This window comes from Rhinatrema bivittatum, chromosome 1 (genome assembly GCF_901001135.1).
Source record: "Rhinatrema bivittatum chromosome 1, aRhiBiv1.1, whole genome shotgun sequence".
NCBI classification, from domain to species: domain Eukaryota; kingdom Metazoa; phylum Chordata; class Amphibia; order Gymnophiona; family Rhinatrematidae; genus Rhinatrema; species Rhinatrema bivittatum.
This window is the reverse complement of record NC_042615.1, coordinates 139,857,156-139,929,244: the sequence shown is the minus strand read 5'-3', so window position 1 is coordinate 139,929,244 and position 72,089 is coordinate 139,857,156. Positions and strand designations below refer to the sequence as shown.

At 44.8% G+C, this 72,089-nt stretch overlaps 1 long non-coding RNA gene across 1 annotated transcript; it reads left to right on the top strand.

Annotated features, from left to right (window-relative positions):
• Window positions 1–29,471: 29,471 nt before the first annotated feature.
• LOC115080114 lies at window positions 29,472–66,761 on the top strand. The gene is made up of 5 exons (XR_003853520.1): window positions 29,472–29,576; window positions 34,000–34,100; window positions 65,063–65,152; window positions 66,021–66,072; window positions 66,203–66,761. It is a non-coding gene; the product is annotated as an uncharacterized LOC115080114 (long non-coding RNA).
• Window positions 66,762–72,089: the final 5,328 nt, after the last annotated feature.

Below are 72,089 nucleotides of genomic sequence, written 5' to 3'. Positions count from 1 at the left end.
TACTCATGAAAGGGAAGTTTCCTATCATTATATGATAGGAAATCCTGTTTATTATTTAATGCAACCTTTCCCATGTTATCTCACACCCTCTTTTAATCCCATGTTAACATGTTTTATTTGTTCAATGTAAAGCGCCATGCCTGGCGTCTGTTTGCATTACACTGTGAACCGATGTGATATCCTGGATGAATGTCGGTATATAAAAATTTTAAATAATAATAATAATAATAATATGAACCCCCCCGTCTCCCTTCCAAGCCCTGCTGAGCACAGACCCATTCGTTGCAGAGTTGAGGGCATGGATTCTGTGATGGAGACTGGCTTAATCTGGAAGAGCGTAAAGACTGAGAATCATTTTCCAAAATAAATAATCCTTACACCAAAAGTGTGATCCAAACAAAAGACATTTTACTAATCAAAAACAGATGCAATGAAAACATAAGAACATAAGCTTTGCCATATTGGGTCAGACCAAAGGTCCATCAAGCCCAATATGCTGTTTTCAACAGTGACCAATCCAGTTAACAAGTACCTGGCAACAGGGCCAGTGCAAGGGTATATTGGGCGCCCTAGCCAACCCTTGCGCTGCCCCCCCCCCCCCCCCTGTTTCGGCGCCGACTGTGTGCTTCTCAGGGTAGCTCGCGGCCCTGAGAAGCACACAGTCTCTATTTCTCTTTGCCGCGAGTGGGACAGGCCCCATTTGTAGCACCACATGGCTGCTCTTCGGCGCCCTCTAGGGCTCGGCGCCATAGGCGACCGCCGAAGTTCGCCTAGCGCCGGCCCTGCCTGACAAGATCCCAAGGGGTAGATAGATTCCAAGCTGTTTAGCCCAAGAATAAGCAGTCGATTTCTGCAAATCTACTTTAATAATGGTTAATGCACTTTTCATCTAGGAACTTGTCCAAACCTTTTTTAAATGTAGCTACACTAATAGCTTTCACCACATTCTCTGGCAATGAATATTTTCTCTTGTTAGTTTTAAATGTATTACCAAGTAAATTCATTGTGGGGCGGATTTTAAAAGGAGCGCGAATAGCCTACTTTTGTTTGCGCTCCAGGCGCAAACAAAAGTACGCTGGATTTTAGTAGATATGCGCGGAGCCGCGCGTATCCACTAAAATCCTGGATCGGCGTGCGCAAGGCTATCGATTTTTTATAACCGGCGCGCGCCGAGCCGCGCTGCCTACCCCCGTTCCCTCCAAGGCCGCTCCGAAATCGGAGCGGCCTCGGAGGGAACTTTCTTTTGCCCTCCCCTCACCTTCCCCTCCCTTCCCCTACCTAACCCACCCGCCCGGCCCTGACTAAACCCCCCCTTACCTTTGTTGGGGGATTTACGCCTCCCGGAGGGAGACGTAAATCCCCGCGCGCCAGCGGGCCGCTAGCGCGCCGGGACGCGATCTGGGGGTGGGTCCGGAGGGCACGGCCACGCCCCCGGGCCACCCCGGGCCATAGCCACGCCCCCGGGCCCGCCCCCGGAACGCTCCCGACACGCCCCGAAAACGCTGCGCGGTTCGGACACGCCCCCCGACACGCCCCCTCCGAAAACCCCGGGACTTACGCGAGTCCCGGGGCTCTGCGCGCGCCGGTAGGCCTATGTAAAATAGGCTTACCAGCGCGCAGGGCCCTGCTCGCGTAAATCCGCCCGGTTTTGGGCGGATTTACGCGAGCAGGGCTCTGAAAATCCGCCCCTGTGTGTTCCCTGATATTTGTACTTTTAGAAAGATTAAATAACTGTTTAATGTTTACTTGTTCCATTCCACTCATTATTTTATATACCTCTATCATATTTTCCCTCAGCTGTCTCTTCTCCAAGCTGGAGTCCTGACCTCTTTAGCCTTTCTTCATAGGGGAATTGGGGACCTAATAGGGGACCTTTATCATTTTGGTCGCCCTTCTCTGTACCTTTTCTAATTCTGCTATATCATTTTTGAAATGTGGTGACCAGAACTGCACACAATACTCAAGAGAGAGGCAGTTCTGTTTGCTTTCTTGGCTGCTGCAGCATACTGAGTAGAAGATTTCAATGTATGTTCAACGATGACACCTAGATCCTTTTCCTGAATGGTGACTCCTAATGTGGAACCTTGCATTGTGTAGCTATAATTTGGGTTACTCTTCCCTAAATGCATCATTTTGCACTTGTCCACATTAAGTTTCATTTGCCATTTAGATGCCCAGTCTCCCAGTTTTGCAATGTCCTCTTGCAATTTCTCACAATCCTCTTGTGATTTAACATCTTTGAACAATTTTATGTCCTTGGCAATTTTGATCACCTCACTTGTTGTTCCCATTTCCAAGTTGTTTATAAATATATTAAAAAACAGTGGTCCCAGAACAGATCCCTGGGGCACTCCACCATTCACCTTTCTCCACTGGGAAAATTAACCATTTAGCCCTACTCTGTTTTCTATCTTTTAACCAGCTGGCAATCCAGACTTTTTAATTTTCTAAAATGTCTCTCATATGTCAAATGTGTTCTGGAAATCCAGAATCACTATAACAACTGCCTCACCTTTATATTTATGCCCTCAAAAAATGTAGCAAATTTGTGAGACAAGACTTCTCTTGGCTAAATCCATGTTAGTTTTGTCCCATTAAACTATGCTTGTCTATATATGTTTAACAATTTTGTTCTTTGTTATAGTTTCTATCATTTTGTCTGACACAGATGCCAGCCTCACTGGTCTGCAGTTTCCTGTATCACCTCTTTATCCCTTTTTTAAATTGGTGTTACATTGGCAATCCTCCAGTCTTCAGGTATCTTAGATGATTTTTCTGATAGTTTACAAATTTCCAATAGCAAGTCCACAATTTCATTTTTCAATTTTTTAAGCACTCTGGGATATATATACGATCTGACCCAGATAATTTCCTACCCTTTAGTTTATCAATTTGCCCTGGTACATCTTTCAGGTTCACTGAAATTCATTTCAGTTCCTCTGAATCATCACTTTTGAATATAATTTCTAGCATGGCTATATCTCTTAAATCTTCCTCATAGAATACTGAATCAAATAATTCATATAGTCTGTCTGCTATGGCTTTGTCATCCCTAAGTTCCTCTTTTACCCCTTGATCATCTAATGGTCCAACCTACTCCTTCACAGGCTTTTTACCTCTAATGTAGCTGAAAAAGTTTTTATTATGAGTTTTTAGGGATGTGAATTGTTTTTCTGATGATTGAAAATATCGTACGATATTTTCAAACTCATCAGAAATCGGGGGCTCCCCGAAACCAATAGGAAAACCCCATGGAATTGTTCGTGGGGTTCTCTTATCATTTTGGGGGAGGGTGGGAAAAATGACATACAAAAACAACCCCTAAACCCACCCTGACCCTTTAAAACACATCCTTTAGCTTCCCCCCCCCGACCCCCCCCCCCTCCAAAACTTTTAAAAATGGTGCGGGCCATCCATTGTTCCTACCATGTGACAGGGGCCGGCCAATGGCACCGATAGCCCCTGTCATATGGTAAGGGCAAAGGGCCATCAGCACCATTTTGATTAGTGGCAGCCGACGGCCCGAGAGATGGAGATCGCTCCAGGGACCCCCACTGGACCACCAGGTACTTTTAAAAAGTTTTTGGGGGGTCAGGAGGGTGGGGGAAGCTAAAGGATGTGTTTTAAAGGGTCGGGTGGGTTTTTTGTTTATCGGCTCGGGTGCAGCCGATAAAAAAAAACCAAAAACGATCGGATTGCACGCAAAAAATTTCCTGATAGTCCCCGAACCCGGAATCGGAACCGATTCTGGTTCCGATTCACATCTCTATGAGTTTTTGCTTCCTTGGCAAGCTTCTTTTCAAATTCTCTCTGTCTTCCTTATCAATGCTTTGTATCTGACTTGCCAGTGCTTATGCTGTTGCCTGTTTTCTTCATTCGGATCCCTTTTCCATTTCTTGAAAGATGTTGTTTTAGATATTATAGCATTTCTCATCTCACCTTTTAACCATGCTAGTAGTCATTTAGTCTTCCTTAATGCATGGAATACATCTGTTCTGGGCTTACAAGATGATATTGTTAAACAACGTCCATGCCTGAGCTAAACTCTTAACCTTTAACATTTTCTTCTTTCAGTTTTTTCCTAACCATTTTCCTTATTTTATCATAGTCACCTTTGTGAAAGTTAAATGATGTCACAGTAGATTTCTTTCTTTCTTTCTTTCTTTCTTTCTTTCTTTCTTTCTTTATTTAGAGTTTTTCTATACCGGCATTCGTGATTAAAAATCACATCATGCTGGTTTACATATAACAAGGGGTTGTGAACGCAGAAACGAAACATTAACAAGTGCAAAGAGGTCATAAAGTTACATTACAACAAGGTTTATATAACTGGGGAGAGAATTAGAGCAAGATAACCGAGCAGTTAGGATTAACTGTTGTGGTCTGTGCCGCTTCCCCTCTTTTTCCGGTGAATAGCGCCTACCTTCAGCTCAACAAGCACCGTGGGTTCCACCTTCCAGCCTCCGGGGCCGCGCATAGGCCCATGTGGCCTCCGCCATTTCCACGCTCTGATTCCTGCGGCCTCGCACGCCCGCGAGTGCAGACGTCTTGTGCGCCCAGGCCCCGGAAGTCCAGCTCCGCCCGCACTGATGACGTCACCCGCCATCCCAATATAACCGGCGCTCAGAGTGTTCCTCTTCGCCTTGCAACGAGGTTCACTACAGGCTTGTAGCTCTGAGTTGCGTTCCTTGCTTGCCTGCTTCCTGCCTGACTCCGGTTTGCCTGACTACGCCTTGCCTGATTCCTGCCTTGACCTCGGATTGCCAGACCACGCTTTGCCTGCCTCCTGCCTTGACCTCGGATTGCCTGACCACGCTTTGCCTGCCGCCTGCCTTGACCTCGGACTGCCAGACCACGCTTGCCTGCCGCCTGCCTTGACCTCGGACTACCTGACCCCGCTTCCTTGGCTACCTGCCTTGACTCTGATCCTCCGGAGCGTGCCCAGCCAGCTTCTGGTCCTGCGTCCAGGTTGGCCTACCCGAGTGCCTGCTTCACCTTGCCTTGCCATTACTCCGGACCCTACGCCAGGTATCCCGTACCCCTTCTGAGAGATAGAGTGTTCGCTGTTCTCCTAAGTCCCAAGGCGTCGGAACCCTACGGGCTCCTCCTGGGGGGTTCCAGGCGCCCGGGTGAAGCTCTTGGTTTAAACTCTAGTCCCCTGAACTATCTAGTCTCGGACTGCTGGCTTTCCTCTCTAGCACCCAAGTCCCAAGGCACCAGAACCCTACGGGCTCCTCCTGGGGGGTTGCTAGGTGTCCGGGTGAAGAGCTTGTGCTAGTACTCCCAGGGGTACCTGCCTCATTGTTACTGGACTCTCGCTTCTCTGGGGCCCAAGTCCCAAGGTACCAGAACCCTACGGGCTCCTCCTGGGGGTTCTCGGGTGCCCGGGTGAAGAGCTTGTGCCTGTCCCTGTCGTCTGTGGATTATCTAGTTCTCTGTTGCTGGACTCTCTCACTGGGGCCCAAGTCCCAAGGTGCCAGAACCCTACGGGCTCCACCTGGGGGGTTCTGTGTACCCGGGTGAAGACCTTATTCAGACTCCTGCCGCTACGCCTCGCCCTCTGAGTCTTGGCTCCGCCTCCCAACCTGCTCCGCCCCTCAGGGTGGGTTGGCCCAAGGGTCCACTATTCAGCCGCAGAACCCGGCCACAACATTAACTATTTACATTATATTGTGAAGTCTCTTATAAGATATTGCTTTAGTGTGCTCCCTCCAGTTATTAAGTCAAATTTGATAATAATGTGATCACTATTGCCAAGTGGCTCCAACATTGTTACCTCTTGCACCAAATTTTGTATTTCTCTAAGGATTAGGCCTATAATTGTTTCCCCTCTTGTTGGTTCTTGTACCAGCTGCTCCATGAAGCAGTCATTTATTTCATCTGGGAACTTTACTTCTCTAGAATGTCCTGATCTAACATTCACCCAATCAATAGTGGGGTAATTGAAATCTCCCATTATTACTGTGCTGCTGATTTTTAGTCCCTAATTTCTTTTAGCATTTCATTGTCTGTTAATTCATTCTGGTCAATTAATGTTGCATCCGTCACTGCTCGACGCCCTCACTCTGCCCTCTTTACCTCTGTGGCGACTCCCTCCAGGTCTGATGGACAGCTAACTGCCGAGGCGTCTTCTTGCCGTCTCCCTCCGTCGTCCCCGGATCAGCTCGACGCTGCAGATCTGCCATGTTGCCTGATGAAGGGCACGCACGCACACTCCGATTGATGTACCAGCAAGGGCACAAACCTCGGGGGCGTCCCCCTGAGACGACTTCATCCACTTCCAATATAAAAGGTCTCAGTATTCGCTAACAAATCGAGTTAGCAGGGGGATTGCTTCGGCTTTACTCCCAAGCTACTCTGCCTCCTCAGACTTACCAGGGGTACCCGCTCCTCGGGGGCCTCACTCTCTTTTCTTTATTTCAGATTGCAGCTAGGAACCGGTACTCGCTCCTCGAGGGCCCATGTTCCTGAACACTCTGAAGATTCTCTACTGCCTGGAAGCTTTTGCAGATACAGACATTTGTGAGTTACCATCGCTCTCTCAGAGCTTTCCCTGGAACCAAGTACTCGCTCCTCGAGGGCCTAATGCTTTCCAGCTACTGAGCTTCCTTATGTGAGTTTTGCCATCTAGTTCTGGCTATGAACACAGCATATCCTGTCTACTCACTATTTATAATTTCTCTACAGCTCAGCAACCCTGGGATCACTGTTCCAGTACCTGAGGGACTTCAGCCCTGCCGGGCATATCAGCTCACTCCTGCCACCTCTGGTGGTTCTACTAACCTGTCTAATAAAAGAATTATCTGTGTCTGTCTCCGTACTCAAGCCTAGCCGGGGATCCCTCTCAGGATATCCTCCTGGGGGCTCAGTCATCTGCCATCGGCTCAAGGATCCACCTATCTACATTCCTCTACAGCTGAGTGCCCTCTGCAAGCACTCCACTGGTAACAGATTGCTACCCCTTCTCCATCAGGAGTCTTCAGCAACAGATTCATAACAGATTGCTACTCCACAGTCTAAACCCTAACAGATTGTTTACTACTCCCCTTACAGGAGCAGAGTGTAACAGGTTGCTAACTCCTCCTTCCACAGGAGCAGATTCATTACAGATTGCTAACTCCTCCCTTCTTGAGGAGTAGATCATAACAGTTTGCTAACTCCTCCTTCCGCAGGAGTAAAACCTAACAGATTGCTAACTCCAGTGGATCCGGCTTTAAATTGGAGAAGCAGTACTCCTGGGAATCTAGCTTAGGTATGAGATGTCTGTAACCCCATGGACCCGGCACACCTCTCCGCCTTGCAGGCTATACCGGGCCTGGCTCAACTCATCTCAGAACAGCAAGAAACCTTGGTGAAACTTACTGCAGCATTCCATCTGCACTGCTTTACTCACAGAAGATACAAGGCACAGCTTCTACCCAAGAAGGTCAGTTACAGGAGGTAACTTTAAAGACTGCTTTTCTATTGGCTTCACCTTTTCGCTTCTCCGAAGAACTCCAGAAGACTCGGGGCTTTCTGAACCAGTGCAGCATGCATTTCACCTTACAGCCTTCATTGTTTCCCACGGGCCTCTCTAAGACCACCTACATCCTGTCATACTTGGATGGGAGAGCCTTGTTGTGGGCATCTACCTTGTGGGAACACAAAGACCCTATTTTGCAGGACATAGAAGGATTTTTGGACTTGTTTAAATCCATTTTTTATGACCCCACTCATATGTCTGTTGCCGGGTTTGCTTTAGTGGACTTGAAGCAAGGCAACAGATCATTGGCTGAATTTGCCAGAGAATTCAAGAATCTTGCAGCAGAACTTCGCTGGGACCCCAGATGTCTCAAGACTCTCTTCTGCAGAGGCCTGGATACCCACTTGAAAGACAAGCTGGCGGCTCACCAGACACCTGACTCACTGGAAGAATTGATAGCCTTAGCTACTCGGATTGATTGTCAGCTCCGAGACAAGGTGAAGGAATTCCGGCCTAAGGTGTTAACTGGGTTGAAACAGGCCAGTACCCCTGCACCTCAGATGGGTCCAGCAATTCCTGCTGTTGATAAAGATGAACGATGCAACTTGGTCATGGTCACTTGACCTCAAAGGAGAGAAGATTTCAGAAGAAACGCGGCCTGTGCATGTACTGTGGTCAGCCCGACCATGATGTCTCTGCATGCCCCATTTTGTCCAGGAAACGGATGAACTCAAGCCCGGAGGGAAGACTGTTCTTGGGCCTTACCGCATTCTCTCCTCCGCTCTCTATCCCAGTCTCCCTGACCTATGGACCAGTCACGGTTCAGACTCCTGCCCTGGTGGACTCAGGGGCAGGATGCAACTTTATTACTAGACATTTAGTGGAATACTTGAGGATCCCTCTTATCAAATTAAAAGATCCACTACTATTGTCTTCTATTAATGGGGAGCCCCTGCCGGGCAACGTGACTTGTGAGACCGTATCAGTGACGCTTCGCACCGGAGCACTCCATACGGAAATAATCTACTTCTTTTTACTAGAAAAGGCCAGACACCCTATTATCCTGGGGTTACCCTGGCTGCAAGTGCACCAACCCCAATTTGACTGGGCATCCCTGGATCTCTCACGATGAGGCCCAGAATATCATGGGAAATGCCTCAAGGAGGTCTCGTCTATCATTTGCATGCCTACGACTCCAGCGATGCCAGGATTGCCGCCTGCATACGCATCCTTTGGGGATGTATTCTCCAAAGAAGCGGCTGATATTCTTCCTCCACATAGGTCTTATGACTGTGCCATAAGACTGAAGCCCAATTCGGAGCCACCAAAAGGACGAGTGTACCCTCTCTCAGCTCTGGAGAGTCAAGCAATGTCTGAATACATTGAAGAAAATCTCCAGAAAGGTTCTTCGACCATCAAAGTCACCAGCTGGCCAAGGCTTTTTCTTTGTAGGGAAGAAGAATGGTACCCTACATCCGTGTATCGACTATCGAGGTCTAAATGAAATCACGATCAAAGATCGTTACCCCTTGCCGTTAATCTTGGAGCTGTTTGATAGGCTGCAAGGGGGCCAAGATATTTTCAAAGCTTGACCTGAAGGGGGCCTACAACCTCATCCACATTCGAAGTGGCAATGAATGGAAAACGGCCTTCAATACGCAAGATGGTCATTTTGAGTATCTTGTAATGCCGTTCGGGTTGTGCAATGCACCCTCTACATTCCAAAATATGATGAATGACATCTTGCGGGACCTGCTATACAAGAACGTGGTGGTCTACCTGGATGACATACTAATCTTCTCCCAGGATGTGGAGACCCACATTGCAGATGTCAAGCAAGTACTCCACCGTCTCCACGAACATCGGCTGTACGCCAAACTCTTGAAGTGTGAATTTCACAAAGACTCAGTGCCTTTTCTAGACTACATCATGTCTAAGGAGGGTTTTCAAATGGACCCTCACAAACTTGAAAGTATCCAGAATTGGTCTCAACCGACCAACCTGAAGGCCTTGAGGAGATTCCTGGGATTCACCAATTATTATCGCAGTTTTATTAACTATTCTTCTTTGACTGTACCCTTGACTGCGATGACCCGTAAGGGTGCCAACGCTTCAAAATGGTCAACGGAGGCCATTTCCGCGTTCGAGAAATTGAAAACTGCCTTCTCCACTGAACCGTGCTTGCGGCATCCGGACCCAAACAGACCCTTTATTGTCGAAGTTGATGCTTCAGATGTGGGGGTAGGGGCTGTGTTGAGCCAAACGGGAGACTCAAAGACCTTACGACCCTGTTCATTCTTCTCACGAAGATTTTCTCCAGCTGAGAAGAACTACGGAATCAGTGACAAGGAGCTCCTAGCTATAAAGCTTGCATTTGAGGAGTGGCGGCCATGGCTTGAAGGTGCTCAACATCAAATAACCGTCTTCTCGGATCACAAAAACCTTGAGTATCTCTGCCATGCACGTTTGAATTACAGACAGGCCAGATGGTCTTTATTCTTCAACCGTTTTGATTTTGAACTTAAGTACCGACCAGGAGATCGAAACACCAGAGCGGATGCGCTGTCACGCTCATTTCATTCAGAAGATGTGCCTGATGAAGCTCAGCACATAATAGATCCAAAGAAGATATCCTTAGCAACCAGCCAGTCCATTTCTGTTGGTGATGCTACCATCTCTCATCCAGCACCATCTACTGGAGAGTTATCTTTAGAAGTGGATTTTGGACATTTTTCAACATCACCACTTCCACTGAATTCCTCAGTGACGTCCACAGCATCTCTTCCCATTGCTGCTGATATCAATAACACTCTGAAAGAATCTTCCAAATCTCATGATCTAACTGTCCCCTTTGCAGAAGATGAATTAGAAATCAAGATCAAAGAGATTCTGGATGTTCGTAACAGAGGCAAGATGTTTGAATACCTTCTGATTTGGGAAGGCTTTGGCCTCGATTTGATCACTTGGGAGCCTCAGACCAATATCTTGGATGAAGAGATGCTTCATCAGTTTCACCTCGTGCATCCTTTGAAACCTAAGCCTGGTACCCGAAGAGGAGATCGCCCTTTGAAGGGGGGTACTGTTGCGTCCATCGCTGCTCGATGCCCTCACTCCGCCCTCTTTGCCTCTGTGGCGACTCCCTCTGGGTCAATGGTTAGCTGCCGCGGTGTCTTCTTGCCGTCTCCCTCCGGCGTCCCCGGACCAGCTCAATGCTGCAGATACGCCATGTTGCCTAATGACCTAGGGCGCGTACGTGCGCTCCGATTGATGTACCAGCAAGGGCGCAAACCTCGGGGGCGTCCTCCTGAGATGACGTCATCCACTTCCAATATAAAAGGTCTCAGTATTCGCTAATGAATCGAGTTAGCAGGGCGATTGCTTCAGCTTTACTCCCAAGCTACTTTGCCTCCTCGGACTTACCAGGGGTACCCACTCCTCGGGGGCCTTGCTCTCTTTTCTTTATTTCAGATTGCAGCTAGGAACCGGTACTCGCTCCTCGAGGGCCCATGTTCCTGAATACTCTGAAGATTCTCTACTGCCTGGAAGCTATCGCAGATACAGACATTTGTGAGTTGCCATCGCTCTCTCAGAGCTTTCCCTGGAACCAGGTACTCGCTCCTCGAGGGCCTAACCCTTTCCAGCTACTGAGCTTCCTTAAGACCTTATGTGAGTTTTGTCATCTAGTTCTGGCTATGAACACAGCATACCCTGTCTACTAGAGATGTGAATCGTGTGATCGATCATCTTAACGATCGATTTCGGCTGGGGGGGGGAGGGAATCGGATCGTCGCGGTTTTGTTTTTTTAAATATCGTGTAAATCGGGGGAGGGCGGGAAAACCGGCACACTAAAACATCCCTAAAACCCACCCCGACCCTTTAAAATAAATCCCCCACCCTCCCGAACCCCCCCAAAATGTCTTAAATTACCTGGGGTCCAGTGGGGGGGTCCCGTTGTGATCTTCCACTCTCGGGCCATGGGTGCGTTGATAGAAATGGCGCCGGCGCTACCTTTGCCCTGTCATATGACAGGGCAAAGGTAGCGCCGGCGCCATTTTGCTTCCTGTCCCCCGACGTCACGAGCGTAGGAGATCGCTCCCGGACCCCCGCTGGACAGTCGGCTTTCCTTCATTATCTAGTTTAAAAGCTGCACTATCTCCTTTTTAAAGGTTAGTGCCAGCAGCCTGGTTCCACTCTGGTTAAGGTATAGTCCACCTATTCAGAAAAGTCCCCTCTTTCCCAAAATGAAGCCCAGTTCATAATAAACCTAAAACCCTCTTCCCTGCACCATCATCATATCCACGCATTGAGACTTTGGAGCTCTGCTTGCCTGCAAATAAAAAGGGGAACATTTCTGAGAATGCTACCCTGGAGGATCTGGAGTTCAGCTCTTCTACCTAGAACCCTAATTTTGGCTTCCATAGCCTACCTCCTGCACTTTCCTATGTCATTGGTACCCAATGTACCAAGGCAGCAGGCTCCTCAGCACTATCTAAAATCTTATCTATGTGATGCGTGGGGTCTGCCATCTTTGTACCAGCAGGCAAGTTACCGAGTGATACTCATGTCCAGTAGCCACCCAGCTATCAATTTTCCTAATAATCGAATTGCCAGCTATAACGGCTGTTCTAACCCTTCCCTCCTGGGCAAGTGCCCCTGGAAACCTATCTTCGGTGTGAGAGGATGCTACATCACTTTGAGGGCAGGTCTTAGCTACAGGATTGCCTCATCAAGGGGATGATCTCTTTCCTGGTGATCTCTCTCTTCCAAAGCAGCACAAGGACTCTCAGATTGGAGGTGGAACTTCTCTACTATGTCCCTGAAGGTCTCCTCTATATATATATATATCTGTCTTCTTTAGTTCCTCCAGTTCCTTATGCTGCTTAAGTGAAGTTCAAAAACACATAGGATTCCCTTGATATTCCCAGCAAGAATTCTAGTTCATCAAATCCCACTGAAATGCTAGTACCTCCTCTTTTTCTTCCCAAGGGTACTCACAGATAGCAGGGCTTGATCAAAACAATCCTTTCCTTGATGTGTAAGGCTTGGAGCTTTCTAGATAAACCCATCAGATGCAGGAAAGGACACATTTACCTGTGAATCCAATGAAGCCCCAAAGCAGAGCTCAGCCCTTCAGTTGCCTCTTCTCAGGCTCCATATAAGATATCTCTCAAAGAACTTCATTTCCTTTCCTGATATGCAAGTCAGCCAAAAAAAACCCAAAAAACCCAAAACAGCAGAAATTCAATGGAGCTGGAAGTATCTTCCTCTGGAACTGAATTATTATGGTAAGGGTGCCATAAACAAACTGAAATAATAATAATATAATAACATAGTAACATACTAAATGATGACAGCCCAGCGGTCCATTCAGTCTCCCCAGCAAGCTTTTTTTTTTTAGGATAGTGACTGCCACATCATGCAGGTTATCCTCTGAGCTTTCTGTTAAGGGTAATAACTGCCACTCCATGCAAGTCACTCCCCGGGCCTTCTGGAATCGTAGCTGAAATACCCGGTGAATGCCTATTCTCAGTCAAACTCTAAGCTTAACATGTCCTGTGACCTTATTCTGGATTTTCAAAACAAACCATCCATGTGTTTCTCTTGAGTTCTTAATAGCTACATTTTGAGTAATTACCATCAGTTTTGAGCATCCCGTTTATACTATGAGCTTTCTTGACAGGCAAACCAGATGGGGAAAATGTTTTTCTTTAAAGGAGATGTCACCCCGTCAAGCATCCTGAAAATTGTTTATTCATTTAAAAATTTGATCTACTGCTCTTCCTTTAACATGTCAGAGCAGTGTATATTTCAACTAATAAAAACTCCCACCCTATCTTCCCCAATCTCTCCCAACTCCTACACAAGTTCCCCAGTAAAAAAGAAAAAGATAAAAATCTATCCACGACGTAGCCCAATGTCGTAAGACGTTAATATCCTGATGCAATGGATGGAGTAACTGATATATCAATAAAGCAAAAAAAGCAAAAAAATTACACTTCTGAGGAATTACATGTCTGGAAAAAACTGGCTAACCAGCCAGATGTTAACGTTCTTCCTAAAAGTCAAATAGCTTGCTGGCTGAGGCTGCTTAGCACTGGGATCCTACAAAATTGAAATCACGATGTATGTGACTCATATTCATCACACTGTGCTGAAGAGCATCAAATTTTACATCTTGCTTTCAGGTCTTCAAATGCCCCTTCCTTGTACGCATAGGGGCAGGTTCCTGGTAATGATTTCTTAGAGTCTGACAGTTAACCTCAAAGAGAAACCACAAAAAGGAGAGTAGCTGTGAGAACATGCAGCTGGAATTTTTCTAATATTTAAGGCGTGCTCAGAGAGTTAAGTCTGAAGAAAAAGAAAACAGTGTTTTTTTTTCCAAAGTAAAAAAACAGAGGATATTTATGATTTCATATGTTCTATTCCACTGTAGAAAGATTTAAAATCTTTCATGGGCAAATAGAAGAATTCTGTGTCTGCATACACTGACACATACATAGGGAGGGTATAAAATTTCCTGCATTGCTGCTCTGAAAACGTGTATATGTTTCAGTACACTGACAAAAGCGAACTTAGAGAGGGAAATAGTATCTCAACTATTGCCACAAATGATGCTAACAGACTAGAGACAATATCATCAGCATCTGCTCAAAAATGATTTAATCTGCTGTCTCTCGCCTGCAATGGGCCGCAGGCAGTTTTCAGCCTTCTGAGCAAGGTTTATTTAATCATTTATTTTCTCATGTCTCATCATATACCCATACGGGTATATGATACCTGTATGGGTATATGATGAGTATTTCATATACCCATATGGGTATATGATGAGACATGAGAAAATAAATGATTAAATAAACCTTGCTCAGAAGGCTGAAAATTGCCTGCGGCCCATTGCAGGCGAGAGACAGCAGATTAAATCATTTTTGAGCAGATGCTGATGATATTGTCTCTAGTCTGTTAGCATCATTTGTGGCAATAGTTGAGATACTATTTCCCTCTCTAAGTTCGCTTTTGTCAGAGTGGTTATTTGAGAGGTGGTTGCTTCTGTATTAGTGATTATCTATGTTTCAGTACATGCATTTTTTTAATGAAGAGATCTACATAGTTTAAACACTTTTATTTTATTTTTATTTTATAAAAGTATGTGCATATATTTTACATGTTAAATAACTGTGCTGTGTTTGCATAATAACCCTTGATTTATGTGCAGAGGCAGGAATTTTATAAAAATAGTCGATGTAGGCATGCATCTTGCTTATAAAATTACTTACTTACATAAGAACATAAGATATGCCATTCTGGGTCATACCAAGGGTCCAACAAGCCTAGTATCCTGTCTCCAACAGTGGCCAATCCAAGTCACAAGTACCTAGCAAGTACCCAAATATTCAATAAATCTCAAGCTTCTATTGCTTATTAATTAATAGCAGTTTATGGATTTTTCCTCTAGGAACTTATCCAAACCTTTTAAACACAGTTACACTAACTGTTGTAACCACATCCTCTGGCAATGAATTCCAGAGCTTAACTATGCGCTGAGTGAAAAATAATTTTCTTTGATTTGTTTTAAATACTAAATTAATTGTGTGCCCCCTAGTCCTTCTATTATTTGAAAGAATAAATAACTGATTTACATTAACTTGTTCAAATCCTTTCAAGATTTTGTAGACTTCTATTATGACCCCCCTCAGTCATCTTTTTTCCAAATTGAACAGGCCTAACTTCCTTAGCTTTTCCTCATAGGGCAGCCGTTGCATGTCCTTTATATGTCCGCTATCTCTAGCCTTTCCTTCCTTCCAGCAGTCTATGCCTCCAAGTTTAATTTCCCTGTTAAATGTAACTTTGCTTTTTCTTGTTCAACCTTTTGTTTTTGGTTACTGTTCTTGGTTCAGTTCCCCTATTCAATGTGAACCGACCTGATATGGTCTCAACCATGAAGGTCGGTATAGAAAAGTGTTAAATAAAAATAAATAAATCATTTTGGTCACCCTTCTCTGCATTTTCTCCAGTGCAGCTATATCCTTTTTGAGATGTGGTAATCAGAACTGCACACAGTATTCAAGATGCAGTCTCACCATGGAGCGATAAGAGGAATTATGACATCCATTGTTTTATTTGCCATTCCCTTCCTAATAATTCCTAACATTCTGTTTGCTTTTTTGATCACCACAGCACACTGAGCTGACGATTTCAATGAATGTACTCCCAAGCACCAGTTCACCAAGAATTTCACCATTCCGCCGGCACCCTACACAAGTTTGCCCATCACATACTTCAGATCCTCCATTCCTAAACTTCAGACAAAAGGGAAGTCAGATTTAATATCTGCAACTTGATTAGCAGATGTGAAACTGTGTGCATGTTTGTTAGAGTACGCGTGTATTCCAATTATAAAATGTAGTAGATGTGGACAAACTTGAAACCCTACCCCAAAATGCCCTTGAAAAGCCATCTTTGAATGTGCATTCTTTACGCATGGCAGCAACAGTACGCATATACTCTTGCCTTTCTGAAAAATTGCTTGCTCTGCAAGAGAGCTACGTATTCAAGTATATGCCGGTTTTACATATACAGCCCCCATGTAAGCCTTTGAAAATGTAGCCCTTTAAGCTTATGGATGTATAAACACCTGTAATTTTAGTCACAGTAAAATAAAATGCATAATCATAAAAATATGAAATGTTGCATTAATACAGTGCCAAAAAGGTACAGAAATCATAGCAACACATTCAAAACATAACCCAAAAAAAGGGGTGTGTAGCCAAATACTCAAGAACTGTCCTTAAGAATTTGAAGTTCCAGATGATGTTCTTTATTACATGGTGGCAAAACAATCTGCATGTTTAAAAACTAGAAATTTTGAACATTGTTCCTGTATACGTCTAATTGAAGAGTGAAGTTCCACATTTCTAGGAAGTGAGAAATTATGTTTCAGACCTCAGATTCTTTGAGACTGAGGTTGTGAGTTGTCAAAGTCAGAGTTGCATCTTTTCAGAGTTTTTGATACAATGGGAACAACGTTAGATTTATGAGTTGCAGTCTTTGTCTCCAGAGGTGGGGTGGGGGGTGTTTCTAAATCAGGATATAGAATGGACTTTATTTTTTTTATCTGTTTGTTTTTTTTTAACTTTTTGATTGCTTGATACTATGTATATAATAGGGGGGGGGGATTTTGTTTTGGTTTTCATTTGTTTTTTCCCCCACAAATTTCATTTCATGTAATGTTTATTTTGTTTCACCCAAAATAAACATTAAAACCCTCCAATAACTGAAAAAAAAAGAAAGAAATGGGGCCTCCCAGGCTTCCCGTGCCCCCATCCATCCCTCCCACACGGAAAAATGCCAGGGCCAGGCTTGGCCCTCACTTATCTAGTCTGAGAGGAATCCGCAGATGAGGCCTAAGCCAGGATCTTGTGTGTGGCTTAGGTCAAGGTCACAGCGACCTACTGTGGCCTTGGCCTTACGTAGGCCTAGGGTGGAATAATTCACCATGCTTGGCCTAGTTCCTATGCAAGACCCAGGCTTCAAGGTCTAGACCCGATACTTGGGAATGGGCTTGACTGCCTAGCCCGGAGGTTGGGTTGCAATGCCTGGGCCTCGAACCAGGCCTGAAGCCCTGGCCTCAGAGCTCCTCTTTGAGGTCTTCTTTCTTTGACTCTTCTTCAACAACTGATGTCATCCGCTGGGGTCATCATGCCAGAGTTAATGAACTCCCACACATCCTCCCCAGTGGCAACTTTTTTTTTTATATATAGGTTTTCAAAACAAAACAAGATTCTAATGAAATTTCATTGGACTTTAACTTGTTCCATTTTGAAAACGATCCAAAATTAAATAGAAAATTTTGCCTCATTTTCTATTTCGTTTCTCCAAAATGCCCATCCCTAGTATATAATGTTTTTGATCTTACTGTTTTATTGTTTGAATTTTTTGGTTATTATACGATTTATTTCTTTATCCAATTTTAATCTTCTGGTAATATTTTTTGATTGGATAGTTTGACTCATGTGACTTCATTCATAAAGATTATGTTTGTTCTCTCTTCAAATTAAATCCCTTAGCAACACTTTTTTTTGGCTGATTCTGGCTATTTGAACTAATTCATAGACATTCTTCTTTTTGTTGATTGGCCATTTTTTCATTTGATTCTTTTGGTATGATTTTTGAGATTTCATTAAAAAGCTGCTGCAGTTTGGCGTCTTCATCTTGATAGCTGACATTTTTGCTGTACAAAAGATTTTAAACTATGGAACTATGTCACTGATGGAATATTTTTATATGGAATTTTGTGTTATCTGTTGGTATTGTCATTTGTTGTTTATGAACTTTATGAGATAGATTTTCAAACATACACGCGGGAGTACATGTGAGTGCGCTACCCGGCGCGTGCACATGTACTCCTGATTTTATAACATGCACGCGCAAGCGTGTGCATGTTATAAAATCAGGGGTCGGCATGCGCAAGGGGGTACACACTAGCGCATCTTGCGCACGCCAATGCATGTGGCCTTCCCCGTTCCCTCCCCCTATTCTATCCTTCCCACCCCTTCCCCTAAACTTTCCACCCCTAACCCTACTCTAACTCCCCCAACCTCTGTGTTATCTTTTGCGCACGTCGGCAGCCTGCCGGCACGCGATCCCCTGGCACAGCAGCAAATGGTCGCTGTGCCAGAGCCTCTTTCTCCACCCCCGCCCCGCCCCTGGACCACCCCTTTTGTAAAGCCCCGGGGCTTAGACGTGTCCCAGGACTTTACGCGCATCACCGGGCCTTTATCAAATAGGCCCAGCGAGCGTAACCCCCCCTATGCGTGTAAATCCATTAAAGTGCTGCTGAGTAAGTTATTGTCTGGAACTTCAAATTCTTAAGGACAGTTCTAAAGTATTTAACTAAAAGCCCCTTTTTGGATTAATACAGTGCCTCCATGTACCAAGGAAATTAGTGTTACTTCATGCATTGCTTTATACCCACAATTTTCAACATGTTTTAGGAATTTTCTGTCTGTGCTATACAAATCTGGCACTCCAGTATCAGGTGTTTGCTATTACTATAATAGCATTGTAAGTAATAGGATACTGCTGGTTGCTATAAAGTGAAGGAATCCACAGGTGCACCTGTGGAAGTACAGCAGGTGATCTCTTTGAAGTTGTGTCTTTGCCATTTTTTTTAGTGACCTGTAAACCTTTCCACCTTCAAAACATTCCAATCTTTTCAATGACCTTTTAACCAAGAAGGCACAAATCAAGCAGGTACTAATGTGAACTGAAATTTAAAAATGAAACTGTAGTGGCAGAAGAAATATGGCCTGGATATCCCATTGTCAATATTCTGTTTCAGAAAAGAATGCTGATCATTGTGCTCTTCATGGCCTTTAATCCTGGTATGGCCCCAGATGTTATTGCCTATGTTGACCACAGTTTCACAGCTAATCATTTATCTGAGGTCATTTAAGGTGGAAGAAAAAATGTTTAATGTTCAGAAGCATGAAAATGCTGCATTTTCTTGAGATAAACAAGTAGTTAATAGTAACATTGCCAGTAGAAGTCAACTATGTTTCAGTATCTTCATTGAAAAACAGTTTACATGCTTTACTAGTGTAACCCACACTAGAGTGGACTTGCTTGGGCGTCCTCTTTGGAAGGGATCAGAGATCCAAGCTCTAGCGAACTCTGCTAACTGTAGCTGCCTTTATTGAGGTTGGCTCGGTAATAGTGACTTAGGAAGTTATATTACAATTTCCAAGTTACTGCACAGTGGTGAAATAATCTAATGGAGTGGAAAATTGTTGCTTTGCATTTGTATTCCTGAAGTTGAGTGATAAGGACTGATTACAGGATTATTCACAGTTGTGAATTCTGTTCCATGCAAAGCCATGATTGTGTTCACTTGAGAAATGATGTCCTTCTTGCTTCTCTCAAAATTATTTTCACTGTCCCTTTGAAGGGAACATAACTCTCACAATTAGGTACAAATAAATCAAGATAGTCCAATGTAAAGATATCACCTACAAGTTGTCAGTTTTTATTCTTTTATATATCTAGATGAATGACCATGGTAACTGCACGATCCCTCAAAATCAATGATTTCAGCATCTGTCAACTTCTGATTTGCGGTGTCAGGCCAGGATTCTGTAAAAATAAAATGAAAAAATCAAACAAAACAAAAAAGAGCAAAATGAAGAGTAAACAAATAAAATGAAAATGTTCTGGCTGCAGAGCCCTAGCTTTCTAAGGAATGCAGTTATCTGAACTGTTGACTTGTTCAAATAGTTTGTTCATATTAAAGTGAGAGACAGGTCAATTGGATATTTTTTTTTTATCAGCAGCAGCCTATGAGTCTTGAAATTTAAGCCTAGTGATTGATGGTTCATTTAATGTTTTCAACGAAATTGACCATAGTGATCATGATTTAAAGTGTTTTTCCTGGAATAAACATGTTTTCACCATAGCTTTAGGCTTATTGCTATTTGTACAATGGGTAAAGACAGGAAAAAATAAATCAGGTCATAGAAATTAATAACCATGGGGTAGACATTGAAAAGTAAGATGGATATCTAAGGCCTAGAATGATCATTTTGCTAAAAATATAGCAGAAATAGCACCCGCAATAAAAAAAAAAAAATGGGCGTGGTTAGGGGAAGAGCCTTCCTTCCGCATTGCGTAGGCAATTTCCACAAAGTGCGATGCTGTACCACAAAGGGCGATACTGTATCACGAAATGCCATGCTTCAGCGCATTGTGCATCAACCGCATCTCACGTTATTTTATGTGTTGCACACTATTTTTTTGTTTGTTTATCTATCCCAGCTTCCTGCAGCTGCATCTTTGAGGGTGTGTCAGGAGTTTGGAGAGAGCAGGTAGGTGGGTACTGTTGGTGGCTAGTAGGAGGTTTTTTATAGTGATTACTGACGGGCCGATACAGTAAAAACGCGGGAGCGTGGGCGAATGCCCGCTCTCCCGGCGCACGCACAGGCCACTCTCCTGTGCACGCGATACAGTATCTTAATTTATTTAAATTAGGCCCAGCGGTAAAAAGAGGCGCTAGGGACACTAGCGCGTCCCTAGTGCCTCTTTTTTTATGGAAGCGGTGGCTGTCAGCGGGTTTGACAGCCGATGCTCAATTTTGCCGGAGTCGGTTCTCGAGCCCGCTGACAGCCATGGGCTCGGAAACCAGACGCCGGCAAAATTGAGCATGCGGTTTTTGACCAGACAGCCGCGGGCCCATTTTAAATTTTTTTTTTTTTTTTTTTTTTACTTTTTTAAACTTTCGGGATCTCTGACTTAATATCGCCATGATATTAAGTCGGAGGGTGCACAGAAAAGTAGTTTTTACTGCTTTTCTGTGCACTTTCCTGGTGCCCGGAGAAATTAGCGCCTACCTTTGGGTAGGCGCTAATTTCTGAAAGCAAAATGTGTGGCTTGGCTGCACATTTTGCTTTCTGAATCGTGCAGGAATACCTAATAGGGCCATCAACATGCATTTGCATGTTGCGGGCGCTATTAGGTTCAGGGGGGTTGGACGCGCGTTTTGGACACACTATTACCCCTTACTGAATAAGGGGTAAAGCTAGCGTGTCCAAAACGCGCATCCAAATTCCGGCTAACAGTGCATTACACTGCATTACATAAAGCACCACACCGCACCGCCTCCCCGCAGGTAGGTTTCACTTGCAGCCCGCCAAGTCTCTACTCCTCTTGGCCATGAGTGGGATGGGCTCTGCTCGTGGCCCCATATGGCTGCACTTTGCCTCTTTCTAATAGCTGGTCCCCTAGACAACTACCTAGTTTGCCTATTGGGATGCACCAGTCCTACTCTTTTGTATGTCAGTACGGTGGCATGAATCAGGAAAGACCATATGATCCAGGCTTATACACAAGAAGAGTTTTCTGACTGTAATAGTTCATGAACCCCTGCAAGATCCTGCAAAGCCCTTTAACTTCAGACCTTGTTTTATCAGTCAATGTGCTTAACATAAACAACATCAGAAGTGGCTTCTCTTCTCAGCTCCTGCTATATCAATTCAATGTGTATGAAAACAAATACTGGGAAAGTGCTGCTGCTGTTCAAACACTGATTTGGTTGTAGTAGAACAGACCACTTAAACCAATCCAAAAACAAACACACAAGAGGTATCTTTCTGATAATTCAGTGACTTTTCCCCAACTGCTTCCACCTCTTCCCCCCTCCAAGGCAACACACCTGAACCTTTGTGGTGATGTGATGTCAGTCTCCACTCACCCAGCAGTTTAGAGACCCACCCTTAGAGCCCCTTGATTTCCTCGACATCTTAACAAAGACTCCTGGGAGACATAGGCCTTGGTAACCCCTCTCCTAGCACCTTGTCCTCTCTGGTCTGGCATGGTACATCACATTCGCAAAGTGGGTCTTACAGTTACACTGAAAGAAATGCATTTCCTTATGTAAGAAATTCAAAGTTGTTAAATTATGTATGGATTATGATAAATTGCAGGAGGACCTTGCAAGACTAGAAGATTGGGAATCCAAATGACAGATGAAATTTAATGTGGACAAGTGCAAAGTGATCATATAGGGAAAAATGACTCACGCTTTAGTTACATGATGTTAGGTTCCATATTAGGAGTTGCCACCCAGGAATAAGATCTAGGTATCAAAGTAGACAATACATTGAAATTGTCTGCTCAGTTTTCTGCAGCAGTCAAAAAAGCAAACAGAATGTTGGGAATTATTAGGAAAGGAATGGGGAATAAAATGGAAAATGTAATAATGCCTCTGTGTCATTCCATGGTGAGAGAGACCACACCTTGAGTACTGTGTGGAGTTCTGGTCACCCCATCTCAAAAATGATTGCACTGGAAAAGGTACAGAGAAGGGTGACCTAAATGGTAATGGAACAGCTCCCCTATGAAGAGGTTAGGGCTGAGGGGGGCATATAATAGACATCTATAAAATCATGAGAGAACTAGTACGGGTAAATGTGAATTGATTATTTACTCTTTCAGATAATACAAGGACTAGGGAGCATTCAATGAAGTTAGCAAGTACCATATTTAAAACAAATCAGAGGAAATTCTGTTTCATTTAATGCACAATTAAGCTCTGGAATTCACTGCCAAAGGATTTGGTAAAGGCAGTTAGCATAGCTGGATTTAAAAATGGTTTGGACAAGTTCCTGGAGGAGAAGTCCATAAACCACTATTAATCAATTTGAGTTGGGTAAAAGCCACTTCTTATAGCTGGCATTAGTAGCATGGAATTTATTTAATGTTTGGGTACTTGCCAGGTACTTGTATCCTGGATTGGCCACTGTTGGAAACAGGATGTTGGGCTTGATAGACCCTCGATCTGACCCAATATGACAACTTCTTATTGTTCACATGTTCCAGCTGATATAGGGAAGAATTAAATACATGAGCAATAATGTAGACAGCAGGAGAGGAAGTGGAGGAATTCCCTCAATATTGCAAATAGGTTTGCTTGTAAATCACAGGCACATAAATACATGTAGCCCCCTACTTTGGTGTTTAGGGCTGAATTGGTGCAGGGGGGCATACATGCATTCTCAGTCCTGCTCTTCTATGGGAGTGCCCATCAAGAAGGCAATACACTAGGATTAGGGATATGCATTCATTTAAAACAAACCTGCAAAACACGATGAATAAGTCTAATTTGTTTCATTCAGGGGTGGAGGTCCTGAACTGAATCAGAGCCCCCCAAAAGGAAACAAACATTATTCGTTCATTTTGTTTTAAACTAATGCTTTGGGCCTAGACTTAGGCCCAAAGCTGGGGCCTCACCTAGGGCATAGGACAAGGTCCAAAGCAGGAGCTGTGGCCTAGGCCTGATTTTGGCATCGGGGTCTTGTTGGATGCAAGGACCGATGCCAGGGCCTCTGCCAAGACCCCTGAAAGTTAAAAGAAAAACAAAAAAAAACCCCTTACCTGATTCTTCAAGTATCCGACAAAGGCTGGATCCTGATGCCGGACCTTCGTCTGGACCCTTGCCTGACATCGCCAAAGGGTGGGTCCCGACAACTGAGCCTTGGCCTAGGCTGGAGCCCAAGCCCTGGCCCGATGCAGTGACCCAACCAGGAGTCTGGGTCCTGGTGCCGGGGTCTTGGTCAGGACCCAGGCCTGATGCCATGACCCAACCCAGAGGCCAGTTCCCAATGCCTGGGCCTCAGCCTAGGGGTCTGAGCCCAAAGTCGATGCCATGACCTAACCAGGAGGCCTGGTGCCGGCATAGGAGTCTCGTCTCAGACCCAGGCCTAATGCCATGACCTGACCTGGAGGTCGGGTCCTGAAACTGAGGCCTAGGCACGGACTCAGGCCTGACGTTGGGGCCTCGACCAGGAGGCCGGATCCTGTTGCCTGGGCCTCAGCCTAGGGCAGAGCCTGAGCCCAGGCCCAGTGCCATGATCCAACCCTGAGGCCTGTCCCGGTACTGGGGCCTTAGCCCGGACCCAGGCCATACATCAAAATGGCACCATCCATCTTTCGCTCAGAGGTATGTACAAATCAACAAACCAAGGCAGTACAGGCCCGATGCTGTGACTTAACCTGGAGACCAGGTCCTGAATTCAGGGCCTAGGCCCAGACCCAGGCCCGATGCCGGGACCTTGGTAGCAAAATTTAGAGAAGGCTGCAGAAGTCTAAGTAAAAAATAAAATATATAGCCGATATACTTAAAGTAGACATGACTTATCACAACCACTAAGTAATATTTAATATGAAACTATGTTACAGTATTTGAATGCACCTGTTTAGTTAATATAATTCAACACATTTAAGTTAGAAATTATGTGCCTTATTGTGAACCGTTGTGACGGCAACTAGCTTAACGACAGTATAGAAAAGATTTTAAATAAATAAATAAATATGTTGAAAGAGTGCAATCAATGGAGACAGCTTAAGGGCCACAACAGCAAAGTTCAAGCAGCAAGCATCAAGACCAGGACTGGAGAGTGCAGCATGGAGGCAGGAGCCCCAGGAGACAAGACACCAGCATGGAGGTACCAGCAGGTTGAAATGCGAAGAGACACCAGCATGGAGCCAGCAGCAGGATGAGATTGGACACTAGCAGGACCCTGACTGGAGACCGCATCAAGGAGGCAGGACTATGGGCAGAGCATAAAGGAGAGCATAACAAGTAACACGCATCATACGGAAGTATTGGCAGTCCCTCCCTGCTGCTTCAGGATATGTTTCAAGGTCCTTTGCGTTTTACATATCGGAGAGGTATGAACTTGAGAGACCTGCTGACACATTCTGACCTGCTTGCAGAGCGACCATCTATTCAGGAGACAGGTATACACAAAGCATGTGGACAGAGTTCTGTATGCCCACACACTAGCCCCGTATCGGTCTTTGAACATCCAGTTACTGGAAAGAAATATGCTGACCTATATTTTTTCATGTTAGAAATCCCTGTCTGTTCAAATCTCGGTGGAAATTTTTCAGATTTTTTAACTCGTAGAGAACAGAAGTGGATCTATACACTTGATACTGTCACACCGCACGGACTCAATAAGGAACTGGAATGGGTCCATTTTACTTAATCATGATTGGTCTGTTACTGTTTGCAATTTGATTGGTTGTTCCCCCGTATGCTGATTGGTCCGTTATGTTTAGCGCCTTTTCTGTGATTTTTAAAAAAAACCCTTGTAGTACTGATGTACGTGCTCCCTGAAAACTGTTCATGAATTGATTCGGGTATGTAACAATTTCTTTTTGTAGCTTTGAAGTATAATGATGTTGTATAGCCTGCTTACCATAGTCCGTTTGAATGCTTTGTGTTTAGATTTCTGTATGATATGTCCCTCCCGACGCAGCCTCGGCGAAACACGGGTCCGTGTCGGGGGACCCTTTGAAGTATTTTTATGATAACAGTGGAGTTGCCGAAAATAAAAAATAAAAAATCTGTTTGAACATTGAAAATTTGGACTATGTGACTTACTTCTGCACTCGTGGTGGAACTGTCAATATTGAGTGCAGCTTCTGTTCTGTTTGTGATCTGGACGATACTGAGCCATATCTGGCCCTTGGCTGCCCTGGATGTTTTCGCTGCACAATTTTCAAACAATATGTTGTAATTCTTGTGGACCCCTGTGATCAGCATCTCGTACTCGATGCTGAACTTGTAAGTGCGAAGACGAGTCCGACCTACTGCCTAGCTGCTGTATAATCCAGGATGCCACTTCCATGTCTGAAGTGTCATTTTCCTCACTCTCATTCCCACTCCCCGCTACCCTCCCTTCCTTCCCCATCCTGCAACTGCCTTGCCAACTCTCCACATCTTTTGCATGTTAGACCTCATTTATCATGCCATAAGGCCCTAATGCAGCTTGATGAATGGCTCTATTAGATTGTGAGCCCTCTGGGGATAGGGATATACATACAGTACCTGAATGTATTCCACTTTGAAGTGCCAAAAAACACAATATAAATCAAATAAATAAACATTAAGCTTGTTTACTGTCTCCCTCTCATTATAGGGAGTAGGCTCATTGAGAGACAGATGTTGGGGACAGGGTTTGAGATTTGAGTAAGACAATTTTGTTCATGAAACTTGATTGGCATGATAATTTTTTGTATGTGTTACCAAAGTATTTAAACTAAAAGGAATATTTGTGAAAAAATTACATAAAACAGTGAAAAAAGTATAATGAAATTACAGGATAAAGAAAGGACAATAACAAGAACAATTCCCAGATTCTGGTGTTGGTCCATATTGCGCCTAATCAGATCACGTTTACAGCCTAGTGGCAGGATAAGGCATACTGTTGCTATAACTTCAGTTTCTCCTATTTCTTTTTTTAAGTACAGGATGGATGCACGTTTGGAATAAAGATGGTATTTTGTTATTTTTTCAATATTTTTTTTTCAATATTTTATGATTACTGTACTTGTTTTCTTCTTGTAAACTACTGTGGGGTTCCTTCAGATGAGGAAGGCAGTATATAAAAATGAATGTTATATTTTCCCAGGAGATTTTCCTGCTCAGTCTTTCATGTGAAGTGTTTCATTTTCTCTGTCAATTTTGAGAAGTTTACATGTATAACTTCTTTGTATTTTTCTTTTTCTCCAGTGTTGCATTGCAAACAGATTCTGGCTTTTTGACGTTTCTGGTTCAGCTTTGGTCTGCATGTTTCTGTTTCTAATCTTTGGTCACTTATTCTGCTCTTGGTAAGTTATATATGTGGTATGCATGTGCATCAAGATTAGGTAATGTGCTATCCTGTTGTTTCTGTCCAGTCTGTTCCTTTTTACTATCTGCACTTCCCCATAGTTGGATGTACTGTGTTCTAGGTCAGTGGTTCTCAAACTGACCCCTTTCAAGAGTTTGAGATGCCTTGTGTATCCCTAGGGTCACAAAAATTTAAAAATCACAACAAATACTACAGCCCTTATTCAAAAAGCTATGTTAAGTGCAGGCCCCATTATTTTCAGTGGGGCTTATTCACTAATAAAGTGTGTTTGGGTGTGTTCATACAATGTACCCTTTTTGAAGACAGGCCGATATTTTCACTACAGTATGATATTTGGGCATGCTTTTCAAATGACATTTTAACTGCCAAATAGTGTAGTGCCCCCTCCCCCCCCCCAAATGCTGATGCTGCTGATCCAAGCCTAGCAGGAAATGACATCAGTGCCATGTAGCCTGTGGTGCTGAGTTAGCTAGAGGGCACACTTCTATTATCTCTTCCTGATAAAATGGCATTAGTTTGAAATCCAAGAAGGACCAAAAGGGGTTCATTTCTGTCCCTTTCTTCTCCAGATAACTGCCTTCATTCCAATGCTTTAACTTTTTTTTCTCTCCCATCTCTCGCCCTTCATTTCTCTACTTTCCACCCTTTCACTTCCTTAATACTTGTCCCATTCATCTCTTTGAGCCCTCCATCCCACCAATTGTGCATTCTCTCCCAAGGCAACTGAGGAGCAACAGCAAAACAACCACCACATACATGTAGGAGGAGAGTAACTTCCATGGTTTGAGACCTGAATGCCTAGTACCCAACCGTGTTATCCTTGGACCCAGTCAAAAAAATCAGTTCTGGCTATGCCAGAGCAATAGGGAAAAGGGGGAGGACTGAAGTTGGGGTGACAGCAGGGAAGGCAAAAGTACACAAGTGTTGCTAACTGGATGGTGGACCCTTGGGCCGGCCTGGCGGAATGGAGAGCTCCGCCGAAGAAGGTAGGCCGGGAGGTGGAATCACAGCGAACGGACAGATGGAGTCTTTACCCTGGAGATCCGAGATCCCCCCAGGAGGAGCCTGTAGGAATCCAGATCGCTGAGACTTAAGTGATGGCAGCGAGACCAACGGAGAATGATGGAACTTCACCCTGGAAGTCCAAGATCCCCCCAGGAGGAGCCCGTAGGGACCAGGACCACTGGGACGTAGGAGACGGCAGTGAGACGAGTGGAAAGACGGTCCGAAGGTCGAGGCAGGCAGCAGGCACAGAGAGACGGAAGCAAGTCGGGGTCAGAAGTCAGAGAAACAAACCAGAGGCTGGATCAAGATCCGGAGAAGTCAGTACAGGAACAACAGGAGCGGAGTCAGGGTCAGCAGGAGCGGAGTCAGGATCAGCAGGAACGCAACTGGAATGCAACTAGACACTCAGTAGAGAGACCTCGTTGCAAGACAGCTCCATGCAGGCAGACACCGGCTTAAAAACTTTGCTGGCATCTGACGTCAGCTTGGGGGCTGTCCATCACTTCCGGGTGCTGGACCTTTAAATCGACGTTCCTCACGCGCGCGTGCCTCTGAGGGGGCGGAGTCAGCAGCGGACCTCGGCGGCGTCTCTCTCATGGAGACTCCGCTGCCATGCGGCCTAGAAGGCCCGAAACGCGGTGATTCCCGGAGCCTGGAGCGGGGAGAGGCAGGTAAGGGTATTTTGTACTTTTGTACCCACGGTCCCTGCCAATCCTGAATTTTCAAAGGGAAACGCAGCAAGAAATTCTCCTTTGGAATTCTGCATGCAGATCTATGGGTATAAAGTACAAAATACACCTGCACCCAAGGATTGAAAATTGCCCCTGTTGTTGAAAGGTTTAAGAGGAAGGAAGGAAGGAAGGGGACATACCGAAAATGTCTGGGGACAAGTTATAGAATTATGTATTTCCCTGACTCACACATGTCCAATATAAATTATATTCTTCAGAGGATTTCTTCTTGTGACCAACTGTGCTTAAAACAATCTCTCTTGCTGTGTTATAAGCACTATCAATTGCTTCATTTAAAGTAATTTCCTCTCCTTGAAATTATAATTCTATAACCACAGATGAGAGCACTCAAGAGAAATGAGAAACAAATCAATTGTTTTGCTACAAATAGGACTGGGTCTCCGTGCTAAGGAAAGTCATGCCTTAGATCTCTAAACAGAGACTGCCTATAATTTTCTAGGAAACAAAAATGATTGCATCTAGAAGTCCAAAACCTTCATGATAAAAACAGTTTTGAAAAGCAGCTGGATTTCACAAATACTGTGAAATGAATTTCAGCATGAAGAAAAGTAAAACAGTTTTCCATAAACATATTCCTCTTGGATCTATTTTTTTGTTGGTACAATAAAAAGCAGTAAAAGTACTTTATGTTATTTTCAACCAATGTGGCAGCAAACCTTTAGATTTGCTAATTTAAAACTGGTTAAACTGAGCTAGCTCTGTGGATCTGGCTGTAGTGTTGTAATGTACACTGTGATGCAGAGATGCCAGTTTTGGAATTCCTGTCCAACGGGGCCAGTTGATCTTGGGCTCCTCATACAGGTGGTGAGCTCAGGCCTAGTCAGAATGAGAAGATGGCTGCTACTACTAGGCTGGCCCATGTCAGTCAATGAGTGGTGCTGAGTGTGTGTCCAAGAAATAGGTATCTGAAGAGGGGAGGGAGTGGCAGGGATTGCACATAGCATTAGTCTATTTTGTAGGCTTTCTTGGTGTGCTTGTGTGAGGGAGCATTTAAGAAACTCCCTCAGAACACCTTAAAGGACTGGCTACAGCTATCTGTTTTGGTCCTCCTTAAGTCCCAACCCAGCAAGGGATTCTAGGCTAGAGTGGATCACTGCAAGTGGGGATAAGAGCCAGGGCCTGAGGGTTGAGGGAGGCCCCAGAGAGAGATGGAAGCCTTGAGAAAACAAACTGTAAGTTACCATTATTTTGTTGAGCTGCACAAAACAGCTAAATTGTTTTATTATTGTTCACCAATAAAGAAGCTTATAAAGATTTTGCCAGTGTCCAACCTGGAGTCTCTTCTGACTGCTTGGCATCACATATGATGTTAGAAATGGGATTTCTTGCCAATGCAGAGAGCACAGGCAGAAGCCCACAGCCACAGCAGAGAAGAAAAAAAAGAACCCTTCAGAGTTTGTTTTTTTTCTTTTCTCCTGGGACCTTCCAGTTCAGCTCACCCAACTGAAGCTGCAACAGGCCAAGGGGGCTAGCCCTACCTGTGCAGTCAGGAGTCAAGCAGTGAGTCAGGACTGGACAGGCCAGCAGGTTATTCTTTGGGTTTTTTTTCCCCTCTCCTTCTTCAGAGAGGTACCCAGTTTGGAGGTGGCTCAGAAAGCAGAGTAGATATTTAGAGTGCCCTATATCTGACCCAAGGCACAACCAGTACATCCTTGTTAAGTTTATAACATTATACTTCTGTCTCTCACACTTTCAGTTCCTAGTTTACATATCCTTGTTTTATTGTAACTTTGTCTTCTTCCTCAATATCAATGTTACAACTCCCCTGTTCCATGTGAACTGATATGATATGATATGATTTGTATCATGAATGTCGGTATAGAAAAGACTTAAATAAAATAAATAATAAATAAAGATGAAGCAAGTGATCCAAGTCCTTGCTACATAGCAGTATCAATTGCAGAATGCCCTACAAACCCAAATTGACCAGCAGCAGGTGCTGGAGAACAACTCACAGCACCTGCTGTGAGTCTTATACTAAGACCCTGCTGGGTCTTATACTAAGTAGTGAGAACAACTTGTGCAGCAAAACATAGTGCTAACAGAGGTAGCATAGGCCATGCAAACCACTGTGATCAGGATGCCCATGCGAATCCGTTACCTCACATCCTGTTTATAATGAAGGCAGGTGAAGTCCCGGAGGTTTTCCTTAAAAGCTTTGAGAAAACCACCTGCCTCTCAGCTTGGCTTGAAGCCAGTTGGACTACTTACTTGGCTAACTTGCTCACAGGCAAGCAGCCAACCCAAATTGGAGGGCTACCTATGCGGAAATCAAGGCCGCTATCCTGGAGAGAGTTAAGTATACCTCAGAAACATACAAACAGCAGTTCTGATGGGGGTTCCTGCAGCTTGGGGAGAACCCCTGAAACCTGTTTCATTACCTGAAGGATGCTGGCTGGAAGTGGTTACAGCTGGAGGTAAAGACTGGCCTCAAAGTAGTCCAGCAGGTGCTTCTGGAACAATTCTTAGACAGGCTTGACAAGTCCATGCAGAATTGAGTCTGCCGACACACACAGGACTCACATTGAAAAGAGCTCTAGAAGTGGCAGATGCCTTTTACCAGGCACAATTAATGCCCAACATGGTAAGGAGGCTAGAAAGACAGCCCGCACAAACTCCTTGGCGAAGCACAGAGAGTGGAGATCCCCAGCAACATTCCTCAGAGGTGGAGAGCTTGTTTTCTGTACCCAGAACCCAGGCCACAGTCTCTTCCATGTGCTTTAACTGTGGTCAGTGAGGTCATTTAACAAGGGACTTCCAATTTGAGAGACCTGAAGTTATGGATGTCAGCTTAGTGACCCAGCCAACATGAGAATGTAAAGTCTCGGGATAAAGGAAAAACTCCAAAGCAAGAAAAATCTTCACCCTGGAAGAAGAAAGGTACCTCATGGAATTCAATGCACCTCAAAAATGAAACTGTAGACAGTTTTTCCCTTTGTGCCTTCTCTGCAGGGAATGGTCATCAGGAAGACCACTGCCCATTTGGAAAGGCCAAAAATAAAGAGCCATCGAAGGGAATGACTAAAGTTAAAGGTGAACCCACCCAGTGGGCATGCTCTTTTTGTAATGCAGTGGATCATAACGTTGAAGACTATCCACGGTTAGGTGACATGGACATGCATGAAAAGCAGGCGGCATTAACAGAACCCCAGAATAAGAATGAAAAATGTGAATAAGACTGGGCGAACATGTTTGCAAAACTGCAAAGTTATAGCTTAGTGGATGTTCCTCATCAGCATTGTAAGGAGTTTGTGATTCAGGTGGAACTGGACAAAGTGCCCACCTAAGTGTTGGTGGATTCAGGGTCTGGAAGGACTCGTGAAGACCTCCTCCACAAAGAGTGCATCAATTACAAGAGAAAAGAGACACCTGTGTACATGGGGACAAACAGGAATACCCAACCCATCAGGTCCTGCTGACAACCCTGGCAGTTCAAACCATTATGGAAGTGGGAGTCCTTCCTGAGCTCTGATATCCAGTTATTTTGGGATGCAATTGTCCCCAATACATGGACCTGTGGAGCCAGCTCACAGGGAATCAGAGCAGGCCACCCAGGGGTGGGTCACCGGTGAGGAAGGGCCAGGAAGTAGCCTGGGCACACATGGATGTGCGGCCTGACAAAACCATGCTGGGGGGAGAGTATGTGAAGGAGCATTTAAGAAACTTCCTTAAAGGACTGGTTACAGTTATCGGTACTGGTCCTCCTTAACTCCCAATCCAGCAAGAGATTCTAGGCTAGAGTGGGTCACTGCAAGCAGGGATAAGAGGCTAGGGCCTGAGGGTTGAGGAAGGCCCCAGAGAGAAACAAAAGACTCGAGAAAAACTGTAATTTATCATTATTTTGTTGAGCTGCACAAACCAGCTAAATTGTTTTGTTTATTATTGTTCACCAATAAAGGATCTTATAAAGATTTTGCCAGAATCCAGCCTGGAGTATGTCCTCTGGCTAGACCTGTCCGCTCAGCATCACAGCTTGCAACAACTACACATGAACAGCTCTCCATATACAACTTTTTTACCCTCTCCTTGCATGTTGGTTGGTTGCAGTGCTTTTTCCCACTGCCCTTTTGCTTGGCATTTTGGTACAGTTCAGTCTCCTTCCATGATACATGGTAGGAGTGGTGGACATGTATCTCTACACAACAGTTTCAGCAGTGGAAAACACATCAACCCTTCATATGCAGTAAAATTTCTCAACCAGCTGAGCCCACTTTAAGAACCATTTTTATGTACCCTAGGCTTTCCAATACGCATGAGAGGGGCTATGAGGTCCTTCTCTAGAGGGAGAAAGCCTATACTTGAAGATCTAATTTATGGGACTTGGGGAAAAAGCACATTTGACTCTCTTTACATAATTCACAGCAAAACAGGTTGATTGTTCCCAAAACTGTTCTCTTTTCATGAAAGGATGATCAGCAGAAGAGTTTTACATAAATAAAATGTGCACTCTATTTTCAGTCAATATAATGAGCTATTGATTGGGCAACCTCATTTCCTGAAGTTCATTATTACTGTTTTTCTCCAGTGCCAGTGTAAGGCTCGACAAGGAAGTGGACCCTTAGTATTGAGGTGTGGTTTTCACTGCCTAGTGGGCAAGCCTAGGCCCAGAGGACAGGGGAGGGACTTTAGAGAGGGACTAGAGAGGGGGCAAGCCCACTAGGCCCACTCCGTCAGCTTGCAGAGAAGCCTAGAGGCAGAACCAGCTGGAGCTTCAGCTATACCAGCCCCCACAGGTTCTGCCCTTGGATTCTGACAACTGGCAGGTCTTAGATAGGTCCCTAGGGCAGTTCTGAAGCGGGTCCAAGGCACATTGTAGGTCTGGGCAGGCAGCAGACAGCTAAGACAGAAGACAAGCCAGGGGTCAAGGCGGGCAGCAGGTAGCAGTAAAGAGAGACGGGCAAAGGTCGGGGAAGGCAGCAGGCAGGGCAGAATCGAGTCGAAGCCTGAGGTCAAAGTCCAGGACATCAAACTGAGGGGGCAAGGAACAACAGATGAGACAAGCAAGGACAACAACAACAAGGTGGGCAAGAGATGTACCAGGCAAACAAGCAAGGAACAAAGCAAGACCAAGGCAAGGAACAAGACACACAGACTAGCAACACATATAGGGACAGACAATTTCCAGAGAACCTGTTACTGAGGCAAAGTATGGGAATCCAAGGGTCCCTTTTAAGGGCGGAAGTCAATGATGTCATCAGGTGGTGATGTAGCCAATTCTTGCCGCGGGTTAAGTGCATGCCTAGAGGGGTCTTTGGGAGCGGCCTATGAAGACAGCATCCTGTTGCATGTCCTGTCGGTGGCGGTCAGCACCATGAAGGAGAGTTTCTGAATCTGGCGGTGTTGGGGGTCTTGCCGCAAGCCACTGAGTGTAACAGTACCCCTTCTCTAAAGTCCCTCCCCATCTTCTGGGCCTAGGTTTCTTGGGGAATCTCTGATAGAATTCCTGAATCAATTGGGGGGCTTGGAGGTTGGAGGTCAGTTCCCAAGAATTTTCCTCCGGTCCATATCCTTTCTAAGAAATAAGGTACTGAAGTCTGTTTCAAACCCTTCTGGCATCCAATATTTTTTCGACCTCATACTGTGTATCTTTTTCAGCTGAGATTTGTGGAGTCGGGAGCAAAGATTTTTTTGGCCATGAGAATGAGACTGGTTTAAGCAGAGAAATTGAAATGAATCATGTGTTCTGAGAAATGAAGGTAAGTGAAGCTTGTAGGTTACTGGTCCTATTTGTCGGATCACAGGGAAAGGCCCAATGAAATGAGGAGCAAACTTTAGAGAAGGAATCCTCAGACAGAGTTTCTTAGTGCTTTTTCAAACCAATGTTCCAGGATGCAGAGACTGTGTTGGACATTGCTTCCTGTCGGCTTGGGTCTTGAAGCAGTCAGCCGCCTGCGACAAAAGGCAATGAGATTTTTGCCATAAGCTGTGGAATTGTTGCCCATTAAAGTGGCTATTGCACAGGTAACCATGGTAGGTAGAGGCGTGGGTATTCAGGGATGGTGTCTGAAGAAGAGATAAAATGGAGAAGAGCCTGTGGATGCATTGATGTAATTGTTGTGAGCAAACTTGCACCAGGAGAGTAGAGAAGACCATTTGTCCTGTCTCAAATTGACATAAGCTCATAGGAATGTCGTGAGCTCATGTTTCACCTGCTCGGTCTGCCCATTGTTTTGAGGGTGATAGGCTGAAATAAAATCTAAGGTAATCCCAAATTTTCAACATACTCTAAGGCTTTTTAATAGCAGGCCATGAATTGGACCCCACAATCTGAGAGTATGTGACAAGGGAGTCCGTGAAAGCAGAAGATGTGTTGTACAAATAGTTTAGCCAATATGGGAGTAGACTGGAGACCAGGAAGAGGAATGAAATATACCATCTTTGAAAATCTGTCTACAACCACCCACATGGTGGTATTGCCACCTGAGAAAGGAAGGTCACAGACAAAATCTGTGGCCACATGGGTCCAGGGTTCCTTGGGGGCTGGCAGCGGCTGTAACAGCCCCCATGGTCGTACTTGGGAACTCTAGTGCATGGAACACATGGGACAGGACCCCAAGTATCGCTGAACATCAGTTTTTATCTGGGGCCACCAGCAGTGTTGTAATATGAGTTACAAAGTCTGGGTGATACTAGGATGACCAGAAAGATGGGAGTTTTGGGCACATTCCAGGACTTTTTGCCACAGGCATCGGGAACCACGGTTTAGCTGGGAGGTATCATATACGTAGCAGCAGCCACGATCTTGGCTGGGTCGATGATAGACTGTGGTGGGTCCTGTGTCCCATCTGCATCAAAGGACTGAGAGAGGGCATTGGCCCGATGGTTTTTGTCAGCTGGTCGATAGCACAATTCAAAACTGAACCAGTTAAAAAATAAGGACTATAGGGCTTGCCTGTGGCTCAATTTCTGTGCTTGAGCCAGGTGCTCCATTTTAGATGGCGCCAGCCGTCCATTGCTCCTACCATGTGACAGGGGCCAACCAATGGCACCGATAGCCCCTGTCACATGGTAAGGGCCATCGGCGCCATTTTGATTAGTGGCAGCCGACGGCCCGAGAGTGGGAGATTGCTCCCAGGACCCCCGCTGGACCACCAGGTACTTTAGGAAAGTTTTGGGGGGGTCGGGAGGGTGGGGGGATTGTAAATAGTTCGATCTAAAGGGTCGGGGTGGGTTTGGGGTTTTTTTCTGTGTGCCCTTTCTCCCCCACCCCCCAAAACGATAAGAAAACCACACAAACATTTTGTGGGGTTTTCCTATCATTTTCAGGGACCCCAATACTTGACAGATTAGAAAAATATCGTACAATATTTTCATCCAACAAAAAAACAATGCACATCCCTAGTAAATATACAGTATGTGGCTAAAAAGCCACCATGCACTGTGGCCGTGGGATTTAAAATACAGATTTATGCATGTAATTATTGGGCCCACCCCGGAACACCCCTGACACACCTATCTCCTCCCCCTTTTTTAAACTCCAGCCTGTATATATACACGCATAATTTGTGGCTATTTAAATACGCATTGATCGTACACGGCCCAGATACTCATGTATATGGGCCTTTTAGCTCAAGATGCACTTTAAAAATTCATCCATAAGTTCATTGGAACTTGAGACACAATTGGCACATTTTGGGAATACAGAAAGTGTTTTGGGATCCATCGTTGTTTGTTTTCAAGAGGGGATCCAGTTTGAGAGACCATTTCGTACATTCAACTTTTATTCCTTATATTGCTATAAAAGATATTACCGAGAGCCCCACTGGACACTTTGCCTGTGGACATTGTTCTGTATGTACATTCTCCTTTAATGGGAGTGAGTTACTGTTCCCTGTACACCAGCCCTTCAAGCTTATTCGATCAACATCTTGCAGCACTTTGGGGGTTATTTATGCAATTTGGGACCCCTATATTTTTATATACATTGGGAAGACTAAGAGAGCTTTACATGTTTGAGTGACTAAACATTTGAGTTGCATTCAGGGTGGATGACTTTCAGCCCCTCCTGTCAACTACTGGATTTCTTGTCAACATTCCTAAGAATCCTTGAAATTCTCAGATGTACCCCTGTCAATATCTGCAGTAGCGATTATGATTTTAAAGCTTTTAAGATTCGAACAGGGGCAGATCCACAGATTGAATTTTGTTACCTCCTCGTGGACTTTAAATTTTGTGACATCCTCAGTACTTTTTTTCTAGAAGAAAATGTGCTTGTACTCATTCATATGCAGGACTGTTCCTGGGGGAGGGGCGGACTGTTCTTGGGGGAGGGCCCCCCCCCCCCCCCCCCCCCCCCCCCCCTTGGTAGTCCTGCCTCCTGCAACACGTTAAAAATCCATTAGCATGGTTGCAACCTGCTTGTGCAAAACAAGATATGGAAAAAGAACTTGTGATCATTTTTCATTGTAAGATAGCAACATAGTATCATGGTGAATGATGGCGGATAAAGGCCAAAGTGATCCAGTGAGTCTGCCTAGCAATTTTTTATTTGTTTCATTTAGTTATCTTTTATTTAAAGTTTAGTTTTGTGGTAGTAGCAACTTCCGCTCTGTGCAAACCATCCCAAAGCCTTCTGTTAAGTGCAGTAACAACTGCCTGTAATGTTTCAGTCGGTCGAGGGGAGACCTGTGACCAGAAGCACTTACTCTTAGTGCCACCGGGCTCTGAAGATGCCACCAGGGTTCCCTTGTGGTGGGGATGCTGCAATCGGATGCCTCCAGAATCGCACTGCACCTTCCCCTAGGCATGCACATGTGGGGACTGAAAAGAAAGAGAAATCTGGATTCAGGGACAACCAACGTGAGCCATGACTTTTTTACAGTCTGGGGTACTGATGCTCAGACATTAAGTAAAAACCACAGGCCTGCTTCTACGGCCAAGTCCATAAGCAAAGCACATCAAGCAAAACTGACTGATACATGGGCGCGGCAGATACTACCATGGGAAGCTTGCTGGGCAGACTGGATGGACCATTAGCGCTTTTCTGCTATCTTTTCTATGTTTCTATGTATTTATCAAGGCCCCACAGTAGAAAAGACTTCAGAGGCATCCTCCCATGACATTGGCGCGGCTGGAGATTTAAACCCCAGCCATACTCCAAGTCCTTGCCTCAGCAACAGGTCCTCCTGCCTAGCCTGCAGTGCACGTTGCTATTCTTTATGCCTCATTGTTCTGCTTGCCTTGGTGTCCTGCTGTGTTTCCTTGACATGATCCTGTCTTGCCTTACTTCCTGTTGTGCCTGCTTACCTTACTCCTGCTTTGTCCACTTCTCTGTTGCCTTGCCATATCTGTCCTGTCTTGTCCTGGTCCTCAGTATCCATCCTTCCTTGTTTTGTCTATCTTGCCTGCCACCTGGTATTGACCTCTGCTTTGGACCCTGACCACTCTCTTGTCTGCTGCCTGGTACTGACCTCTGCTTTGGACCCTGACCACTCTCTTGCCTAATGCCTGGTACTGACCTCTGCTTTGGACCCTGACCACTCTCTTGTCTGCTGCCTGGTACTGACCTCTGCTTTGGACCCTGACCACTCTCTTGTCTGCTGCCTGGTACTGACCTCTGCTTTGGACCCTGACCACTCTCTTGTCTGCTGCCTGGTACTGACCTCTGCTATGGACCCTGACCACTCTTGCCTGATGCCTGATACTGATCTGCCTCTGCTTTGGACCCTGACCACTCACTTGTCTGCTGCCTGGTACTGACCTCTGCTATGAACCATGGCCACTCTTGCCTGACACCTGATATTGACCTCTGCCACAGACTCGGATCACTCTCTTTCATGCTGCCTGATATTGACCTTTGTTACAGACACTGACTCCTCCTTACATGCTGCCTTCCTTGACCTCGGCTTCTTCCTGGATCCTGTCTTTTTGCTGCCAGCCCTGACCATTGCCCATATCTGGACTTTTTCTGATCATGCCTTAAGGGACATTTGCCTAAGCCCTGCATGCTCTTGGAACCCAAGGACTCAACCTGCAGGGAATGGGGCTGGTACAGGCGAAGTTTCAGCTCCAGTCCCAGTAAAGGTAGGTCTTCCAGCTGTTGGTGTGGGCCTAGTTGGTTTGCCTACTAGGCTGCGTTAACCATGCCAAGGTCCAAGGGCTCACATGCATGACAGTTTCCTGATGCCATGAGCTTGGCATTTCAGGCTATCTCAGGGTTGGCACTCCAAGTCCAACAGCAGCAAGACCAGCTTAACAACATGACTGGCATCCTTCAAGACCTGGCGGCCCTAATGGAATCCTTGCAGCTTCCTGCTTCTGCGCCGGCGTTAGCACCATCCCCTATCGTGCCGATCCGGCAAGCAGCCTACATGTCACATCTTCCACCATCCCCAACTATGAAGGCAATTCCAAGGGCTGCAGAGGATTTACTGACCAGTGCAGAATGCACTTTTAACTCCAGGCAGCCAGTTTTCCTTCAGATCGCATCAAAGTGACTTTCATGCTGTCTCTGTTGGGTGGCCCTGCCCTGGACTGGGCATCACCCCTCTAGGAATGAAATGACCCCCTGATGGAGAATTGGGACAACATCCTCCGCTAGTTTCATTTGATCTTTGACGAGCCGGGTTGGGCATCGTCCGCTGCCACAGAGCTGCTTTGGTTCAGACAGGGCAATAGCTCCATTGGCAACTATGCCATCCAGTTTCACACCCTGGCCTCTGAACTCAGTTGGGGCAAACATATCCAGATGAGTATCTTTTGGCAAGGTTTGGCGGAACACATAAAAGATGTTGGTAGGCCAGGACATACCCCCCCACGTTAGAGGAGTTCATCACTCTGGACCTCCAGTTTTAGAAATGAGCCAGGAGAGAGTGATGTTCTGTTGACCCGTTTGACTGGCCCCCAGGTTCTAGTGGTTTGTGGTTCCCAAAATGATGCATTGGCCACCTTCCCTTCAGAAGAGCCCATGCAACTGGGCAAATCCACCTCATTGAGGAAGCAAAACAGAGGCGCAGGCAGCTCAACCTCTGCCTCTACTGCACAGGCCAGGAGCATTTTTGCAGCCATTTCCCCAAAAAAGCTGGAAACTTCCAAGACTATGGTTGGTTGGAGAGGTAACCCTAGGCCTCTCTTCTACCTCACCTCAGTTACTGTGTGCCAGTTTGCATCCTTTCCATGGATACCATGGGGCAAGCCGAGGCTTTCTCGGATTTGGAAGCTGATGTCAACTTCATACTGGATGCAATGATTCACCAGAATAATCTCCCGATTATCACACTGACCAAGGCAGGTACCCTATCCTCCATGTACGATGAGCCTCTGCCTATTCACCTATCTGTGGGCACCTTACCTCTAACCCTCTAGACAGGGTTCTTACACCAGGAGATTTTCTCTTTCTACAGTTAGTGTAGCTGAGTATAAAAAAGGTTTGGATAAGTTCCTGGAGGAGAAGTCCATAAACTGCTGTTAATCAATAGGGAATAGCCACTTCTTGTTGCTGCATTAGGAGCATGGGATCTATTTATTGTTTTGGAATTTGCCAGGTACTTGTGAATTGGGTTGGCCACTGTTGGAAACAGGATACTGGGTTGATGAACCCTTGGTTTGACCCAATATGGCCCAGGGCTGTCAATCCCATCATTCTTGGACTATCCAGGCCATGTACCTGTAATAAATCTGCTCCCCAGAGGGGCAGAGTTAGCAATCTGTATTAAATCACCCCACCAAAGGGGAGGAGTAGCAATCTGTTCAATGCTGCTCCCCCAAGGGGAGGAGCTAGCAATTTGTAATACTCCATAGGTGGAGTTAATGATCTATTGTGGGTTGGCTCCCACAGAGTGGCAGTCTGTATGATACTGCTCTAGTAGTGTAAGGAATAAACACTTAATGGAAACTGGTGAATCCCTGGGCCAGTGGCAGATGACAGCGGTCCCAGGAGGATATCCTGAGAGGGACCACCGGCTAGGCTGGAGTATGGAGACAAACACAGATAGTTCTTTATTAGACAAAAAGTAGAACCACCAGAAGTGGCAGTAGCGAGCTGATGTGCCCGGCAGGGCTGAAGTCCCTCAGAAACTGGAATTGCGGTCTCTGGGTTGCTGAGCTGTAGAGAGAGACTATAGGTAGTGAGTAGACAGGGTATGCAGGATACATAACCAGTAGCAGATGATACACTCACAATTGTAGATATCAGTAATGGCTTCTATGCAACAGAGAGTCTTCAGTATATTCAGGAATAGGAGCCGTAGGCAAGTACTGGTTCCTATATGCAGTCTGGAATAAGAACTCACAATATCTGTGTATGAGATGGCTTCTGGAATAGAAGAGAGTCTATGAAGGGTTTAGGAACATGGGCCCTCGTGGAGCGAGTACCAGTTCCTATCTGCAATATGAAATAGTAATGTACCAGATATAGGTATGCGATAGCTTCTGAGATAGAAGAGAGTTTTTGAAGGGTTTTAGGAACATAGGCCCTCGTGGAGTGAGTACTGGCTCCTATCTGCAATAATAACTCCCGATCTCCGTACCTGCGATAAAGTCTTAGACAGAAGGGAGTCTTCGGAGATTAGGAACATAGGCCCTCGTGGAGTGAGTACCGGTTCCAATCTGTAATAGAACTCACAGTGTTCACGTCTGTGATCGCTTTCAGGCAGTAAGGAGTCTTCTGAGCATTCAGGGACGTAGGCCCTCGAGGAGCGAGTACCGGATCCCATTTTAGCAATCTGAAATCAAGAAGAGAGAGCGGGGCCCCCAAGGAGTGGGTACTCCTTGGCAAGTTTGTGGAGGCAGAACAGCAGAGAAAGAATTCCCCTTGCTAATTCGATTCACAGTTGCAAGCAAAGACCTTTTAAGTTGGAAGCGGATGACATCACTATGGGGGGACGCCCCCGAGGTTCGCGCCCTAGCCGGTACAAACTCTGGAGCGCGTGCGCGCGTGCCTATACATCATCAGGAACATGGCGGATCCGCAGCGTCAGGCCAGCCCGGGGATTCCAGGGAGAAGCGGCAAGGAGAAGCTGCAACAGCATCTGTCCGTCAGATCCAAAGGGAGTCGCCACAAAGGTAGAAAGGGTGGAGCAAGGGCGAGAACAGGCACAAACGCAACAGTACCACAACCCGTCTATAAACTGAAAAGCATTACAGATTGCCCCTGGGGTCCCTTCTGCCAGGTATATTGTCTCTCTCAGGTCTCTCCACTGGTTGCTTTAGCCTGGACATCTACTCCAGACCTGCTGGGTCTTCTTCCTCAATACATAGTCTTTGCTCATGTGTGGGGTAAACAAGTCAATTGGGCAGTCATGTGGTCTATGAGTCAGAGACCCGGCCACCTCATAGACCATATAACTTCCTAATTGACTTGCTCCAGGGTAAGATGCCTCCTGGAGACTGAGTCTATCCATTTTCTGCTCCAGGGTAAGATGCCTCCTAGAGACCGAGTCTATCCATAGTTAATTACATCTGAGAAGACCTAGAGTGGGGTTTTGTCCACCCTTCCTCATCTCCTGCTGGGGTAGGATTCTTCTTCGTGGGGAATAAGGATGGCTCACTCAGGCTGTGCATAGACTACAGGGGCCTCAATGCTATTACTCAAAAGAATTGATACCGACTGCCCTCATTATGGAGCTTTTTGTCCGCCTATGAAGAGCACAAATCTTCACAAAACTAGATCTCAGAGAGGCCTACAATCTTAAAAGCATATAGGAGAGTGATGAGTAGAAGATGTCATTCAACACCCAGGATGGTCATTATTAACATCTGGTCATGCCTGTTGGTCTTCACAACTCTCCTGCCATCTTCCAACATATAGTCAATGAGATCTTCCAGGACCTCTTGTATTCCCATATTGTGGTATAACTGGATGACATCCTCATCTTTTCATACTCCCTGGCACATCACTGTCAGCATGTAAGACAAACATTACAGAGACTCTGTGAACACTACTTTAAGCTAAGCTTGAAAAATGTGCATTCGAGCAGGAGGAACTGCCTTTCCTGGGCTACATTGTCTCCCATCATGGTCTGTGTATGGACTCGGATAAGGTAAAAGCCATTCAAGACTGGCCCCAATCCATCGGGCTCAAGGCCTTGCAATGCTTCCTTGGCTTTGCCAATTATTACCATCAGTTTGTGCACGTGTACTCCTCCTTAGTGGATTTCCTCACTGCCCTTACCAAGAAGGGCGCTAACACCAGACACTGGTCTAAAGAAGCCATTCAGGCCTTTGGCCACCTCAAACAGGAATTTCTCTGGGACCCCTGTCTCCACTGTCTGGATCCATTGAGACCCTTCATCATGGAGGTAGATGCCTCTGCCATTGGGGTAGAAGCTGTCCTCACTCAACACAATGATTAAGGGACCTCATGTCATGCTTCTTCTTCTCCAAGAAATTAAGTCCCATAGAAAAAACTATACTCTTGGGGACAGAGAACTCTAGACCATGAAATTAGTGCTGGAAGAGTAGTGCCATCTGTTGGAGGGGGCTAGACACCAGATCATGATCTACATCGATCACAAGAACTTTTAATACTTACCGTAAGCCCATCACCTGAACCCATGATAGGCTGGAAGGTGATTATTCTTCAATCGTTTCAGCTTTGAACTCAGGTACCATCCTGTGGAGAAGAAGCAATGGCTCAATGCCCTTTCATGGTCCTTTGAGGCTGAAGACTCCTCAGAACCTCCCCACCACATCAATCTGGCAAGAATTGTGGTCACATCGCAAGACATGTCCCACCGGGAAAGACAGTAGTCCCCAAATGATTGTGAGAAAAAATGTTTAAATAGACCCATGACTCCCACCTGGCTGAGCACCCTGGAGTCACTAGAACCCTGGAGTTACTCTTCTGCCATTACTGGTAGCCTCAGGTGAAGCGTGATGTACAACACTAAGTAGAGTCCAACCACAATTGTGCAATTCATAAGAGTTCCCACGCCCATCATGGGTGGGTGTTACAGCCATTGCCAAACCCCGAGGAACCCTGGATCCATCTGGCCACTGACTTCATCATTGATCTTCCCCTTCTCTAATGGCTGCACAACCATCTAGTTAGTAGTGGACCAGTTTTCCAAGATGGCTCACTTCACACCACTTCCTGGCCTTCCATCTGCACCAGAATTAGCTGTTCTCTTTGTTCAACATATCTTCTGCCTGCATGAGCTACCACACATGTTTTCTCAGATCGAGGAGTGCAGTTCAAAGTCCACTTTTAGAAAAGTCTTTGAAAGACGTTCAGCATCTCCTTGGACTTTACCTCTGCATACCATCCACAAAGCAATGGCCAGACCGAGAGAATAAACCAGGTTCTTAAAGGATTCCTGAGAGCATACATTAATGAAACTCAGGGCAACTGGGCCTCTCTTCTCCCCTGGGCAGAATTCTGCCACAACAACCATGTGGGAAGTTCATTGGGATTGTCACCTTTCTAGATAGAGTTTGGCAGACATCCATGAATACCGCTCCCTATCCTGGAGTCAGCCCCATGTTTGCAGCTAACACCATTGGTCAGGACTTCAGGGACCTATGGCAGAAAATCCAACAGCTCCTTACTGCAGCTACTGAAATATGTAAAACACAAGCAGACAAGAGGCACCAGCCAGCATCTCAATTTAAACCTGGAGAATTAGTATAGCTGAGTATCTGCAACCTATCACTCAAGAACCCTTCTGACACATTTTCTCCATATTTCATTGGCCCATTTCCTATTGTTCATCAAATTGGTCCACTGGCTTATTAGCTGAAACTCCCATCTACTCTCAAAATCCATAACATGTTCCATGTCTCCCTCCTCAAGCCAATACTCTTATTTTGGCTCTCATGACCCCTCCTAAACCTGTGGACGTAATTTCTGAGAATACAGAGTATGATGTCCAGGAGATTCTTGACTTCAGGAGGGGCTGGAACTAGCTTCAATACCTCATTTTGTGGAAGGGTTTTGGCCCCAAGGAGAAAACATGGGAGCCTGCTTCTAATCTCCAAGTCCCCAGACTTCTAAAGGAGAATGGAACAACTCCCCTATGAGGAAAGACTAAAGAGGTTAGGACTTTTCAGCTTGGAGAAGAGACGACTGAGGGGGGATATGATAGAGGTGTTTAAAATCATGAGAGGTCTAGAACGGGTAGATGTGAATCGGTTATTTACTCTTTCGGATAGTAGAAGGACTAGGGGACACTCCATGAAGTTAGCATGGGGCACATTTAAAACTAATCGGAGAAAGTTCTTTTTTACTCAACGCACAATTAAACTCTGGAATTTGTTGCCAGAGAATGTGGTTCGTGCAGTTAGTATAGCTGTGTTTAAAAAGGATTGGATAAGTTCTTGGAGGAGAAGTCCATTACCTGCTATTAAGTTCACTTAGAGAATAGCCACTGCCATTAGCAATGGTTACATGGAATAGACTTAGTTTTTGGGTACTTGCCAGGTTCTTATGGCCTGGATTGGCCACTGTTGGAAACAGGATGCTGGGCTTGATGGACCCTTGGTCTGACCCAGTATGGCATTTTCTTATGTTCTTATGTTCTTATGTTCCATCAATTCTATCCACAAAGCCGAAACCAGGAGGCTTGGGAAGGGGGTTTAGAAGGGGATGAGATACTATAATGTTTTAACTGGTTATGTGGAAGCCTGCAACCAGTCAAACTTACTCTCAGTGCTCCTGGGCTCTGATGATGCTACCGGATTCCCTCGCAGCAGGAATACCACTATCAGAATCCTCCACAATTGCATTGCACCTACCCTATGTGCATGCGTGAACCTCCCCCACTTATTAAGGCCCCATGGCAGGAAAGACTTTGGAGATGCCCTTTGATGATGTTGGCGTGGCTGGGTATTTAAACCTCAGCCATGCTCCAAGTCCTTGCTTCAGCCTGCATTGCATGTTGCTACCCTTCATGCCTCATTATCCTGCTTGCCTTGGTGTTCTGCTGTGTTTCCTTGCTGTGCTCCTGCCATGACCACCTCTCTGTTGCCTTGCCCTGTCCATTCTGTCTTGTCGTGATCCTCAGTGTCCATCCTTGTTTTTTTTTCTCTTGCCTGCCACTTGGTACTGACCTCTTCTACAGACCTTGACCATTCTCTTGCCTGGCATCTGGTATTAACCTCTGCTAAGGACCCGGACCACTCTCATGCCAGCTGCCTGGTATTGATCTCCACTATGGACACTGACTCCTCCTTAAACACTGCCCATACCTGGACTCTCTCTGCCCATGCCTTAATGGACACTCACCTAAGCCCTGCCGGTCTCTGGAATCCAAGGGTTCAACCTGTTGGGAACGGGGTTGTTATAGGTGAAACTCCAGCTCCAGTCCCAGAAGGTCGTGTCCACCAGATATCAGCATGAGCCTAGTGGGTTCACCTACTAAGCTGCGTTAACCATGCCACAGTCCAAGGGCTCACATTCATGACACTGCTGCTCCATGTAGGCTAACCTCAAGCCTTCTGTTAAGGGTAGTAGCAACTGCTGCTCCATGCACACCACCCCCAAGCCTCAATGGAAATTATAGGTGACTAGAAAAGTTACACCATTTCTGCATTTCCTTTCTCAAGCTAGCAGGGATCCTTTGTGTTTGTCCCACACCCTTTTGAATTCTGTTACTGATCTCCTCTTCACCTCTTTTTCCAGAAGGGCATTCCATGCATCCACCAACTTTTCTGTGAAGAAATATTTCCTGATATTTTTCCTGCGTCTTCCCCTTGGCAGTTTCATATTGTGATCTCTAGTTTTACAGTTTCCTTTCTATTGGAAAAGATTTGATTTTTGTGCATCATTAATTAAGAATGGAAGAATGGAACCAAAATGGTGTATGCTAAGAATGGAAAGCCATATGAGATGAGAATGAAGAACCTTAATATGTATGTCCTGTAATAGAGAAGAGACAGGGAGATATGCTAAAGACCTTCAAATACATGGGGACTGATACTGGACCCTGGGGAAAGAAAGAATAAATTTAGCTTGTCTTTTGGGAGTTGGAGGGGGAGGCGTTCTGGCTGTTGTTTTGGTGTATTACATTTTGCTGGATGCTGCTAGCCCTCCTCAGCTCTTCTTATTTATTTATTTATTTATTTATTTATTTATTTATTTTTAATTTTTATATACCGATGTTCCTGTAAAGAATACATATCGCACCGGTTTACAAGGAACTGAACAGTCGCCTCCAGGGCGGAAATACATTAAAACAGTCGCCTCAAGGCAGAATACATTAACACAAGTATACAGGAAAACTATTAAAGAGAACTTTCATAAACTCAATTAAATGTAACTGGGAACCATAAATCAGGAACATATGTACAGAGGTAGGTATATCGTCTGTCGCTTCACCAGATTTTAGCTCTCAGGGAAAGCTTGAGTGAATAGCCAAGTCTTTAGCTTCTTTTTGAATGTCGGAAGGCATGGTTCTTGGCGGAGGTCCGGTGGGAGCAGGTTCCAAAGATGGGGACCTGCAGTGGACAGAGCTCGTTTCCTCAATGAGGTTTTTGTTGGCTGGGTGTGAAGCATGTTCTGGTATGCACTTCTGATTGGTCTATTGGAGATGTGTTGCTGTAGTTGGAAGGATAGGTTGAGGGGGGAGATGTTGTGAAGAACCTTGTGAATCATCATGAGGGATTTAAATTGTATCCTAAATTTTATAGGCAGCCAGTGAAGATTTTGGAGGATAGGGGTGATGTGATCCCATTTTTTTGGTGTTAGTGAGAATTCTGGCCGTCGCGATCTGGACCATCTGAAGTGGTTTGATGGTGTTGGCTGGCAGGCCCAGGAGGAGTGAGTTGCAATAGTCCAGTTTAGGGAGGATGATAGATTGTAGTACCAAGCGGAAGTCTCGGAAGTGTAGAAGAGGTTTTAATTTTTTTAAGACTTGCAATTTGAAGAAGCAGCTTTAGAATCCTCTGGAGCAGGCCAGACAGTATAGACTCTGGGGTAGGGGGGAGAGGATGGAAGAAACTGCCACATTCAGTGGGGAGGACATCCTCTTCAAACAGGAGCTTCTGAGCCTTTCTTCTGGCATCAAGAGGGCACTGCCAGGCTTCCTCCAACGCTGCATAGCCTTTCTAGAGGTAGAGGTACAGGAAAATGCAGTCAAAGCAGCGGTAGGATCAACTTCCTCTGGAGCTTTGGGGCTTTTCTTCTTCAAGTTTCTTGCTTGGTTTCCTCCATCCACCATGGAATTTTTGTGGAGGGTGAGGAAGCTACAATCAGTAGCAGTAGAACCAACTTCTTTTGGAGCTTTGGGCCCTTTCTTCCGATGGGTTTGCTGGAACTTCTTTGCTTCCTTCTCCTCTTTTGCAGAGCCTTCCTGGAGGGGGAAGTAAAGAGAGCTACAGTCGATGAGGTCAACTTTGGACTTTTCTTTTTTCTGGCTTGTATGTCCTGCCTGGCTTCCTCTTCCTTGCCTTTCTTTGGGTGAGCTGGATGGGGGCATATCTGAGCACTGCATGGGCGAGGAGATAGAGACAGGCTACTATCCCTGATCACTGTACGTACAGCAGCTGCTGCCCACATTTTTTGTTCATATCCCCATACCACCTCATACAGAACATTTGAGCACGTGAGAAAAAGTTGCTGGTTCTCAGTACCTATCATGGCTGGGCTGGCCAATTTGGGGATGCCCCTAAGCAGAAGGGCGCAGGAGTCAGGAGCAGGCAGGTCAAGCATGGATCTTCTGTGTGACCACCCACCTCTCCCTTCGGTTGAGCCCACAGGTTCTGGTTGCAAACAGGATTTCTTGTGCCGGTTTTCTGGAAGCGGTAAACTAGGTCAGGAACAGGGTACACACTGGAACACGAAGTGCATCGGGAAGACAGGGAAAACAAGTAGACATGACACAGGGTAAGACCAGAAGTGGATGCAAGGCAAGAAACACACAGGAAAGCTAGGCCACTAGGAGGCCTGGACAAGACACAAGTTAGGCATAGGAAGGCCCACAGGGAACAGAAGGGTTACTGAAAACCCAAAGGGAGCAAGAGTCACTGGGAGGCCCCCAGGGAGCAGAAGGATCATTGGGAGGCCCACAAGGAGCTGAAGGTTCACTGGGAGACCCAAAGGAAGCAGAAGGGTCATAGGGAGGTCCACAGAGAGGAGAAAGGCCACTGGGAGGCCCATAGGGAGCAGAAGAGCCACTGAGAGACAGGTGGGCCAGTGGGAGGTCCACAGGAAACAGGACAGGAGTACAACAAGGAAATACACAGACAAGGGAGCTTACAGGAAGGTCTAGACAGGGAGAGTAGGTGGGCCAGTGGGAGGTCCACAGGAAACAGGACAGGAGTACAACAAGGAAATACACAGACAAGGGAGGTTACAGGAAGGTCTAGACAGGGCAGGGCAAGAGATGAAATACACGCAGACTGGATAAGCCCAAAAGGACAAGGACAAGACACGGAGCACAGACCAGAGACAAGACAGAGGCAGGGCAGGCAGGCTAGAAGCCTAAACAAAACAGGAACTAGACACAAAGCAAGGGCAAAGTTAAACAGATAAAGGTCCAGGAACAAGGAAGAAGAGCAACGTTACACAGGTAGGTGCATGAGAACAGGTGGCCAAAGGCAGAGAAGAGACTCCATGCTGAGGAGAGGAGTAGACTGTGAGGGATGTTCTTGTAGTAATGGCCTTGCTAGTTATGCAGCCTTCAGGGCAGTGGCTAGAGTGTGTCCAAGCATGACCCAGTGAAGGCCCATTCTAGCGGCTAGTGGGGCTGCCTAGCAACCAGATACGTGAGAGTACTAGCATTTACTGCCATACAAAAGCCCTGGCCTTAATAAAGAAGTCAACTGGACTGTTTTCTATGAGCTACAACTCTTTAATAGCTTACATTATTTTGTGGACATAATATATCCGAATGTCTTCTGTGAGTCCTTCCTATATGGGTTTAACAGTGCATTTTTTAATTTGCCTGCCATTTTTTATGCTTTAGCTATCACCTTTCTGATTGGTTCGTTTCATCCTAACAGATGTTTGTGGTGGTATGGAATATTGTGACTTGGTTGCCTGTCTGACATTTTGACTATAAGAGTGTTTGTGCAATATCATGGCTGAATGCAATGAGACTGCTTGTCCATCTATGAACATAAGAACATGCCATACTGGATCAGACCAAGGGTCCATCAAGCCCAGCATCCTGTTTCCAACAGTGGCCAATCCAGGCCATAAGAACCTGGCAAGTACCCAAAAACTAGTAGTTTTTGGGTACTAGTAGTAAGTCTCTAAAGTTTTATACTGAGACCAATATGGTTTTACAGGTAATAATCCTTTTTTGCTACAGCTTTGTTCGAGATTGAGAAAACTCTGAAGCATGCAATACACACTGAAACACTGGCAGTGTCGGGTTAACTATTGTGACTGGAAGTAAAAGTGAGCTTCCAATGTAGTATGTAATTTAAGACACTTGTTTCTAGTAATTTTTAAAGCTAAGTATTTTTGCACTGGACATATTTTTATTGAAACTGTGTTTTTATTTGCATCAAAAAACAAAAAAAAAAAGATTTTTGTCTTTGTTATGTTTAAGGGACTGACATTTGTATTTGATTATATTGAGTGCTTGATAAAGTCAATACAACTGTTTATTTTATGAGTATGGTAGCAAGTGATAACATTTCTTGACTATAGTTATACCTTGTATGATACCCTAAGATAAGCACCTGCATTTGATATTAATTTGCATCTCTTATTTGGAATTTGAATTGTAGGTGCCCTTAACCTTTTATTTATTTATTTATTTAACAGTTTTATATACCAAAGTTCTGGTAACAGAGTTACTAATCATTTTGGTTTACATTACAACAATTGAATTGACAGTATACATTAATAAGTGAAGAAACAGAAAATATTATTCATACTAGAATAAATGGTTCATGCCTTTGGGATCATAGGCATTTACATTGCCATGTTCCATTTAGTCTGATATCCCATATGAATGGACTTCAGAGGTGTTTTTTTTATACAGTTTACGATATTTTTCCCTAAGTGTTGATTTAATTGCTTTCCATTTTTTTCAACTTCAAGGTGAAACAAATCCTCATTTTATGAGCTGACAAAAGCTACTGCTAGGAATAGCCTAGTGGTTAGATAGAGCTACCTCATAACAGCCAAAGCTTGATGGGGTTCAAATCCCATTGACACTCTTTGTGACTTTAACAAGTCACTTCACCTTCCATTGCTTCAGTACAAATTTAGATTATAAACACTCTGGGGACAGAAAAACACCCACAATATGGGGTAGATTTTCAAAAAACGCGAATAGGCGTACTTTTGCTGGCGCATCAGGCGCCAGCAAAAGTACGCTGGATTTTAGTAGATACGCGCGGAGCCGCGCGTATCTGCTAAAAACCTGGATCGGCGCGCGCAAGGCTATTGATTTTGTATAGCCGGCGCGCGCCAAGCCGCGCAGCCTACCCCCGTTCCCTCCGAGGCCGCTCCGAAATCAGAGCGGCCTCGGAGGGAATCGTCTAACGCCCTCCCCTCACCTTCCCCTCCCTTCCTCTAACTAACCCACCCACCCGGCCCTGTCTAAGCCCCCGCCCCTTACCTTTGTCGGGGGATTTACGCCTCCCGGAGGGAGGCGTAAATCCCCGCGGCCAGCGGGCCTCTTGCGCGCCGGGACGCGGCCACGCCCCAGACCGCCCCGGGCCGTAGCCACGCCCCCATACCCGCCCCCAAAACGCTGCCGACACGCCCCCTAAACGCCGCGACGACCGGGCCCGCCCCCGACACGCCCCCTCGGAGAACCCCGAGACTTACGCGAGTCCCGGGGCTCTGCGCGCGCCGGTAGGCCTATGTAAAATAGGCCTACCGGCGCGCAGGGCCCTGCTCGCCTAAATCCGCCCGGTTTTGGGCGGATTTAGGCGAGCAGGGCTCTGAAAATCCGTCCCTATATGAATATAATCCAGTGCTGGTCAGTGACAAAAAGCAGAATATATAAAAACAAGCCATTAAGCCCGTTAAAACGGGCTATATCCCTCTGTCTCTCACCTCCCCCTCATTCTCTCTCCCCTCACTCTTCACCACCCCTACCTCCCTCCCTCACACTCACCCACTCCTCCCCACCCTCCCTCTCACTCACTCCCCCCTCTCTCCCTCCCTCTCACTCACACTCAGTCCCACTCACTCTGTCCCACTCCCTCCCTCCCCCCTCTCCCTCAGTCCCACTCCCTCCCTCCGTCCCACTCCCTCCCTCCCTCTCTCCCTCTCACTCACTCCCTCTCACTCAGTCCCACTCCCTCCCTCCCTCTCTCTCCCTCTCACTCAGTCCCACTCACTCCCTCCCTCCTCTCACTCAGTCCCACTCCCTCCCTCCCTCTCACTCAGTCCTACTCCCTCCCTCCCTCTGTCAGTCCCTCCCTCTCTCTGTCAGTTCCTCCCTCTCTCTCTCCTCCCTCGCTGCCGCTGCCGCCGCTGCCACCCGACGCCGCCGCCGCTGCTGCCATCCGACGCCGCCGCTGCCATCCGACGCCGCCGCTGCCACTCGACGCCGCCATTTTTTTTTCTGACGCTGGCTCAGACCGACGTGCTCGCCCGCACATGCGCGGTAGAGCTGGTCTCTACTGCGCATTTGCGGCACGTTGGTCAACCTTCAATTATTAGGTTGATGTGTAAGGGCAACCACAATGATAAAGGGGATGGAACAGTTCCCCTATGAGGAAAGGCTAAAGAGGTTAGGACTCTTCAGTTTGGAGAAAAGACAGCTTAGGGGAAATATGATAGAGGTCTAGAAATTAATGAGTGGAATGAACAAGTAAACATTAATCACTTTACTCTCAAAAAGAACAAAGACCAGAGAGCCCACAATGAAGTTACATTTAAAACTAATAAGAGAAAATATTTTTTTTACTCATCGCATAATTAAGTTCTGGAATTCGTTGCCAGAGGATGTGGTGAAAGCTATTAGTGTAGCTGCATTTAAAAAAGTCCAGTAACCATTATTAAGGTAGAGTTGCAGAAATCCACTGCTTATTCTTGGGATAAGCAGCTTAGAATGTATCTACCCCTTGAGATCCTGCCACATACTTATGATCTGGCTTAGCCACGTTGGAAACAGGGTGCTGGGTTTGATGGACCTTTGCTCTGCCCCAGTATGGCAAGTGTTAACTATCAAAAAATTATATTATTTTGGGGTGCTTTTGTGCAAATTGCACAGCTGACATGTTTTGGTGTCTAGCACTAACAGGGCCGGTGCTAGCGATTGTGTTGCCTCGTACAATTTCTGTGCTGCTCCCCCCCCCCCCCCCCGTTCAGGGCCAATGCGAGTGGTTCAGCTGCCCTAAGCAAGCCATCATGCTGAGCATCCTTCTCCTGTCCCCCTCCCCACTGTCTCTTTCTCTCATGGGCCTACCTGATTGGGGGAAGAGCGTAAGCTGTGCGTGTGCGCACACACAAATAAACAGAGACGGGCCTCCCTGATGGATGCCAGCGGCTTGAACACAGGCGGCTTTGCCTTCTTTGGCTTCCGGCGGCCCTGTGGCCTCTCCTGCTGCCGCCAGCTCGCCGCCTTCCCCAGGTGTGCTGTCCCGTGCAAATGCATGGTATACACACCTGCTCGAGCCGGGTTTGAGCACTAAGTTGAATGAGGAAAGCAACATAAAAATATTTTCTACAACATGTGGATACAATGAATAAACTGAAGGCTAAAGTTTCATAAGTCACCTGGTAGAGTGCATGAATACTTTTCAGCTCGTTGCGTACTTTTCAACTCACAAAAACAAACCTGATCTTCAAACACATAGTGGTCACATAATTTGTGTTTGAAAATTGGGTTGTTAAGTGAAAAAAAGTATGCATGTTCCTTACTTTGTTTCAAATAAGGTGTAAACCAGTGTTTCCCAACCTTCTTCTGGAGGCACAGCTCACCAGTTGGGTTTTCAGAATTTCTGCAATGAATATGCATGAGATGGATTTGCATACCCTGGGTCTGCAATGTACACATATCTATCTCATGCACATTGGTTAGGTGTGCCTCCAGGAGAGAGTTGAGAAACACTGGTGTAAACTCTGAGCCTGATTTTAAAAAGCATTTACATGCTTAAAATTGGGTTTTACACATGCAAATGCACTTTACTCTAGTAACTGGGCTTTTGAAAATTGCTACAATATAAGCCATTCAATTGTCCATAGGATTTACTTGCATAAGTGCACTTTACTCAAATAAATGACTTTTGAAAATTGCTACAATAGTATGTTACATTTATGCGCGTAACTATTTTTTTAAATTACCTCCTATGTGCATTAGCTATAAACATACATATTTTAAAATTAAATTTCTGGGCAGAGTTCCTTCCTATAGTCATGTTCCCAAGAATACCTCTTTTTATTGCAATTAAAAAGGATCTACATTAGAAAAGTATGCACAGAATTTTAGCCATTCCGATCATGTAGGTTCTATTTTTACCCACTTAGATTCTGAATAAGCCTTTGAAAATGTAGCCTTGAGGTTTGTTTAAAATCACTGTATACTTCATTGTTTAATTAAATTGGGAAACCCCTTTTTTTCTTTCACCCATTCTAGAAACTCAAGAGGTAATTTTTAGGACTAGAGCTTGCCAGTGTGATTTGGAATACATTATAGGGTGGGAGAGCAGGTTTCCAGTTATATTCCAGAAGAAAGTCAAGTTAATGTGCCATATTCATCATGAAATAGTAGAAACATTGTACAAGGCTGGCGTGTTTATTTAAGTTCCTCTTTCTTGTCTCCCAGAAATGTTATCTTCTGTATAAATTAAGTCATACTCCCAGAGCAAGAAAGCACATACAACACGTAACACTCGTTCTTGTTTATAAAGAAAAACATTAACAAAAAAAAAAAGTATACTTAGAAGCAGATTCCGAATGAAGTGTCTTGCATACATTGCCCAACAGAGGAGACGGAAGTTAGAAAAAGCTGCATTGATAAGAATGAATGAGTCTGCTATTTGCAAGGTGTACGTGTCATTGTTTTATACCCCCAACGAAAGGAGCAAGCTGAACATTGGCAAGCCTGGCTTGTGCAGAGCAAGGATCAGGAATTCATTCTGCCAGTACTGACCACCTTTACCCTCAAGTTGAGTCCTCAGGCATTGGTGACTAGCAGACTTAATGAAACAGACATACTCCCTGGACAGGTACTGCAGGACACCCAGTAAGGCAGCACTGGTTGCAAGGAACTGAAAAGTGCCCACAAAGCAAAAAAAAAAAGATACTGGGATGCTTGACAAGACTGGGGTAAACAGACAAAACAGACTAAAACTGGAGGTCCACAATGAGAAGACAAGACAAGACAATCAAAACAAGAAGACCTCACACTAGGGCCACACTCAAAAGAGAATAAGCAACAAGAGAGAGAGAGCAAACAAACAGAACCAGAAGGCCACAGGCTTGGGCCAAACAAATGAGAACTAAGGCAAAAGGCCACATATTTGGGCCAAACACGTGTAACCCTTAGCGAGGTGCTTAGTCCCAAGGACACACAAATTAATTTATTTCTCTTCAGGAGCTTCTCAGGCTAGTAATTCCATCCTGCGCTTGACTTTCAATCCCTGGGGGATTCTTTTTCTGAGCATAAGCTCCCACTCGTGGCCCAGATGATGTTAAAAGATTCCCAGTGTGTGTACTGTATTGGTACTTCCCATGAGGTGAGACTGCAATTACTAAGACAGGACCAGGTCTGGGTGTTAAAATAATAGTTTATTAATTGATAATAATAAATTAAAGTCCATTGTCCAGAAGAGTGAATTTACATCTGAATGATGGTGCATGTATGTTTTTCCTCTGTAGGTAGATGTCCTTTAAACATTTCTCTGGGTAGATCCCATGGTGATTTTTAATTGTACAAACTCTTCCAGTGGCTATCCGGGAATCCTAGTGAAGGGATCCCCAACTTTACTGCAAAAATCCTACCTTAGTTCATCTTCTTCTCCATCACCATCCAACAAAATTCCCTAAAAGTCTTTGGCTCTTTTGCTATAAGATTGCACTTCGGGGTCTCTATCCCAAACATTTCTTCAGCTTGTTCTGTGTACCACTCTTTCCGCTCCACTTGCCTCTGTGAAGATGCAGGCCTCGGATGTCCCGACGATATGGAACTCGTGGATCTAGAGATCTCAATCTGCCCCAGCCCAGATGAGGAGCAGACATTGCTTTCAGATATCTGAGGGAAACTCTGACTGGGTTCAATGGCCGCATGGTCTCCAGTTCAGCAGATTTTACTCACTGCCTGCTTTGCCCAATCATGGAGAGGATCATCGCTGCTTCCAGCTTGCGTTGTTCCTGGATTTCCATCTGTTAAGCCCAGGAAAGGGTACCGGTATCTCTGCTGGCCTCCCAGGTTTTCCTCCATGATGGCTTCCATCACCATGTCTGGGTCATCGCCACTTTCAGGAGTCTGGCCCCAACCAGTCTTGGCCTTTGTGGTGCAGGTCACCTCAGGTAATGCTGACAGTGTTAACAAAAGAGGTTTCTTGGTAGAAGGGGGTTTGGTTCAAATTTTTCTACTCCCGCTGTTATCTGACCCTTCAGGGTAAACTTGGCCTTCTCATTGTGGAAGCGCCAGACCTTGAACTGCACTGGCCATGGATGGGCCGGCCTGTCATCCTACGGTAATTCTGGAGCCTACGCCGATATCCTGGAACAAAGATTCCTTGCAGCGATAACAGTGCATGAACACATGCTCCAGTCATTGTACTTTTTGACAATTGATGCACTCTACCACCAGTATTGCTCCAGTACCAAAGAATGACATCCATAAGCCGGCCCGATGCTGCACCATTTTCACAGCTTGCATAAGGCCAAAGTACTGACCTGACCCGCATATCGGGATAACAGTCTCACTCACCCACTGTCCGCCAATGGTCTGGACTGCATAGGCCTCATTGGTGGATGATTTAAGAGGACTGCCCTCGCTGGAGCTTGAGAGTTTTTGCGTCAGCCTTTCAGCCATGCTGATTTGATGAACGGTTGCCTGGTTCAAGGCTTTAGAAATCAGTCAACTGATCGATTTTTTTCCAATAAAATGACATTGGAATGTCCTTAATTCAATAAATAGTAGAATTTAATGGGTTGTAGAACTCGATCGCTCACTTGGCTATCCTGCTAGCATTAGGAGTCCCAGCCTTTGCTCACTTATCGCTTAATACCACACTCGCTCCACGCAATCCCTCTTGCTGTAGATGACATCGCAAGCATGTAGCCACTTTTATAATGCTTTATTGGTCGAATGCCACACACACTATGGTGATATCAGAGGCATAAATTGAATGTACAGTCTTCTCTGGTATGCCCCTTTCCCCTCTGATACTCGAACATGGAAACAAGCACCATTTTGTTGCAAATATCGCAGTTACTTCTTCTACATCCTTGTACATTGTGGGGTAGATTTTATAAATCTGCGCCCACGCATACTTTTGTTCGCGCACCAGGTGCAAACAAGAGTACGCGGGATTTTAATAGATACGCGCGTAGCTGCGCGTATCCATTAAAATCCGGGGTTGGCGCGTGCTAGGCTGCCCAAAATCGGCAGCCTGCACGCGCTGAGCCACACAGCCTGCCTTGGAGGAAACTTTCCTTCCGCGTCCCCCCACACCCCCAGCCCTATCTAAAACCCCCCTACCTCTTGTTGTACAAGTTACGCCTGCCCGAAGCAGACTGTAATGACTCAGATAGAACCAAGTCTGAGTGTTAAAATAATAGTTTACTGATTGGTAATCATAAATTAAAGTCCATTGTCCAGAAGTGTGAATTTACAACTGAATTATGCTACATTATGTTTTTTCTCTGAAGGTCGGTGTCCTTTTATCAGACCTCTGTGTAGAGCCCATGGTGATTTTAATTGTCCAAACTCTCCCAGAAGCTGTGCTGGAATCCTAGTGGAGAGGACCCCAACTTTACTGCGAAAATCCTACCTTTGTTCATCTTCTTCCTCAGACACCCAGCCCATCCTGGTCCCTTGGTGTTGGTGTGTGGAGATCCGGTTAGGGTCTCCTGCTCTTGTTCTTCCATCCTTTATTTAATAATATTTTGGGGGACTTCTCTTGGGGGAAAAATTAGTGGGATCAGACAAGTTCTTAGCACTGCAATCTCAGTTAGGAAGGGGAATCCAAAAATCTCCCCACTCTGCTCAAGTCCAAAACATACCAGTACTTCAAAGGTTAAACCGGATACATCTTCTGCCTTTACTGTCATTGCAACAGGATCCATCACTGGTGCTTGCCCACCTAGGGTTTAGAGTAGGCTCACAGGTCTTTTGTCCCCTGGTGAGAACTCTTTTGATCCTAAAGGATATCTGACTTAAAAATATATCTCTCTGTAAATTAATAGATGAAGGACCCTCTAGCAGGAACTGCACGATGAGTATCACTTCTAACAGAAACTCCATTCGGATGAAGCTGGGAGGCTTCACCAGAGTGTAAAACATACATCTTTACTCATCAACTGCTTCCTCAAACTGATCCCAAAGTGTTCTAAAATGGCTGGGCTAAATATTATTCAACCATCCAATCCAGATCCTCCAGGTAGGAGAGACTGAGGAGTATGGATGGCTTCTTACTAGAGTGTTATAAATCAGGGACACTGACATCTGATGGCCAGACCAGGAGGGCCTGCCACACAAGATTCAGATATGAACAGACGTAGGGCCACGACCGAAGGCTAATTATCACCCAAGCTGAGGCAAGGTGCTCACTATGAGGCAAGCTTTTAACTGTGGAAGTGCCGGAAGAAAATAGCTGCCAGCAGGACCTCTAATCCATAGAGTTTAGGGGACTAGACAGAATTGCACATGGCCCACTGAGGGTGCCTGCTGGCAGGAGATATGCACTGCCCACAGTCCCTCACAGTATTTCCTTTTTCATATGAGAAGGATGTACTATGACACAGGAGATTGAATTGGCTCCTTAATTCCTATTCATGTCTGTACTTTAACCAACAAAGAGTTTATTATTCTTTACTGCTGAAACAAGTTACTAGACCTTCTTTGTTAAATTATAAAGGCAGATACTTCTCAACCTGTTCTGCCTTGGTTCCTCTTCATTCCATTTTTCCCATGTCATTGCTTTAAGCTAATAATTAATAATAGCAAGGTCAGCTTTTTGGTTCCTGTTTTATATTTGTTGTTGCTACTGTTCAATCATGGATTTTTTTTCTGGCTTTACATTGCATTCCCTTCTGTGACTAAAACTAGAGTTTTATGGCAGACTAATTCAGGGAAGGTTTTTTTTATTTCTAAAACTGAAGCTCATATCAAGTGTTTTTCTAATTTTGTTTTTGTGACTTTGCCCAGTTTGTTTAGCCTTGTTGATAGTGAGATGTATAAATATGAGACTTTGAGCCTGGTATAAAATGTTCATGGAAGATAGTGAAGCCCAGTGCTGGTGCTATTTTGTATCGGGCTACATTAGGTTTATTATGTGCCAGTAGGATCTATTACCCATCACTAAACTAATGAGACGGCACTATTCATGGGCAAAAGTTCTAGAGAGCACCAGCTTGCACTAGCGCAAGTCTAGCATGACATATTTTAAAAACCAGCATCAAAGCATAGCACTATCCCAGGAATTTATGCAATAGAAGAAAAAATCCTGCGAACATCTAATAGCACTATAGAAATGATAAGTAATAGGATGCAGCACATTTGACTGAAGAAGACAACAGAAAAACATTTTGCAACCTTCTGCAAGCTTGATGTCACCCATAATGCATCTGTCAGAGAAAAGTCTTTAGTGCTAGAGATTAGGGATAATTCCGGCATGACCCAAGCAGACGGCATCATTTGGCTTGCAAGTGCCAAAGAATGAAGAGGACCAAGAAGAGGCTCCAAGGCCTGGGTCTGACTCTGGGCCAAGGCCCAGGCTTTGAGACCTGGCCCAGGTGTCGGTCCTGGGTCTGGGCCTAGACCCCGGCATCCGGACCTGGCCTCTGGGTCGGGTCACAGCATCGGGCCTGGGTCCGGGCCTCTGAGTCGGGTCACACATTGGACTGGGTTCAGGTCGAGGCCTGGCGTCAGGACCTGGCCTCTGTTTTAGGTCTTGGCATCGGGCCTGGGTCTAGGCTTAGGCCCTGGCATTGAGACCTGGCTTTCATCGGATACCCGACGGATAAGGTAACTTTTTGGTTTTTTTATAATTTTGGGGGTCTCAGTCAAGGCCCCAGAATCAGCTCGTGCCTCTGCCGAGACCCTGGAGTAGCGCTCAGGCTTAGGCCATGGCCTAGTTTAAAATGAAATGTGTGAATAAGGTTCATTCGGGGGCCCTGATTCATTTCAGGGCCCCCCCCCCCAAATGAAATGAATTAGCCTTATTCATCATGTTTTGCATTTCTTTTTAAATGAATGTACATCCCTGCAAGAAATGACAAAGAATGAGGATCAAGTCTTTGCTACATGGAGATATACCCTGTAGTGCACTGATGTGGAAGACCTAAAAAAAGATGGAAGAGGTAAAACAGAGAGAAGTAGACCCCCTAAACTGACGGTGAGTCTAGATGACTGGAAGGAGACCTAGTATCATAAGAACATAAGAAATTGCCATACAGGGTCAGACCAAGGATCCATCAAGCCAGGCATCCTGCTTCCATCAGTGGCCAAACCAGGCTACAAGACCCTGGCAAATACCCAAACATTAAGAAGATTTGGAGATTTGGTAAATACCCAAACACTATTCAGCTTGGAGAAGAGACGGCTGAGGGGAGATATGATAGAGGTCTTTAAAATCATGAGAGGTCTAGAACGGGTGAATCAGTTGTTTACTCTTTCAGATAATAGAAGGACTAGGGGGAACTCCATGAAGTTAGCATGTTGCACCTTTAAAACTAATCAGAGAAAATTCTTTTTCACTCAATGCACAATTAAGCTCTGGAATTTGTTGCCAGGGGATGTGGTTAGTGCAGTTAGTGTAGCTGGGTTTAAAAAAGCATTGGATAAGTTCTTGGAGGAGAAATCCATTACCTGCTATTAATTAAGCTGACTTAGAAAATAGCCATTCCTATTACTAGCATCAGTAGCATGGGATAGACTTAGTTTTTGGGTACTTGCCAAGTTCTTATGGCCTGGATTGGCCACTGTTGGAAACAGGATGCTGGGCTTGATGGTCCCTTGGTCTGTTCTTAAGATCCCATGCTACTGATGGCAGTAATAGCAGAGGCCATTTTCTAAGTCAACTTAATTAATAGCAGGTAATGGACTTCTCCTCCAAGAACTTATTCAAACCTTTTTTAAACTCAGCTACACTAATTGCACTAACCACATCGTCTGGCAACAAATTCCATCGAGTACTGGTACCTGCCCTGGTTTAGGGCATGACATCACAGAAACACAGCCTTCATATAAACTCATACAGAGCCACAGCAGCCCAAATTATGCTAAATCCCTATAAGTTTGACTAAGTGGCAGGATACCATAATCTGGGAACCCTACCCCCATGAGCTTATGCTATGCTGGAGCCTTGTATTGTGAACAGGATCAGTTCCATCGTTAGGCAGGGTGAGGTGGCTGCCTCAGATGGCAAAATTTGAAGCAGCAAAAAGTGCCCCCTCAAAATACCTGTACTGCAGCTACTTTACCCTGTATCCAGTTAGAAAATGCCCACAGAAGAAACACACAAGCAATGCATATTTATGACGTACTCACGGGGATACCCTGTCCCGCGGACAAAATGGCAGCATTGAGAATTTCTGATGTGCTTGTGGTCTCCCAGCCCCTGGGAGCAGGAGGAAAACAGTGGCAGTGGTGGTACAAATTTATAACTTGCATGTCTTTCAAGCAGGAAGACAGAGGCAGCAGCGGTGCAGGTTTATAACGTACCCGTGGGGGGGGGGGGGGGGGGGGCAGGCCCTAGGCCCTAGGCCCTAGGCCCTAGGCCCTAGGCCCTGTGGGAAGAAAGCCAGCACTGGAATATGACACGACCATGGGGGTTCCCACACCCCAAGGGCAGAACAAAAGAAGAGACCCTGTGGGTGGAAGTAAGAGAAGGGAATAAAAAGTGGGGATATGAGTGGGAGGGAATGGCATGAGAGGGGAAGGTGTAAGAGAGAGAGGGGATGGAAGGTAAAAGGGGGAAGGAGAAGGGAGGTAGAAGAGAGAGGAGGTAAATGAGTGTGTAAGAGGGAAGAGATGGAAAGCAAAGGGGGTTGAATGAGAAGGAAGGGACAAGAAAGGGTGAGTGAAAAGAAAGAGGAGCGGGTGAGTGAGTTACTGTGAATGTGTGTGTGATAGCAGGTGAGAGTGTGAGCATACTTGAGAGCATGTGAGATGTAAGCATGAGTGTGAAAGAGCTTATGTGTGTGTGTATGAGCATGTGAGAGAGTGTGTGAATTCAGCGAGTTTGTGAATGTGAGTGCGCATGTGTGTGTGTGGGTGTGATAGAGAGAGAGCATGTGAGAGTATGAACAATCTTGTGTATGTGATACCATGTGTGTGCATGAGAGACAGTATGTGAGAATGTGAAAGAGCTTGTGTGTGAGGGTGCGCATATGAGAGAAAGTGAGAATAAGAACATAAGAAATTGCCATGATGGATCAGACCAAGGGTCCATCAAGCCCAGTATCTTGTTTCCAACGTGGCCAATTGAGTGTGGTATGTGTGTATGTGAGAATTAATATATGTGAGTTAGAAAGTATGTGTATATGAGAGAGTGGTCAAAGTCTGTGTGTAGCTCCCACTCCCCCACTAATCCAGGCCAATTTCAGAATGACTGGAAATCAAGTTCCCAGGTATTGAAAACTGAAACATTTTTTTTATCCTTAATAGTTTGAATTATTATTGGATGTTATTTGATGTGTCTGCTATTTTTACATATTTTATTGGTTTTTGTGAACTTTGAAAATTTGTATATGAATTTAATTTTAGAATGTTATAGTAGTGTGTCTGTACTTTCTATTTATAATACCTAACTGAAGCCTATTATCTTGTAATATATACTGACTGAACTGTAATGCTAAATTTTGCTGTAAAATGTTTTGAACTCATCGGTTGGAAAACATGACATAAATATATGATGATGATGATGAGACTGTATGAATAATTACAGAAGATGTTAATAATGATTACATTGTTACTTGTGGTGTTATGAATTTACTAATCACCTCAGCTTAATAGTAGAATGGTCAGACATATATGGCATATGAAACAGACATGTACTTTCCATATGCCCATATAAAATTTACAATTATCTATATATATTTCATCTCATTTACTGGAAGCTAGAATCCTCAATGAATGAGAGTATTGCCATGCCACCATCTTTCATCAACTAACTGGTATGAATGTGCAGATCCAAGATTTTTGCTGCAAGGTATTTTTTTATTTTTTATTTTATTTAATGTTTGTTTCAGTTCAGTTTGTTTTCCTGAACAGAAATAAATATTAATAAACCAAAACAACTAAAACCAATTTCTCCCCCCCAAAGAAATGAGCCTCCCCAAAGCCCTTCAACCCTCTTCCACTCTCCAAGAAAGCCATGAGGCCAGGACTGAGCCCAGCCATAGCCTTCCTGGGCCCTCTAAACCCCTCCAATATCCCCTCCCCCCAAAGTTTATGGGGTCAGAGACCATTCTGTCCCCACTTAGTCCCTTCTGTGAGGTCTGCCAGTGCTTCCTAGTGCTTTAAAACTGGCACCGATTGGCCCTGAGGCCTGTGCTGAAGTAACATCAATTTGCTGCAGGCCTCAGGGCTGCCAGTACCATTTTTAATAATACACAAAAACCGATATCACCTCAGATCATTACTATATTAATTTTCCTAACATTTTTCAAACAGGAAAAAATCTCTCAACATTGAGAAATCTATCCAATGAAATTGTTTATCCACCAACAAGGCAAAAGAAAACTTTTAGGGGAAGAAGAGGAAGGTTTCATACAATTTCATATCATCGCATCCAGCAATGTATGGCATTTTTAATCATAAACCGACCTCCTCCAACCCGTGAATATTTTTTCTATTTTTAACGTGATTAAATTTAGTGAAAAATGACTTAAAACTTTTCCTTGAAGTTATTTCCACCAACAATTGGGCTTTTTTTAACCTTCTCTTTTTCAAGAAGCACCAAAACAATTTTCAATAATAATAATAGAAAAAATATTCACGGGTTGGAGGAGGTCGGTTTATGATTAAAAATGCCATACATTGCTGGATGCGATGATATGAAATTGTATGAAACTTTCCTCTTCTTCCCCTAAAAATTTTCTTTTGCCTTGTTGGTGGATAAACAATTTCATTCGATAGATTTTTCAATGTTGAGAGATTTTTTCCTGTTTGAAAAATGTTAGGAAAATTAATATAGTAATGATCTGAGGTGATATCGGTTTTTGTGTATTTGTGATATTTATATCCCTCTAAAACCAGTTTGTGCGTTGTTTTTGTAGTACCATTTTTAAAGCATTGGGAGGCAGGGTAGGAAGATTGTGCATTTCCATTTCATCTGGTAGACATTACAGAAGAGGGTAAGTGGGTTCTGTGGATGTCCCCTTCCCCCAAACAATTGGGGGCTGGGAGGAGATTCGGAAGGAAAGCCCAGGCTGGGCTCGGCCGTGTCCTACAGCATTCTTTGTGGGCAGGATGGAGGTTGGAGGGCCTCAGGGAGACTTTTATTTTAACAAAACAAAAATATCCCCAAATTTTCAAGTAATTTCATGGAAAGCCATTTTCAGTTTCAAAACAAATGCACATCTGTACTAACTGGATGCCAGCACACCTGAAACACCTGCCACTTAGGAATTCATGTCGTCCTCACAGATGCCTAGTCCTGTATCTAATCAGCCCATTTGCACTCAATGACTATATGTACCTGCAAAGGAACTCTCTGACCCAGCAACTGATAGGATGGATCAGAAAACTTTACTGATACAGGAAAGGCATGAGTCTCTGATGAAGGAGCAAACCAAGTTAATGATTAACAGTTCACTGCTCCTGCTAATGGGCACCAGTCTATTGTTAACATGAAGACTTCCACAACAGTCTCTACAGATGGATTTCATACAGATGTAACTGCAGCAGTATTCAATGTCAGATAGCTGGTTCCTTGGAAAGCTTCCAATAATGAGATAATGGCAATTTTGAACCAAACAGATTAGAAGTAATTTTTAAGTTTGTACAAAGCATGAATGTGATGTATAGAAGGATTCTGTGTGTGAAGCCTGAAATGACCATGTCTGGTCAGAATACATATCCCCCACCTTATGAAGGGTGTCTGATTCATTAGAAAGCACGAGAGCAGTAACCACAGCTTCTATTCAGATTGACATAACTGAGGAGGAATCTGTTCTTAGTGCCAATTCTTCATTCAGTACAGATTGGGGCAATTATACAAAGGCATAATTACCAGGCTAACAACCACATATCAACACCTGGGTCCCATTGATGCAGCTACTCACCCTGCAACACTAAAGACAACAAAAGAAGCAAGTCTCTTTTTCAGTTATAATGTTTGCACGGAATTTTGCATGTCACATATTGCATGGTCATATGAGGAAAGACATTAAGTGGATTAAAATTTTGGCTCATGGTTTGATTACCATTCCAAAAAAATGTTATATATATATATATATATATATATATAGGGGGAGAGAGAGAGAGTCTCTCTTTTTCTCTCTCTCTATGACTTCATTTGTAGAAAGTGGAACTGTGGAGCAGGGGTAGGTTGGGGAGAGAAGGAGGGAATGTGGTAGGGGCTGGGTGTGAACTCTCTCTCTCTTCCCCCCCCCCCCCCCCCAACACACACACTTTGTCTCTTGCACATTTACTGTATATGTGAAAACACTTTTCACATTGCATTTCTTCAGGGGAACCACAACTGATTTAGACCGCCAGCTCTGCTCTACTTCATTGGATCCAGGAAACAAGGTGTCAGAATGCCTGAAATTAAGCCCCAGGTAACAGAAATAAAAAAAGGGTGGAAGTAACAGTTCAGCAAAGAATCAACAGTGGAAGGGAGACAAGCATTTACTGGAAAAAATAACTGCATGTCGTCTGCATATATCATGTATACTATGTCATAAGATGACAAAGTGGTACAATCTGGTCTTAAACAGAGATTGAATAACAAAAAAGAGAATGGAATCCTGTGGAACTGCAAAGATGTATTCTTCTAGAATAAATGATAGTGACCAGTTCAAACCTGCATCCAGTGATCTAAACCAAGAGAATATTATCACCCACCCAAAGGTATGCAACCTTTCCAATAAGATAGGATGATTTACACTATCAAAAGCCTCATCTGACCCTTACCTAACTGACACAGTATGTAATCAGCAATAGACAGTCACATATTTATGTTTGGCATGGTATCCCCCTTCATGAGGACTCATACTATTATATTCAGTAATAAAATCAGTCAACTGAGATAAAATAATATTTTCCACTAGTTTTGCCAAGAAGGAAGGTTGGAAACAGGCCTTAACTACAGTAGAAATCACCTCAGCTGGTAAGTTTCCCTTTTTTAATAGAAGCGGGACCAATGCCTGTTTAAAAAAACTGGGAACCACAGCTTCCTGTAAGGATAGATTGACAACCCTAGTTAAGATTTCTAGAAAAGTTTTCTCATATGCGGGGGAAGAGTACTTTTCAAAAAGTGATTGTATGCAGGTAAACATATTTATCCATGTAATAACCTTTGATAATTGTCCTTCCAATGACCTAATACTCTAGAACTTTTTTTCCACTGCCAAATGCTTGTTTATGATACATTATTTTTACTTCTGAAGTACTTGGATCTTTCTACCATATCCTCCTCTCCTCTAGGGTATATGTGGTGATGTACCAAGACAGACAGACAAGAAAGTACTGGCAAGAGGTATTCAGGTTGGCTATGAAATAATGAGTGCATACATTACTAGAAGTGCTGTCACATGTAAATCATGAAGGTTGCAATACTTTGGAAGAAAATGCATGCTTGATTTATCTTGCTGCTTATATTTCAACAGTGAATGATGGACTGTCGGGAAAGGTGGAGCGGGTGAGAAGGTTTTGGCGGTTTCGGCTTCATAAGACATGAACTGTGAGCCTTTGAGGATGGTATTTATAGTGCCAGCGGGCAGTAAAATTTCTGACGATCTGTCTTCAGCTGTTGTGTTACTGGGTAGACCTCATAAGAAGATAAAATGGATATTTGAGTAGTTATGAAACCAATGGGCTGTATGAGTTCCTTGAAAAAGGCTATTTAGGCTATGTCAGATGGCTGTAAGAAGATGAACTGAGTGAGGACAGTTGCATAGTTATAAAAAGATATATTATCTGCAAAAATGTATTAGGACGAACTGAAGATCGGATGGCTGCACAACTATAAAAAGGTGCATCATTTTGTAAGGTTATAAAAGATGTATTAATGTAATGCAAGTTTTGTACTGTGGGATGGTTGTATGTTATAAGATGTTGTACTGATTATGGTGTTATATGAAGCTTGATAATTCCCCTACGGTTGCATAGTTCTAAAATGATGGAATGATTATAATGCTATAATTGTTCTAAATTAAAATTTTTGAACTTAATTGGGTTTTTTTTAAAGATAAAATAAAACGTCAAATAAGGAAGTTTTATGGAAAATGTAATATCCATTAGCATTTCATTTACAAATTTATAAGAAGCCATTTATTAGGGGTGTGCATTCGTTTTGAACGCATATGTAAAACGCAACTTATATTTTTAAAAGAGAAAAAAAAAGTTTGATGCGCAACGCATCGCGACTTCCAACTTATTCAACATAGCTATGTTGAATATGTTGAACCTAAATAAACACTTAAACCCCCCACCCTCCTGACCCCCCCAAGACTTACCAAAACTCCCTGGTGGTCCAGCGGGGAGTCAGGAAGCCATCCCTGCACTCCTTTGCGATTTCCTCATGGTGCCGATAGCCTGTGTCACAGGGGCTGCCCGTGCCATTGGTCAGCCCCTGTCACATGGTCACGGCGCCATCTTGTGCTTCTACCACGTGACAGGTAGGTCATGTGGCAGGAGGTCGCTCCGGGACCCCCGCTGGACCGAACCGGAACTTTTGGCCAGCTTGGGGGGGCCTCCTGACCCCCCCAAGCTGAGCACGTGACGCCGACGTCACGCCGACATCACGTGCTCCTCCGCGCCTCCACTCCCGGACCCCCGTTGGACCCAACCGGAACTTTTGGCCAGCTTGGGGGGGTCAGGAGGCCCCCCCAAGCTGGCCAAAAGTTCCGGTTGGGTCCAGCGGGGGTCCCGGAGCAACCTCCTGCCACATGACCTACCTGTCACGTGGTAGAAGCACAAGATGGCGCCGTGACCATGTGACAGGGGCTGACCAATGGCACGGGCAGCCCCTGTGACACAGGCTATCGGCGCCGTGAGGAAATCGCAAAGGAGTGCAGGGATGGCTTCCTGACTTCCCGCTGGACCACCAGGGAGTTTTGGTAAGTCTTGGGGGGGGGGATTAAGGAGGGTGGGGGGTTTAAATTTGTATTTAGGGAACCGGGAAACATATGGACAGATCCACAACTTATGGATTTCTCCATACTTCCATATTGAACGGAATCGACCCTCACCTTCAACGTATCAACGTTTCAACGAAAACATTTTGCCTGCACATCCCTACCATTTATGTGCATATACCCATGTTTTATGCACATAAATGGCTTTGGAAATTCAACCCTAAATGTACATGGGGCAAAACTGAAAGGTGTGCTTGGTGCAAATCATGGTATAATTTGAAATATCAGTTGTACTGGTGGGGGGGGGGGGGGGCGGACAGGGGAGTTCCAACTAATGCTGAAAATTTAGTGGCAGTGAAAGCAATGGGCAACCTTCAGAGCACAATCTTTAGTAGGCTGAACCTGCTGGATACTAAAGATTCCTTTCAAGTATAATATTCACAGTGATATATAGCTGAGGAAGAAACCTAATAATGTTACTAGGAAGGGATTAGCATTAGCAGATAATAAGGATTACAAAATGTAGGTGAGTCATTTTAATGCTTGCATGATGTGCTTTTCAACATATGGGTCAATTTAGAATACATTTTAGTTTCAAAGGAAGAACATGAGTTGATACTGCAGGGAGAGGAGGAACACCCACATTGTGCGAAATGTAGAAGCGCTCAGAGTTCCTCATTCCTTGCTATAAGTCTCTCTACACTCCTCTGTGGCACCAGGAAACAGAATCAACCAAACTATATTTTTTAGAGCATTGTGTCCAGTGGAGCATCTTCTTATAGACAGGACAGGAAAATATGTAACATTCCACAGAACACAAACATGACTTAAGGCCACTAATGTGTACGTTTTCTCAAGACAGCAGGCTTTTCTAAAGTGTTTTCATAACACTGCCACAGCTCTGTGTATTCTGTGTCCTATCCTAATGTAGATTGCCAACTGGTTAAAAGGTATGTAACCACTCCCAAAGTTGGGTGCTTTATTCTTTGCTCTGGGGTGGTACGAGTCCAGATTCAAGTCCGGATGAGGGGGTTAGTTAATCTCCAGGGCCCCTGACGAGGTCACCAAAAGAAGAGGAAGAACACCAAAAATGATGTTCAAAATAAAATCCTTACTGCAACTTATAAAAACAGCATCCAGTCCAGTATCACAAAACACAATTCAGCATCAAAACAATGAATACAATGGAAAAATGTTTTCTTTGTCCATATTCCTTGCATCATTATCCTTAGCAAAAATCCCAAACAACACATAATTAAGTCTGGAATTCGTTGCCAGAGGATATGGAGAAAACTATGGGCTGGATTTTTAAAGGATTTACGCTCGTAATGAGGTTTACGAGTGCCGGGCCTATTTTTAAAAGGCCTGGCGATGAGCGTAAAGCCCCGAGATGTGTGTAAGTCCCAGGGCTTGCAAAAAGGGGTGGGGCGGGGCAGTCCTGGGGCGGGGTCAGGCTCCCAGCACAGCGGCCATATTTGCTGCTGTGCCGGATACTGCCGGCGCATGCAACTTACTTCTGCCCCAGGGCTGAAGTAAGTTTTGAAACAAAAAAAAGAAATCAACAAAGGTAGGGGGGAAAGGGCGGGGGAGGTAAGGAAAGGGAAGGGAAGGTGGGGTGGGGGGTAGGGAAGTTCCCTCCGAGGCCGCTCCAATTTCGGAGTGGCCTGGGAGGGAACGGGGAAGGCAGCGCGGCTCGGCACACGCAAGGTGCACATTTGTGCACTCCCTTGCGCGCGCCAACCCCCGATTTTATAACATGCGTTCGCCTGTGTGCGCATTTTATAAAATCAGGCATACATGTGCACGCGCCAGGTAGTGCACGCACATGTACGCCGCGTGCACTTCTTTAAAAATCTACTCCTCTCTTTTAGAGCAGTCTAATTCTACCGGCATTAAGGTTAGTTTGTCCCCAGGGGGAACCCTCGGGGGAACCCAGGGGAACCCAACCTTAGAAGATCTGGGAAAAATGATAATGAAGTTGGATAGTAATGTTATTAAAATGAATAACTCATTATTAGCAACTATTAAAGAAAATAGGATGTCTATAGAAAATCATGAAAAGAAAATTGATAAATGTGAGAAAGAAATGGTAATGGTCACTAATAAGATACAACTGATACAGGCATCAGAAAATGCCTTTATGAAAGATAGTTTGATCATCCATAAAGATATGGAATATATGGAAAATTTAATAAGGGTAAAAAACCTAAGATTAATAAATTTTCCTATGACTAGGCTCCTATCCCCTTGGGAATTATTTAAAAAATACCTTAAAGAGAACCTCTTATATGAGGAGGATGAAATCCCTAAATTGTCAAAGATTTTTTATTTACCTCAGAAAACCTCTAGAGGATCTAGAGGGCAGGATGTTGGGGATGAACCCTCCTCACCAGGCCTATCGACATTCTTAGAAGAGTCGGTAGACCTGATAAATAAGAGAGCTACTCTAATAATATCATGTGTATCCAAACAGGACAAGGAGAAACTGTTTAAGAAATATTTTTCGGTTAAAGATATATTATTCTGTGGACAACGTGTTCAAATATATCCTGATGTGGCAAGGGCCACTCAGGCTAGAAGGAGAACTTTCTTGACATTAAAATCTAAAGTATTGGCACTAGGTGCTACATTTTTTCTAAAATTTCCATGTTTGTGTTTGTTGAATTATAATGGAAGAAAATATGGCTTTTTGGACCCAACACAATTAGAAATATTTCTTACAGATAAACATCCAACTTCTGCATTAGAGACAGAAACCACATAGAAATTGAATACTCTCTCTCTGTAATTATAAGTGATTGGTATTTGTTTACTAAAGTTTTAGTTTTCTTGGTCTCCTCCTAAATATAGGTAAATAGTGGAAATGTATACTATATCTTTATATTTATCTTAATTGTATGGAAATTGAAATACATATCCCACTTTTTTTTCTTTATGTTTTCATAAAGTATAAACTGTGAAAATCAATAAAATATAAATTAAAAAAAAAAATCTACCCCTATTAGTATAGCTGTGTTTAAAAATGATTTGGACAAGATGGACTTGCAATTATCCATTACTTATTCTTGGGATAAGCAGCTTGGAATCTTCTACCCCTTGAGATATTGCCAGGTACTTTTGACCTGGATTGGATACTGGGCTTGATGGACCCTTGGTCTGACCCAACATGACAAGTCTTATGATCTTATGATATGCAGAACATATTTACCTTCCAGGAACTAAAATCTCTATAATGTATATGTGATTGTTGTGATGGAACACATCTTACTGCTTATATAGTAGCATCTTCCCAAGCTTCAGCACATGAAGGTTGCATTTTTTTACAGAAGGTTAAATGCTGGGGTGCATGGAGACAGCTGTCTCACAGGTAAGTAGCATGCACTGTGTATAATAACTGTAACTGCCTATAAACCCATAGGGTCGTGCAGGGTCTAAAAATTTGTTTAGGTTCATAAACTCCCTTCATAAGTCACAGTCATTCATCAGGTTCATTTGAAACAAAAAATATATATTTACTTTTTTTTGTTTGTTTCATTTGTTTTTTTCTTTTTACATTAAAGTCAAAGGAGGAAAGACTCATTGATTTTAAATTAAAAGAAAAAATGGCCCGAGACTGGATCCCATTACTAGGGCGAGGCCTGAGGCTGTGTCCCATCTCTGAGGCCTATGCCTAGGCCAGACCTGACACTGGCATTCGGCCAGGGCTGGGTCCCTCAGTGACTGGAATCCTGCCTTAGGCCATAGACCGGCAATGGACCTGGGCCTAAGCCTTGAGCCTAGGCCTGGGGCCTCAGTGACTGGGACCCAGATTTGAGCCTGGCCCCAACATCAGGCCTAGGCATCATGATCTGGCATTGGCTGGACATAGCCCTTTGGCTTAGGCCTGGGCTTTGGTGACCAGGACCTGGCCTTGGGCTGCTCTCCAGTGTCGGGTCTCAATGATGAGCTCCAGCTTCAACCAGGCCCCAGTGTTGGATCCGTGTCTACTCCTCAGGCCTAGGTCTGGGCTTTGGCAACCAAAACTCAGCCTCAGATCTGGCCTAAGCCTAGGCCTAGGCCTGGGCTCCCTGCAGGACCTGGGACTAGACCTGGGCCTCAGTGACTGGGATCGGTCTCAGGCCAGGTCCCGGTGCTGGAAAAATAAAATAAAAATTAAAAACAAAGTTCCTAAGGGATGCTGCAGAACATGTTCAGATGTCTCAATTACAGTGAGGGCTCCTGAAGTATTAGCTCAAGGCAGCAGGTGGCAGTATTTTAGAATACTGTGTCTAATACTGGACTATGTCAAGGGTTGCCACTGGAGGAATACCTATTATTTGTACATGATGCCCAGATTTATCCTACATTCATTGACTCAGAATCAAAAAAAGTACAATAGAGAGCTAGCTCAATGGACCTCTGGTCTTCTTTCAGTCTA